Here is a 62865-nt window from a genome sequence, read left to right on the forward strand (position 1 = left end):
AGGAAAGACCAGACAGCAGATTTCTAGTGCATAAAGTCCATAAAGAAGTTTTTGGTTAAATGGAAAGAAGTGCAAGAATTTGTAAATGTTTACTTCTCAAACATGACTGAGGCTAAGAAGATCAGAAATTTGTAGAATGATAAGTTTGCTTACTATTTGCTGTAGATCTTAAAGAAGAGAGTAAAAGAAACAATTATCGACAGTTTGTTTAAAAATTCAGGAGCAAAAGCAGTAGCGCTCCGATGATATAGTCCAGTCAATATACGCATTCAGCGTTACAATAATTTATAATGGGCTGTAACTTGGTAAAATTACTTAAAATACAATTATAAACGAAAATCCTCATCATTCCGGTGTGAGCTAAAAATTGGCACAAGGTCAAAGGTAAAAAACCGAACATTTTGCGATTTTTAGTTAAATGCCAGTTTTATCGCAAAATCATCTGAGACAGAATTGTAGAGCATAAAATTATCTACAAAAAATGTATTAATACTTTTTTTCCACGTTTAAACTATAGATAAATAAGCATGGTTTAAACGCCACCTACAAGGTAGTGTGCTTACGCCACCTACGAGGTAGAGCGTTTTTTTACGTGGTTGCCCCATAGACCTTATACAATACAATATATAAGGTCTATGGGTTTCCCCCATAGATAAGTAAACCCCATAAATAAGTTTTTACGTGGATTTCCCAGTAGGCCCATTTCACGGGTCTTGTGAATTTTGTTTGTTTCTGAACTATTGCAAAATAATTGTGAATTTCGGTTGGCAAAAATAAAGACGGTAATTATAAAAATGCAGCTAAATTCATTCGTCAGAATCATAATTTTCAAATGTTTCTACTGCCTCTTCTTCTACTCGTTCTTCTTGGTGTACTTTTTCCTCTTCTTCACTTCGAGTTATGATTCCTAGTTGGTATCATAGCAATTCTCTCCAGGCGCCTACTCAACATTTTTGCAACCACATTTGGCATTACATCATTTTTTGCAGTTGCAAAATAATGTTTTAAGAAGTTTCTCTGGCGCTGCTTGGAAATAATGTTTGTACTGACTCGAATGCGTTGTTGACCCCAGTCATAGATAAAAGAAGAGTATATGACCCCAGTCTTATGAGTTCAGCTGATTATCAAGTCACACTTGTGCTTGGTAATATACCCGAAAAAGCAGCTACTGAAGTTGGAGGGAAACAAGTTAATTATACTTGCTTTTTATTGTAAGTATTTTTAACGAAACACATCGTATTGAAAGTAATTCAAGCAAGTTATTTTGTTAGGAGCTCCGTACAAAGCCAGCAGAAAGCAAATTCCGAAACTTCTTAACAATATTTTGCAACTGCAAAAGCGGATGTAATGCCAAATGTGGTTGCAAAAAAGTCGGTGTGTACTCATTGTCAATGCCGATCGTGTTCTAATGTTAAGTCGGGAGCTTTAGAGGACTGTTATATCATACAGCACAAGGCAGTCCGGGGACTATCCTGCTTGTCCGCTACGTCGTCGCAATATCGCGCATATTCCACAAACCAGAGTCCAGAGACCATCCTAGCATATCCGAACGCCGGGACAATGAATCTCTCTTTGATATTAGTGCGTTACTATCCCTTTCCAACAAAGCGTATGAATCATTTACGAACGCCATTCTGTTGTAGTGTTTTTTTGTGAAGTAGTTGATGATGTTTGATTTCTTATAATATTCAAATAATATATATATATATATATATATATATATATATATATATACACAGTAGAAACAACGCCTAAACAAATATTGTTTTCGCAACTTCACTCATCATGTAGTTGTGTTCGAAGAACTTCATGTAATTAAAATTAACATGCATTTATTGACTACTTTCCAGAAAATAATCTTTAGGGAGGAAAAATTTCAGATAGTATTTCAGATTTTCTCAAAAATGGGCTATGTTGTAAAAAAAGAGCTGAAAAAAGCATTCAAACATTTAATTCGAACAATGTTCATCATATTAAAGTCTATTAGACCGCCAGTCAAGCTCAAAATTCTTGCACAAGGTTAAAAGTCATATTCATTTAAAACCGTGAAAATTTAAATTAATAAAACAGCAATAAAAAAACATGGTTGTACAGGCGATCAAATGGTCAGACTACATAGATTAAGGATATTGATTATGCAAGAAAATAGTTATTGAAATCAAATTGAGAAAATTAAGTAATGTCATAAAAAGCTAATTCTTTAAAAAGTTTAACTAGGGAAGCATGAAATTTTTTGTTGCCTAAGTCTCGGATATTAAGTGGAAGTTTATTCATAAGCTGAATACGTAAACCGTCGATCGTATTGAAAGAGTTGGCTTTCTCTCAGGATAGTAGGACATTATTGAAAACTGAAAGATTATCGAAAAGTAGGATTGTATCACCTGGCGAGTATCTCCATTTTGGTTTGTCCAATGAAATTAAAGGCAGCTTGAATAAAAAATTTTTAGAAGATAATAATATAAATTTATCAATATCGGTTGATGGTTTGCCTTTATCAAGGTCTTCGAGGACTGTATTATGGCCAATATTAGACTCTATGATACCATCTAAATGTGTATGTTATTGAAATATATTGTGGTTTGGAAAAACCTAAAAATGCTGACAACTACTTAAATGATTTTGTTGAAGGGGCAGTGGTTTTGTGCAGGGAAATACTTACATATAAGGAAAAGCATTACAAGCTTTGTAAAATACTTTGTGTGGTATGCACCAGCAAAGACTTTTATTTTTCAAATAAAAGGTTATACTGCGTACAATAGCTGTACTAAATGCACAACTGATGGTGATTATATTCAAACAGAGTATGTTTTCCAAAACTTGATGCTCTTGAAAGAACTGATAAACTTTTTAGTGCTGGAAGGTATGAAGATTTTCAAATGAACACTTCAAGATTGATGAAAATTACTCATATAGGTTTTGTTACAAATATTCCTTTAGACTATATGCATCCTCCCTTGCACAGGTGTTATGGGCAAGTTGCTCAAGATGCGGATCAGTGGCAATTTGAAGTGCAGAAGTGAAGTGTTGAGTCGGCATCTTAGAGGGTGATACCAACGAGGAATCGCTATTGGTACAATTTACTTATACTGTGAAGAAGAAGAAGAATAATAATAAAAAAAGAAGACCAAGAAGAATGAGAAGAACGAGAAAAAGAAGAGGCAGCAGAAACATTTGAAAATTATGACTCTGACGAATAAATTTAGTTGTTTTTTTTAATATTACCAAATTTTTTGACCCAAATTCATAAATATTATTTATAATACAAAGAATAAAAAAAGAAGACCAAGAAGAATGAGAAGAACGAGAAAAAAAGAGGCGATATAGAAACATTTGAAAATTATGACTCCGACGAATAAATTTAGTTGTTTTTTTATTATTACCAAATTTTTTGACCCAAATTCATAAGTATTATTTTACAATAGTTTCAAAAGAAAAAATCACAAAAAACGTAAAATAGGACTACTCAGAAAACAACGTAAAAAACGCCCTAAGCACACTACATCGTAGGTAGCGTTTAAATGTACTTTTCAAGTGATATATACTCGTATATATATATATATATATATATATATATATATATATATATATACACCTAAGTCTGTTTTTACACGGTCTTTTTGTACACGGTTTTGATATAACACGGTTTGAAAATTGAATATTTTTAATTTTTGTACACGATTTTATTCCATTTAGCACGATTTAAAATTTTATGTACTTAATTTTTTTTTGTCAAATTTAATTTTTGCGAAGTATGTTCATATCACAAAAAAGTATTTATGAAAGAAAAAATTCTGAAACCATCGATAGTATCGATAGTTTGCGAACACTCGCTTAAAGATTTAAGTGAATTCCCCTTTAGCGCGTACAAACAATTTTTACTTTGATTTTTTTTATTATATTTGATTTAATAAAATAAACATGAATTCTTGTTCTTAAAAATTCTTGTTTTTCACTAATTTTAATAGGTTTTGGAGATTAGGAACAAATCACCCATTTTTGTATAAGATCAATGTCTTTCTTTACACGTTTTTTTTTTACACGGCTTCTTCTGGAACCAATCTCAGTGTAAAAACAGACTTAGGTGTATATATATATATACAGGGCCGGTCCTGGGGTCCTTAGCGCCCGCATGCAACTTTTTTCTAGCGCCCCCCCCTATTAAATTTAACTGTTTTAACAGTTTATCATTAAAATTATATAAATATGTGCATATTTTTTAAAAATTAATTTTTATGTATTCTGGATTTAGTACTCAAATCATTAGATATAATCTAAAATCGTATAAAATATATTCATTTTAAAATTATTTAGAAAATCGAGGCGAAAAATTAGCTTTCCATTTTCAATCATAACACTCGTATTTCATGTTGGATTTTTTAAATTTTAATTTAATTTAATTTTTCATCATTTACAATATCCAAAATTGCGTCGTAAACTTCACCTTATTGATATCGTAAGATATCAGTCATACTCAGAGTATCAGTTTGTTGTTTTAAAGTTAAATTTTTAATGTATTTTAGAACTATTGTCCAAAATCAATAAAAACTGCAGAGAAATTACACATTTCTTAAACTATATTGAAAAAAATCTCATTATATTTGATATGTATTATTATTTCTGCATAGTTAAAAATTTAGAGTATGGACACCACTAGGTATAAACTAGTTGGTTTGGTATTTAGCCTTGAGGCAAGTTACATGAACTTCCCGATATGTGTAAATAATCGACTTAATCAATGAAAAATAAATTAATTTATGAGTGATTATAAGTATTCCGAGTGGGTTTATTACACATCATTGCAAACGAACGAACGAACACGTCAACTCGGAGTATTTTCTAAAAGCAAATTTTCAAAAATCAATAATTTTAATTAATCAATAACTATAATTGAAACAGTTTCCGTAGGACTTTAATGGTTTACTATGTTCAAGACCAAGTACACTATCGTTATACCAACTAAATCATCTAATTTTATTTTTAACAAACGTCAAAGAAACTACTCATTTACTCAAACTTTGATGAATTTTTAAAATTAAACTACTTGTCGCAAGGCCGTAATAATTTAGTAAGTTCTATAAGACCATGATATATATCGCCAAAAAAAGTTCCACAAAAATATGCCTAATTTTTTTTTCAGATATATTACAAGAAAACGGCTCAGTAGATTTTCACCTAAAACTAATCAGTATCATTCCCAAATAGTATCTTTCGAATAGTTTTTGATTTTTTAAAATCGGTTCGGTAGTATGAGCTTAAATGTGGACGAAAGGTTTAACACTTTTTTCCAAATTACAAAGACGGCTCGGCCGATCGTCGCACAAAACTGAGAAACGATAATCCTTATCGAGATACATCAAATGCTTTTTAAATATCTGAAATCGGTTCAGGCGTTTTTGAGCAAACGTCGATGAAAGTTCTAATTTTGACAAATGTCAAAAAGATCATACTAATTTTTGCAAACTTTGACGAATTTTTAAAGCTAAACCAGTTGTCGTAGGGCCGTAATATTTTAGTATGATCTAGAAGACTATTGTATCTACCGTCAAAAAAATAATCATAAAAATCGTCGAATTTTTTTTTTAAAAAACTTTATTACAAGAAAACGGCCCGGCCGATCTCTACCAAAAACTAATCAGCACGATTCCCAACCAATATCTTTCGAACGGTTTTTGAATTTTCAAAATCGATTCAGAATTGCGGGCTAAAACGTAGACGAAAAATGTTTCACTTTTCTGCGATTTATAAAGAAACGGCTTGGCCGATCGTCGCACAAAAATGACAAACAATAGTCCACATCGAGATACATCGAGTGGCTTTTAAATTTTTGAAATCGGTCCAGCCGTTTTTGAGAAAACGTCGATTTACGACAAAAAATCTGTTCACATACACGCACACATACACACATACTTTTTCCAAATTTGGTCTCATTCGATTCAGAATGGCTTGAAACGTCGAGAAAACATAAAATTAGCAATTCGGATTTTTTGATGAAAACATAAACTTCTCCTTCGGGAAGTTAAAAAGCCTTAAGATTTTCGTTCCATAGTAAATTTTGCTTACATTTTTCATATTTGTTCCATTTCCATAAGCCTAACCACGCATATCTTCAACATTCAAAATTCATCAGATATATATATATATATATATATATATATATATATTGTTGTGCACCCTTGGGCTAACAACAAATTATGTTGCGGATCCGTTGCCAACAATTATGTAGCGTCACGCCAACGATGTCAACATTTAAAATTAGATTCTTCTGCTGCTATCATAAGCTTTTTCACTGTGGAAATATTTAATTAAACATTTGAAGACATTTATTAACTTTATTTACTTCATTATTCGGTTACACTTAATACACAATTGATATTTTGAAATAAGACTGATGTGAACTGTTTGGCGTGTACTCGAGAATGAACACTGGTTCCGTCGTCCTCAGGCTTTTTATAATCTCTGATGATGACGTAACCATCCTTCCAGAACATTCTCTAGGAATGATTCATTCTTGCTTATTTGTCGTCGAAGAAACCGTTACAGGCTTGCATACAATGTTGCTTATCTCTGATACAATCTATGAACTGTGAGTCAACAACGTATATTGCGTCTTTCATATTGACTGTTATATAGAATTTATAATATTATTTATAAATATTGCAAAAGGGTGGATAGCCCTAACAATATATATATACAGGGCCGGTTCTGCCTTGCATGCGATGCATGCAAAAAATGCCGGCGCAATTATAATAAACACTCTAACATAACTAGTGATACGGAAACACAAAAAGCATATTTATTTTGCAATGTGATATCAGTAGAAACAATTAACCGATTAATAACTCTGCAAATTAATAAATAACAGCTCTGTTTAATGCTTAAAATACTTATTCAATATTTTCTTTGTTTGTTTGAGGTTACCGTGGAATCGAAAATCTATCTAGTGTTCAATCCCGTAAGCGCAAATCCGCGAGAGTTTAATCATTATTGACGAAAAATTGCGAGCTGATTTAGTTGAAACAAAAATACGAGGGGCATGTAAAAATAAGGTTCCCAACGCTGTACACTCGCCGCGCTAGATACTAGGGGAAATCCGGCAACACCATTTTCATTATTGATTCTTGCCACTTCATTCGAACTATCTGGAATATCACTGCAAAGATTAGTGCCAGTCTAACTGCCATCCGCGAAGGAGCGCGCAATCGCCGCCACCGCCAGGTGTGAAATCCGTTCAATCATTCGATTTTTAAACGCGAAGAAGCTTACATCTATTGAAATTCATAGACAGTTGGAAGAAGTTTATGGCAAAACTTGCATCAGCGTCCAGCGCGTCCTCAAATGGTGCAGGGAGTTCACCGAAAGACGCGTAGACTTTCACGACGAGCAAAGAAGCGAGAGGCCATGGTGTTTTGGGACCGAAAAAGTGTCTTGTTTACCGAGTTTATGTCTAAAGGGTCCACTATAATTTCGGACAGGTACTGCGAGACGCTAACGAAACTTAAAAGGGTCATCCAAAATGGCCGTAGCAGAAGACTGAGCAAGGGCGTGGCGGCGGAGTTCTTCGCAGCGGGTTTTCAGAAGTGGAAAACTCCTTAGAAAAAATGCGTTGAAAGATCTGGCGACTATGTAGAAAAATAGTTTAAACTACAAACTTTCCGATGGTATACATATTTATTGCAATAAGAAATGCCTCGACCCTGAAAAAAATGTGAAAACCTTATTTTTTACATGTTCTCGTATAAACAAACTAGCTGTAAGTGGAATTCTGTCTTGAGGCAATTAAGGCATCGTGCCTTAAGGCAAATAGCTGGAACTTCCCGTACCAAAAATTATTATTTTTTTAAAAACGATTAACATTTTTGAAAAAATTTTACTTCGAAAAAATTAGATTTTTGAGAAACTATAAATTTGACAAAAAATTACTTTTTTTAAAAAAAAAATTTTTTTTTGAAAACAAATTTTTTTTGAAAAGAAAAATGTTTTTTTCATTTTGACATATTTTGAAAATTCTGAACTTTTTGTCAAAGCAATCGTACTGTTTGAACTGCATAGAGACGAAATGTCAAAGCGCGCAAGTGCCGCGCCGCCGTCTAACGCATAAGCATTGGTACGGAACCTATAGAAATGTAATAAAAAATTATACTTCTTGTTAAAATCTCTATAAAATATCTGATAATTTGATGTGCATATGTCTAATGATCATTTTAAACCGCCGAATGGCATTTTTTTTACTTTTTTTATTAGATCTCCGAAACCGCTAGACCTGCCTTCATGAAAATTTTATTCCATTTAGCACGATTTAAAATTTTATGTACTTAATTTTTTTTTGTCAAATTTAATTTTTGCGAAGTATGTTCATATCACAAAAAAGTATTTATGAAAGAAAAAATTCTGAAACCATCGATAGTATCGATAGTTTGCGAACACTCGCTTAAAGATTTAAGTGAATTCCCCTTTAGCGCGTACAAACAATTTTTACTTTGATTTTTTTTATTATATTTGATTTAATAAAATAAACATGAATTCTTGTTCTTAAAAATTCTTGTTTTTCACTAATTTTAATAGGTTTTGGAGATTAGGAACAAATCACCCATTTTTGTATAAGATCAATGTCTTTCTTTACACGTTTTTTTTTTACACGGCTTCTTCTGGAACCAATCTCAGTGTAAAAACAGACTTAGGTGTATATATATATATACAGGGCCGGTCCTGGGGTCCTTAGCGCCCGCATGCAACTTTTTTCTAGCGCCCCCCCCTATTAAATTTAACTGTTTTAACAGTTTATCATTAAAATTATATAAATATGTGCATATTTTTTAAAAATTAATTTTTATGTATTCTGGATTTAGTACTCAAATCATTAGATATAATCTAAAATCGTATAAAATATATTCATTTTAAAATTATTTAGAAAATCGAGGCGAAAAATTAGCTTTCCATTTTCAATCATAACACTCGTATTTCATGTTGGATTTTTTAAATTTTAATTTAATTTAATTTTTCATCATTTACAATATCCAAAATTGCGTCGTAAACTTCACCTTATTGATATCGTAAGATATCAGTCATACTCAGAGTATCAGTTTGTTGTTTTAAAGTTAAATTTTTAATGTATTTTAGAACTATTGTCCAAAATCAATAAAAACTGCAGAGAAATTACACATTTCTTAAACTATATTGAAAAAAATCTCATTATATTTGATATGTATTATTATTTCTGCATAGTTAAAAATTTAGAGTATGGACACCACTAGGTATAAACTAGTTGGTTTGGTATTTAGCCTTGAGGCAAGTTACATGAACTTCCCGATATGTGTAAATAATCGACTTAATCAATGAAAAATAAATTAATTTATGAGTGATTATAAGTATTCCGAGTGGGTTTATTACACATCATTGCAAACGAACGAACGAACACGTCAACTCGGAGTATTTTCTAAAAGCAAATTTTCAAAAATCAATAATTTTAATTAATCAATAACTATAATTGAAACAGTTTCCGTAGGACTTTAATGGTTTACTATGTTCAAGACCAAGTACACTATCGTTATACCAACTAAATCATCTAATTTTATTTTTAACAAACGTCAAAGAAACTACTCATTTACTCAAACTTTGATGAATTTTTAAAATTAAACTACTTGTCGCAAGGCCGTAATAATTTAGTAAGTTCTATAAGACCATGATATATATCGCCAAAAAAAGTTCCACAAAAATATGCCTAATTTTTTTTTCAGATATATTACAAGAAAACGGCTCAGTAGATTTTCACCTAAAACTAATCAGTATCATTCCCAAATAGTATCTTTCGAATAGTTTTTGATTTTTTAAAATCGGTTCGGTAGTATGAGCTTAAATGTGGACGAAAGGTTTAACACTTTTTTCCAAATTACAAAGACGGCTCGGCCGATCGTCGCACAAAACTGAGAAACGATAATCCTTATCGAGATACATCAAATGCTTTTTAAATATCTGAAATCGGTTCAGGCGTTTTTGAGCAAACGTCGATGAAAGTTCTAATTTTGACAAATGTCAAAAAGATCATACTAATTTTTGCAAACTTTGACGAATTTTTAAAGCTAAACCAGTTGTCGTAGGGCCGTAATATTTTAGTATGATCTAGAAGACTATTGTATCTACCGTCAAAAAAATAATCATAAAAATCGTCGAATTTTTTTTTTAAAAAACTTTATTACAAGAAAACGGCCCGGCCGATCTCTACCAAAAACTAATCAGCACGATTCCCAACCAATATCTTTCGAACGGTTTTTGAATTTTCAAAATCGATTCAGAATTGCGGGCTAAAACGTAGACGAAAAATGTTTCACTTTTCTGCGATTTATAAAGAAACGGCTTGGCCGATCGTCGCACAAAAATGACAAACAATAGTCCACATCGAGATACATCGAGTGGCTTTTAAATTTTTGAAATCGGTCCAGCCGTTTTTGAGAAAACGTCGATTTACGACAAAAAATCTGTTCACATACACGCACACATACACACATACTTTTTCCAAATTTGGTCTCATTCGATTCAGAATGGCTTGAAACGTCGAGAAAACATAAAATTAGCAATTCGGATTTTTTGATGAAAACATAAACTTCTCCTTCGGGAAGTTAAAAAGCCTTAAGATTTTCGTTCCATAGTAAATTTTGCTTACATTTTTCATATTTGTTCCATTTCCATAAGCCTAACCACGCATATCTTCAACATTCAAAATTCATCAGATATATATATATATATATATATATATATATATATATATATTGTTGTGCACCCTTGGGCTAACAACAAATTATGTTGCGGATCCGTTGCCAACAATTATGTAGCGTCACGCCAACGATGTCAACATTTAAAATTAGATTCTTCTGCTGCTATCATAAGCTTTTTCACTGTGGAAATATTTAATTAAACATTTGAAGACATTTATTAACTTTATTTACTTCATTATTCGGTTACACTTAATACACAATTGATATTTTGAAATAAGACTGATGTGAACTGTTTGGCGTGTACTCGAGAATGAACACTGGTTCCGTCGTCCTCAGGCTTTTTATAATCTCTGATGATGACGTAACCATCCTTCCAGAACATTCTCTAGGAATGATTCATTCTTGCTTATTTGTCGTCGAAGAAACCGTTACAGGCTTGCATACAATGTTGCTTATCTCTGATACAATCTATGAACTGTGAGTCAACAACGTATATTGCGTCTTTCATATTGACTGTTATATAGAATTTATAATATTATTTATAAATATTGCAAAAGGGTGGATAGCCCTAACAATATATATATACAGGGCCGGTTCTGCCTTGCATGCGATGCATGCAAAAAATGCCGGCGCAATTATAATAAACACTCTAACATAACTAGTGATACGGAAACACAAAAAGCATATTTATTTTGCAATGTGATATCAGTAGAAACAATTAACCGATTAATAACTCTGCAAATTAATAAATAACAGCTCTGTTTAATGCTTAAAATACTTATTCAATATTTTCTTTGTTTGTTTGAGGTTACCGTGGAATCGAAAATCTATCTAGTGTTCAATCCCGTAAGCGCAAATCCGCGAGAGTTTAATCATTATTGACGAAAAATTGCGAGCTGATTTAGTTGAAACAAAAATACGAGGGGCATGTAAAAATAAGGTTCCCAACGCTGTACACTCGCCGCGCTAGATACTAGGGGAAATCCGGCAACACCATTTTCATTATTGATTCTTGCCACTTCATTCGAACTATCTGGAATATCACTGCAAAGATTAGTGCCAGTCTAACTGCCATCCGCGAAGGAGCGCGCAATCGCCGCCACCGCCAGGTGTGAAATCCGTTCAATCATTCGATTTTTAAACGCGAAGAAGCTTACATCTATTGAAATTCATAGACAGTTGGAAGAAGTTTATGGCAAAACTTGCATCAGCGTCCAGCGCGTCCTCAAATGGTGCAGGGAGTTCACCGAAAGACGCGTAGACTTTCACGACGAGCAAAGAAGCGAGAGGCCATGGTGTTTTGGGACCGAAAAAGTGTCTTGTTTACCGAGTTTATGTCTAAAGGGTCCACTATAATTTCGGACAGGTACTGCGAGACGCTAACGAAACTTAAAAGGGTCATCCAAAATGGCCGTAGCAGAAGACTGAGCAAGGGCGTGGCGGCGGAGTTCTTCGCAGCGGGTTTTCAGAAGTGGAAAACTCCTTAGAAAAAATGCGTTGAAAGATCTGGCGACTATGTAGAAAAATAGTTTAAACTACAAACTTTCCGATGGTATACATATTTATTGCAATAAGAAATGCCTCGACCCTGAAAAAAATGTGAAAACCTTATTTTTTACATGTTCTCGTATAAACAAACTAGCTGTAAGTGGAATTCTGTCTTGAGGCAATTAAGGCATCGTGCCTTAAGGCAAATAGCTGGAACTTCCCGTACCAAAAATTATTATTTTTTTAAAAACGATTAACATTTTTGAAAAAATTTTACTTCGAAAAAATTAGATTTTTGAGAAACTATAAATTTGACAAAAAATTACTTTTTTTAAAAAAAAAATTTTTTTTTGAAAACAAATTTTTTTTGAAAAGAAAAATGTTTTTTTCATTTTGACATATTTTGAAAATTCTGAACTTTTTGTCAAAGCAATCGTACTGTTTGAACTGCATAGAGACGAAATGTCAAAGCGCGCAAGTGCCGCGCCGCCGTCTAACGCATAAGCATTGGTACGGAACCTATAGAAATGTAATAAAAAATTATACTTCTTGTTAAAATCTCTATAAAATATCTGATAATTTGATGTGCATATGTCTAATGATCATTTTAAACCGCCGAATGGCATTTTTTTTACTTTTTTTATTAGATCTCCGAAACCGCTAGACCTGCCTTCATGAAAATTTGATCAATTCTTCATCTTGTCAATACAAGTAAAATATTTTTTGAATTATTCAAATCGGACGCTCCGTTCTCTTAAAAACTGCGTTACCGTTTTCGGCACTTTTTGCCCCGTATCTTTGGAACGGCTAGACATGCCTTCGCCAAAAACTAAGCAGCACGTCTCCTTATCAATACAAATCGAATGTTTTTTGAATTATTCAAATCGGTTGATCCGTGTTCGCGAAATGGTCGACGAAAATTTATATCCGCACATACATACACACACGCACATACATACTTACACACACGCACATATACATTCATTTTTTCTAATTATAAGGTATGCCAAAATGTTCAGAAGGTTTTGAAACGTAAAGATATATAAAAACTTTCATTTTCGATTTTTTTGCGATTACTATAACTTGCCCTACGGGAAGTTAATTATAATCGGGAAAATGAAGAGAGACAGTGCTCAGAAAATGTCATGTTTATTCCGAGAAATTGAATTGTAACTTTTGTTTTTGTTCCAAATGTTTCACATCTGATGAACTTTGAATGTTGAAGACATGCGTGGTTAGGGTTATGGAAATGGAACAAATCTAAAAAATGAAAGCAAAATTTACATTGGAACGAAAAGCTTAAGGCTTTTTTTGTACTTAGTGGTGTTCATACTCTAAATTTAATAATTATTAACTATGCAGAAATAATACATACCAAATATAATTAGATTTTTTTCAATATAGTTAAAAGTATATTGAGTCATTTTTTACTGATTATTGGACAATACTTCTAAAATACGTTAAAAAATTATCACAATTACAATTGAAACAATCTGATACTCTGAATATGATGGGAAAACAAGGATAAATATAATTCGGGTCTTACGATATCAATAAAGAAAATTTTACGTCGCAATTTTTGATATTGTAAATAATGAAAAATTAAATTAAATTAAAATTTAAAAAATTCAACATGAATTATGAGTGTTATAATTGAAAATGAAAAGCTAGTTTCTTTTTTAGCTCTCCTGACATGATTTGCTCAATAGAATAAACCGCATAATAAATAAGTAAAATGTTTCAAAATCCAAATAATATTGCATACGTTAAAAAAATTGAAAATTTAAAAATATTTGTTGATAATCAACCGAATGAATTCGATTTTCTAAATAAATTTAAAATCAATGTATTTTATACGCTTTAAGATTATATCTAATTTTATATATATATATATATATATATATATATATATATATATATATATATTTGAAACGGTGGCTCTGAGGAAAAAAGTATTAATACATTTTTGTAGATAATTTTGTGCTCTACAATTCTGTCTCAGGTGATTTTGTGATAAAATTGGCTATTTAGCAGGAAATCGCAAAAAACTCTTTTTTTACCTTTGACATTGTGCCAATTTCTTGGCTCGCACCAGAACGATGAGGGCTTTTGAGATTTCTTTTATAATTATTTTTTAAGTTTTCACCAATTTAAAGCCCATTATGAATTATTGTAACCTTCACCCTGATTTTAGGTTTAAATTTACCGGGCTAATAGCTTATTTCGCATATTAGTAATATTTTTTGTCTTAATTATATGTAAAATATATCTTATTTTCTATGGCCATATTTCAAACTGCAGAACAAATTAATAGACGAAGAGCCCGTGGGTGACAGTATGTATTTTACGACACCTGAGATTTTGGGCATCGATTTCTCTATACCTATCCTACATGAGATGGACACTGACTAAGCCCAAAGTGGCGGACACAGCTACTGCGCAGCTGGTAAAGGTACCTTTTTTTCGGCCATTTTACGACGGCAGCCGTTTCAAAAATTTGAAAATATAATATTATTACTATCGGAAAATACCAATGGCAGAAGATTATCGCGTGGTTAACATGGTGGCAGACGATTTTGAAAATGCAGAAATTTTTTTTTTTTAATGTATTTGATGATGTCTGCCATTTACATATTTTATTCCTCATAGTATCAAAAGCTTATATTTATCACGGCAGACATAGATAAGTAAACATACGTGTGCCTGGCGTACCAACATCAGCAGAGTTAAAAAACTCTGTAGTATGCACAAATCTCCATGTTTTATATCGGTATAAGCATTTTTTTCATAATAATAATAGAAATTAATAATTTTTAGTCTATATATGACATTTAATAATTTTGATGAGCGGAAAAAAGGATTTTTTACGCTAAATTCATAAATATTAAAGTATACAAACAATAACAACAATTATTGTAATCTTTATTCATTTTTTTTATTTATTCTAGTCTAATTTTAAAATGTTGTATAAAAATAAAGTTATACAATATTATATATATGTATATATATATATATATTTATATATATATATATATATATATATATATATATGTATATGACGATAAGTGAGCCATTTAATATTGCTAAATTATATTTAGAAATGAAACCGTAAATCAATGTTGTAGACTCGATGATATTGTGAGTTTATTGATAACTAAATTTACAACGAAACTGATATGATATAAATTTTGATATCAATTTATCAGCCCGACAATTGATAAAACCGAGAGAACCCATTTTTACGATCGTGAAAAAAATAATCTAGCTAAAGCTTGCTAGATGCGACGTTCACATCAGCGTAGCCCAAAGTATGCTGTGTAGTTTTGTCATCACATTGGCGTCAATCAACTGACATCTGTCAAGAACATTTTCATTCCGCCACATCACTCCCCTTCAAAAGAAAATGAACCGAATCAAATGAAATGAATCAATCAATTAATCCGTAATAAATAAATAAATTCATAATTTGAAAGAGACTTTTTTGGTTTTAATCTTTCTTGGAGAATTCCATAATTATCTTCAAGTGATGTGGTTTAAATTCTTGTGATGTGCTTGGTTGTGAATTTCCTTGTATCGTGTCACAAGAAGTTATGCGAATACTTTGCGGACGGTAGGGCTTTACAAAATTATCTTGAGTGTGGCAAAAAACTGGATGGCTGTCAAATGACAATTTATGTAGGTTCAGAGAAGTATTGCCATTTAACAAAGTCTGTATTTCAACGTCCTTGCTCTGCTTTATCGAAATTTCCTCAGCAGTTAACTTTGAAAGAATTTGAATGGAATTGATCCTGGAAAAGGCATCAGCAACCATGTTCTGTTCACCCTTCACATATATATCAGTGGAAAACTGTGAAATGTATTCCATCTGCCGTCGCTGACGATCTGATGCTTTATCCAGTTTCTGTTGAAAGGCATGTGTGATTGGCTTGTGGTCTGTCTTGATTACAAAGTGCCTTCCTTCTAGCAGATATTTAAAATACTTTAAGGCCGGAAAGATGGCTAGTAGCTCGCGATCATAAGTTGAATATCGCTGTTCAGTAGATGTGAGCTTTCTGGAAAAGAAACCTATAGGGTGCCATGCACCATTTTCTTCCTGCTCCAGAGTTGCTCCAATGGCTGTTGTAGATGCGTCAGTTACTAAGCAGATGTTTGTTGAAACAGCTGGATAGTGGAGTAATGCAGCGTTTGCAAGTGCTTTCCTTATGTCATTAAAAGCCTTAAGAGATTCTCGGTTCCAAAAAATTGGAGTTTTGTCTTTCTTCACTGCTCTTCGTAAGTAATTGTTCAAAGGTGATTGTATACTTGCTGCCTTGGATATTGACTTACGATAATAATTTGCCATGCCCAAAAATCTTCGGAGTTCAATAACTGTAGAAGGTTTTGGATAATTAATGATTTTCTTTACACGGTCTGGTGAAGGAGAATATCCTGCTGCGCTCAGCTTGTAACCGAGGAAGTTTACCTCATCTTTACCAAAAACGATTCAAGTTGATTGTGAGTGAATACTCCTGTAGCCTCTCAAAAACCATTTGAAGATGACGACGGTGTTCATTCATGTCAGTGGACATTACCAGGATGTCGTCAATATACATAAAAACAAAATTAAAATCTTGGAAGATGTGATTGATAAACCTCTGGAATGTCTGGGCTGGGTTTTTGAGTCCGAATGGCATACGTAGATACTCGAAGAGTCCCCATGGTGTGATAATTGCAGTCTTTTTGATATCCTCTTCATGCATGGGTACTTGGTGGAAGGCTTTTTCTAAACACATCTTGTATTAAGGGTGTTTGCGTTCAGCCTCCTATAATCTCCACACAGTCTGAATGTGCCATTCTTTTTGGGAACCATGTGAATAGGGCTTGCCTGTGTATGTATTGTGCCAGTAAATCCTTGAAAGGCTCTGCCGGGTTGACAGTGAAGATGTTGACTTGCTGTGCCTTGAGTACCTTTCCATCAGAGGTAAGGCCTGTGGTCGAATCAATCAATCTTCTGCCCTTCAAGTCTATTAATAGATTGTAGTTGCTTCGGCTCCTATAATGGCTGTGGCTACATCGGCAACAACAAACTGCCAGTTAAAGCTTCTGCGTAGTGATAGATCCAGCTCCAGAGTTCTCTTGCCATATGTGGAAATTCTGCTAGAGTTTGCTGCAAATAAAACTAGCTCTTCCTTGGCATGACCATTGGCAAACTTATGGGCTGGTAATATGGATAAAACTGATCCTGAATCTATAAGAAATTGTATTGAAGTCTTTCTGTCTGATATATGTAGGCGGAGCTCAGAGCAAACAGAATTTATTTCACCGTCATAACAAGCTCCAATTAATGACGGTGAAGTCAGTTTTCCGACCGGTTTAAAGATTTGAGCAGGCAGGATTCTCCACACTTTGTGGCTTTCTCTCACCATATCTGTAGTGATAGTAGCAAACTGATCCACGAGAAGGTGTCCTATGTCGAGAACCACTTCTTGATCTTGACCGATTGTGTTTTAATTCCTGCTGATCATTTTTCTGCCTTTCAGTTTTCAACAATGCCCTTAGTTCCTTCATTTCCTGAACGCATGACATAAGCAGGGTTTCATGGCGGTCCAGTCTCTGTTCAACTGAAGGCTTGTGTGCTGTGGACATCACATATGTTGTGGGCGCACAGTGATCGTCCAAAATATCGGCTACTTCCGCCAGGGCTTCTGGGCCAAGATGACGCGAAACTATCAACTGGGGCCGAATGTGGTATGGCTGGCGCTCTGACCACAATTTCATTATGATGTTTTCACTGACCTCTCCCTTGGCCAAATTCATCATCTCTCGTAAGAGCTGTGATGGTTTCTTCTCGCCTAGAGATAAGTTTTTTAACAATTTATCAATTTCAAGTCAATTGTAAAATACAAATTATTTGAAAATCCAACTGAAGATGTTTGATAAAGACGAGATTATCCGACCATACTTTCATGCGCCCAACAATGTTGGTTGCTTGTTATAGACATTATGTCTAATTGTTCATTGACGTTGTAAGCTTTATAGTTATTAATGAATAGTTTGCATCTTTCAACAACCACGTTATTAGGCCTTTTTGCATTATATATTTGGCAAATATCTTAGGTGGTTTTCTGTTAAATTTTCTTCTTTGCTAAACCGAGTGTAACAAACCCTTGTTGAAGGTCGATTCTTTTTATTTAAATTTTGTTAATTTATTTGAATTTTTGAGACTGTTAATTGTACAAGGTTGATAATAAAAATGTTCAATCGCGTGTTGTTGAAGATTTTTGTTGTACTTCACATGAAGAACCTGACACAAACATTATCTATCACGTGCGTAACATCGCTGAGCATATCGTTCCAATATTGCTATTAGAGCCTTCGATACTGCAAAATATCAGTATAACAATGCTTGGTAATATGACACAACTATAGTCATTCAAATATTTAGATGCTAAATGGGATTGAAAATAACCAGAGATATATAAACATTACTACAATATGAACTGGTTAGTTGTTCGCCAGAAGTTCAATTTGTTGTCATGCTTTTACTGGTTGTGACTTCAATCCAGCCTTCTTTAACAAACAAAAAAAAGACATTACAATTCTCTAAAAAAAAAATCGATCTTCATTACAAGATCTTTTTAATACTATTTAGCTTTTATATTATTATTTTTTTTTTTATTTCTTTTTCAATTTTTTTATTATTTTTTACAATCTCGTCTTTATCAAACATCTTCAGTTGGATTTTCAAATAATTTTTATTTTACAATTGACTTATTATTTTATAGAATCTGATTCAGCGGATGATGAGGAATCATAAAAAGAGAGATATGGCTCCGAGATGATGACAAATAAAGAATACATATATATTATTATATGGTTGAGAAAAGAAACCATCACAGCTCCTACGAGAGATGATGGATTTGGCTAAGGGAGAGGTCAGTGAACATATCATAATTAAATTGTGGTCAGAACGCCTGCCACACCACATTCGGCCTCAATCCCTCAATTGATAGTTTCTTGTCATCCGATCCACAAGCATTTCTGGACTGTCATAGAAAAATAATGCTTGATATTAAGCCTACAGCCACAGCTCATCATAATAAAGCCAATATGTTTATACTCAAGGACATGAATACATGCACTCATGTATTTGTCAGGTCAGATAATATTCGAAAACCACTTGAGCCTCCATATAGTGGACCATATAAAATCTTAGAAAGAATTTCAGACAAAGTGTACAAAATTTTTATGGATGGTACTAATAAGAACATACAGGTTGACAGATTAAAACCAGCATATACAGTTAAAACAGATAACAGTCAACCAAGCACATCACAAGAATTCAAACCACATCACTTGGAGTTAACTATGGTTCCTCCAAGAAAAACCAATTCTAAAAAAGTCTCCTTCAAATTATAATACTTAAATTCATTTATTTCTAACGGATACTTCTTTTTCTTTTGAAGGGGAGTGATATAGCGGAATCAACACGCCCACATGACACATGTCAGTTGATTGACGCAAATCGAATATCATATCAAGCAAGCCATAGCGAGCGGATTTGTTTTTAATACTATCGGGAAAAATTGTTTCTCGCGTTTTGAAACGATCTAAAAATTATGTATCGCGTTTTTCATCGAGCATTTTTATCGGGATCAAAATTGATATTAAATTTTATGTAATATCAGTTCCTTTATTAATTGAGATATCAATAAACACACATTGTCGACTCTACATCAAGTAATTGCGATTTCATTTAAAGATAATATATATATATATATATATATATATATATATATATATATATATATATATATATATACATATAATATTGTATAACTTTATTTTTATACACCATCTTGAAATTAGACTAGAATAAATAAAAAAAATTGAATAAAGATTACAATAATTGTTGTTATTATTTGTATACTTTAATATTTATGAATTTAGCGTAAAAAATCCGTTTTTCCGCTCATCAACATTATTAAATGTCACATATAGACTAAAAATGATTAATTTCTATTATCATTATAAAAAAATTGCTTATACCGGTATAAAACATGGAGATTTGTGCATACTATCAGGCCGGATGGTAGCCGAGTTTTTTAACTCTGCTGATGTTGGTACGCCAGGTAGACGTCTGCCGTGATAAATATAAGCTTTTGATACTATGAGGAATAATATATGTAAATGTCAGACATCATCAAATACATTCAAAAAAATCGTCTGCCATTGGTATTTTCCGATAGTAATAATATTTTATTTTCAAATTTTTGAAACGGCTGCCGTCGTAAAATGGCCGAAAAAAAGGTACCTTTACCAGCTGCGCAGTAGCTGTGTCCGCCACTTTGGGCTTAGTCAGTGTCCATCTCATGTAGGATAGGTATAGAGAAATCGATGCCCAAAATCTCAGGTGTCGTAAAATACATACTGTCATCCGCCCACGGGCTCTTAGTCTATAATTTTATTTTCAATTATTTATATGAAAAAAACGCTTTTTCCATAGCGAACTTTTCGCATAACTTTCGCCCAGAACAAATTAAATGCGTTCTGCAGGATATGACTATATCTAAATCAAGGATGAGCAAACCGCGGCCCGCCGGATGGTTTTCTGCGGCCCGCCAAGCATTTGTCAACAACAGAGTATTTTTCTAGACATTTGATCAAATACGGCTGTAAAGGTTAATTTTGTCGTCAGTCAAATTCTGGTAGAAACTGTTGTTCGAAAAAATAGCATTTCCTGATAAAATAAATATTAATTTATTTAAATATTAGTTTAACAAGCTTCAATATTGCAAGAAAAATTGAGAACTGGTCCGAGAACATAGCAGCAACGCATTTCTAAATTTAAAATAATTAAATAAGTAAAACTTATAAAGTCGCGAGGGTTAAACCATCGTAAATTTAAAGACTTTCTGGCAATTTAGATCGTGAATATGTCGATTTTCAATACTAAAGTACCTTAGCTCAATAGCGATACCATTATGCTTATTTATCTAGGAGCGACACAATGCTTAAAGAAGTATACGACTTAAATGGCGAATTACAATTGTTTTTGGATATGAAATAATAATTATTGTCTTTTCGTCAATTTGGTAATAAAGAATAATATATTTTGCAAAATCTTGTGTTTCACTTTTCATATTCAAAAAATGTGAACAAACATTAATTGTGATTCCAAATGTTCAAAGCTAACAAAACAGCTGTTCTCATGTAAATGTTTTCTTCACCAAACATATTCGTAGTAAAACATATCAAAGCTGTATGCGCGTTGCTACTTTCCGCATTAAAAAAAAATAAAATAAAGAACAAATTTTAAAAAACGGCTGATATTGATCAGCTTATATAAAAAAGCAGTGCCAACTTTTTTTATTAAAGTTTCCAAGTAAAATTGTTTTTCTTTTAAATATTATTTGTTTTCATTTTGTATTAATATTTATAAACACTTATAATATACACTCGTAATTATATAAAATATATACTTTCTTAAATTTTATATTTTTGTTCTTTTCTTGTGGCAATTTTGTAATTTTGTGTTGCAATTACATTATTCCCGCGCTCAGTCAATAAATCTTTTGATTTAATTTTAGATCAGACTTTTATCAGAGTTTTTCATAAAATCAATCAAGCTTCATCAATTTTATTAACAAAAACAATTAACTTTTATCATGGCTTGTACGGCCGTAACAATTTTTTTAAATTTAGTTCTTTATTTTATTTTTTTATGCGAAATGGAAAACTACACACAACTCTAAATTTTTATTATTTTATAATAGTCATTTTAGTAATCCTTAGTATTTTTTATATAGCTCGGTAATCGATCAATTAACTATCATCGCCTTTTTGTGAACGATTTTAATTGAAATTCAATCAAGATTTTTCTGATCTTACAAATTTATCCGCTCTATCCGCTGCAACATTTTAACCTCCGATAAAACTAACTGATTTGCAGGCTTATCCTATTGTACAAATATTTCTCGATGTGCATAGGAAGTACATAGTTTTTGAATGTCTATTTACATCTATTAATAATCTACAAAAGGAGCTATTTCAGCAAAAAAATTAGTAATTTAATTTTAAAATCAGGAGATAAAACTGTTTTTGAGAGAAAACTGGATTTTTTTTCAGAGTATAACATAATTACAATATGGATGTTAGTATTTTAGCGTTGCAGTGGGTAAATTATCAATGTAATAATATTTATACATTCAGAATTAGTTAGTCATTTCTTATACTAATAATTTTCTGAAAATATTTTCTGTAGCTAAACGTTCGCCGGGTCAGCTCATATATATATATATATATATATATATATATATATATATATGAATTAGGTGCGGCCCGCCAAAAAAATTGAAAATTTAAATTGGCCCGTGGGTTAAAAAGGTTGCTCGCCCTTAATTTAAATGAAATTTAGTAAATTTAATTTACTAAATTTTAATTTAAATATTTCTAAGGTATGCCAAAATGTTCAAAAAGCAAATTGCTGAAACTTCTCGTACCAAAAACTAAAATTAAAAAGAAAACCTTGAAAATATAAAACCTTGAAAAAATTAGATTTTGGAGAATTTTGAAATTTTTCAAAAAATTTGACTTATTTGAAAGTTTTTTTTATATTTTTAACTTCCCGTAGGGTAAGTTATAGTAATCGCAAAAAATCGAAAAGGAAAATTTTTATATATCTTTACGTTTCAGAGGTTTCTGAATATTTTGGCATACCTTAATAGAAAAAATGGATTTATGTGTGTGTGTATGTATATGTGTGTGTATGTGTGTGTGTGCTTTTTTATAGAGGTGCGAAAAAAAATCTTCATAAGACACCGTCATCGTTGACACTCCGCTGTCCATCCTACAGCAGACAACGACGGACGGCAGTGTGGAGATTTTTACCCACTAAAAAAAACACTCCTCTCCCCTCTCCCCGCAGATGGTACGGAGAGGACTGGATTGGAACCGCGTTAGCATTACATCGATCCAGTCCGTGCTGCGCCTTGCGACGCCTGCTTCCGACTACTGGTCCTTTTCTATGGTTTTATCCTTCAAAAGATGCTGTGCATAAGCTGCTACAGCTGACCAGTTTCCTTCTTGTTTCATCATGTAGGTCACAAGACTTGAGGAGGTGAGCCTGGTGCCTATAATGTGCTCGGCGTTGTTACGATAGTCCTTCCACCGAGCACATTCAAAGAACGTGTGCTCAGCGTCGTCGATTTTATCTGGACAGTATTTGCACATTGGCGTGCTATGCAAGCCCATCTTAAAAAGATAGGCATTAAACTGTCCATGTTCTGTCAGTAGCTGGGTCAGAAAGAAATCAAGTTGGATACCGTCTTGCTAGCTTTTATGCATGCACTATCGAGATGTTCACGGAAGGATAGCTTCTCATCTATCATTACTCCCAGGTAGCGCAAGGCCCTTGTCGACGACAAAGTTGTCTCTCTCATGTCTACAGTGAATGGTTTACGTCGACGATTTCGGGAACACGGATGAAGCGATTTGAATAATTAAAAAAACATTCGATTTGTATTGATAAGGAGACGTGTTGATTAGTTTTTGGCGAAGGCAGGTCTAGTCGTTCCAAAGATGTGGGGCAAAAAGTGCCAAAAACGGTAACTCAGTTTTTAAGAGAACGGAGCGTCCGATTTGAATAATTCAAAAAACATTTTGCTTGTATTAACAAGATAAAGAACTGATCAAATTTTCATGAAGGCAGGTCTAGCGGTTTCGGAGATCTAGTAGAAAAAGGAAAAAAAATGCCATCTGGCAGACAAAAATGATCATTAGACATATGCACATCAAATTATCAGATATTTTACAGAGATTTTGAAAATAAGTATAAATTTTGTTTACATTCCTATGGGTGTCGTACCAATGGTTATCCGTCAGACGGCGGCGCGGCGCTTACGCGCTTCGATATTTCGTTTCTATGCAGTTAAAGCAGTACGATTGCTTTGAAAAAAGTTCAAAATTTCCAAAATATTTCAAAATACGCTTTTCTTCAAAAAGTCTTTCTTTCAAAAAAAAGTAAATTTTTGTCAAAAATTTATAGTTTCTCAAAAATCTAATTTTTCAGAGTAATTTTTTTTCAAAAATGTTAATCTTTTAAAAGGAAAATAATTTTTGGTACCGGAAGTTCCAGCAATTTGCCTTAAGGCACGATGCCATGCACCACTAGTTTGATTTTTTTTTGAAAATTTTTAACTTTTTTTAAAGCAATCACGCTACATAGTTGTTTTAGAGTTAAACCTTGATTCGGAACCCATAGAAATGTACACCAAAGTAGTTATTAACAAAATCTCTATACAATATCTGATAATATGATGTACATATGTTTAAAAATGACCATTTTTGAACGTCAATTGGCATTATTTTTACCTTCCCGTAGGGTTGAGTTATAGTAATGGATACAATTTTTCGTTCACGTTTTCGGGCGCACGGATCAATCGATTTGAATGGTTCAAAAAACATTCAATTCGTAATGATGGGGAGAAGTGGTGATTAGTTTTTGGCAAAGACAGATCCAGCAATTTCGGAGATACCAAGCCAAATGTGCAAAACATGCGCAATTTTTGAAAGAACTAAGTATCCGATTTAAACGATTCAAACAACTTTCAGCTTGTGTTGACAAAACGATTGCTTTTGGGAAAATATTTTTTGTTCCGTTTTTTTTAATTTCAAAAAAAAAATTTTTTTTGAGTATATAAAATAATTCGGATTTTTATTTTAATTCTAGCTAAAGATCTGAAGCTCATTTATATACTTCAAATAAATAATTTTGATTTTGCAATTCAGTTTTTATAATCCCTATAAATATTAGACAATCATTTTGAAGTCGATTGATTAAGATTGATAAGATTAAAAGTTAATTGATTAAGATTGATAAGATTAAAATTTTGTTTATTTACTTTTCATAAAAACATATATAAACATCGTCGTTCAATTTATAAGCTCTTATATTTTGTCTGTAAAATAAGTATAATAAAAGCTACCGCATTTATCTATTTGAAAGCATTTAATATTTCTCGAATATTTTATTACGGTACGGGAAATTCCAGCAATTTACCTTAAGGCACGGTGACATACACCACTAATTTACTTGTTTATTGGATCTCCGGAAACACTGGACCTGCTTTCCCAAAAATTTCACCAGTTGTTCATTTCGTCAATACAAGTTAAATGTTTTTTAAATCATTCAAATCGGACGCTCCATTATCTCAGAAACAGAAATACCTAGCCTAAACCCGCCTTTGCCAAAAACTCATTAGCACGTCTCCATATCAATACAAATCGAATGCTTTTTGAATCATTCAAATCGGTTTATTCGTGTTCTCGAAATCGTTAACGAATAACTGATGTATCCGAATACACACATACATTCATTCAGATATAAAAGAAGGGTGCATTCATTTTTTCTAAGGTATGCCAAAATGTTCAGAAACATTTCGAATGCAGTTTAAACATTTTAAGTTTTCATTTTCGATCTCTTTGCGATTACTATAACTTACCCCACTGGAAGTTTCAAAATTTCTAGGAATTTCAAATTAACAAAAAGGTCAAATTCTTTCAAAAATTTCAAAATTCTCAAAAATCTTTTTTTTTTCGAAGTTATCAAAAGTTCCAGCAATTGGCCTAATCACCATGCCATGCTCCACTAGTTTGAAATATTGTTTATTCACTTCAAATTTATAAATAAATAGCTTTATAACGGTTTTTGTTCATGTTTGAGCTAGGCCGCTCCATGGGCGCTTCGGCGCTTCGGCGCTTCAGTTGGCTTCAGTGGTATTTTGACATAACGCTTGACCAACTGAAGTGTATTGTCAATTGTCATTGTGTGTGTCATGACTGTCATATGTAATTGGTGTTTAGCGTATATGACATGACCGACATGACTATATGCATAGTTGAAGATGGAAGACTTTTGACGTTTAATATATATTTTTTTGTCTGTTTGTTGAATATATTTGACAGAATGTTCAAATTATAATGTAAAATCTGTTATCAATATCTATGTAAAAATTTTGTAAATGCAATGGATGGTTTGTTTTCAATAAAATAGCATAACAATGAAATATGTACGTCTTAACTTAATCTTTTTTCACAGATCCATTTCCAGTCGACTTACTAAATGGATATATCGAAAGTAAAGATGATGATAGAATTCTTCACGCTTTAAATAGGATTATAAAAAATCCGAAGACTGTATCATGTGATATTAGTTCTAGCATTCGTTTGCTATTAAAAAATGAACAAGTTCAAACGTTGACTGCTCAAGCCGTCGCCGAATTAGCAAAAATGAATGATCAAAGATCATTTTTATCTAATAAAGTCATTATTAATGATTTGCTAACATTGCTTAATAAGGCTATTGCAAGTAACGAAATTTTCTTTGCCATTCAACTCTGCAGAGCATTAGGCAATCTTTGTTTTGAAAACAATGACTCTTCTAACATATTGGCAGAGTTAAATGTGATAGAAACTTTTACAAAACTTTTAAATGAAGCAATTAAGTTGAATGATGATCAGTGCCAACAGTTCAGATCTGTTATTTGCGGATTTTTATTAAATTTTCTTATGCACCAAGAAGATGTATTAAAGAGTACATGGGAATCTGGATTGTTTCTGGATAAGTTAGAATTAATTCTGAATATGGATAATAATACAATTGACAACAAAAATGAGTGTTCTAGACACATAGTATATATTCTTGGTTTATATTCTGATACTATAGACGAATGCTTCTTCACCAAATCACTCAATTCAGTTATAGTGGATTTATTAAAAAGGTCAGAAAATTTGGATATATCTGAAATGTGTTTGCAATTATTACAACAACAATGTGAAAGTGGTATGTAAACAAGATTGAGAAATTTTAGAAAATTTATTATAATATAATTATCACATATACAGTGGCGCCTGAGGCAAATTTTTGATGGGTGGGCCCGTTTTTTTTTTTTTTAGACAGCCAGTGTGAGCTGGTTTTCATCAAAAAACATGGGTCGGCTCAAGCCCACCCAGCTCGCACGGTTTCGACGCCACTGCATATATATATGTATATATATATATATATATATATATATATATATATATATATATTAAATTTTTTTATTATAATTTTGATGTTGAAATATGTGATATTCAGTTTTCAGGGCAATACATCAATTAAAAAATTTGTATGACTTTAAAACATTTTTATTTTTTCCATACGTTTCGACACATTGTTTTGTGTCATCTTCAGTGGACTATGTAATTGAATTAATCCTAATTATTTCATATTATAAATGTTCACAATGCACAATCCTAATTATTTCATATTATAGATGTTCACAATGCAACAAAAAACCAATCCTTGTCATTTTAAATTGAACAATATATAAATTTTTGACTGAGATTTTTAATGAATTTGTAAAGTACATCACGCCGTACATTTCTGTGCTCCGATGCACGGGTGACGACTCAATTTATATATTGTTCAATTTAAAATGACAAGGATTGGTTTTTTGTTGCATTGTGAACATCTATAATATGAAATAATTAGGATTGTGCATTGTGAACATTTATAATATGAAATAATTAGGATTAATTCAATTACATAGTCCACTGAAGATGACACAAAACAATGTGTCGAAACGTATGGAAAAAATAAAAATGTTTTAAAGTCATACAAATTTTTTAATTGATGTATTGCCCTGAAAACTGAATATCATATATATATATATATATATATATATATATGTTTAATTTGAGTTTAATAATCGGGCGTAACATCAATAAAAATAGATATAAAAATAGAATCTATTTTTATTGATGTTACGCCCGATTATTAAACTCAAATTAAACATATATATCAACATCAAATTCAAGACTATTCAAAAATATATATATATATATATATATATATATTTTAATTTGAGTTTAATATTCGTATATATATATTTTTAATTTGAGTTTAATACTCAAATTAAACATATATATCAACCTCAAATTCAAGACTATTCAAAAAAAAAAAATATATATATATATATATGTATATGTGACAGTAAATCAGAAATAATACATTTCAGATTTACTGTCGCTTCGAAAGTTTTAAGCAACATGTTAGGGATTGTTCAAGTATTACGTAAGCAGATTTATTACAATTATTTTCCTTCCCCCTCCCCTTTGTCAGCGAAAGTAAGCAAAAGTTCTTACCCAAAATAAGCTATAGTGCTTACGTAATACTTGAACGGCCCGTTACTCTCTACATTAAGAAATTTCTAAAAATATATATAATTGCTAATTTAAACTGACAAGTATTGGTCTATTAGTGCTATTGTAAATTATTTTTATCTGAGATAATTAGGAGTATTCTAGATTACATTCCACCGAAGATGACATAAAATAATATTTCGAAACAAATGAAATAATAAAAATTGTATAAAGGGTATGGGCGTGTTTCCATACAGAATTGGCCCCACCCTGGTATTTAAATAATTTTGATGCCATTTTATAGGTATTTTCGAGAAAATTCGAAATACCAAATTTCAAATCCGTAGCTCATCATTTGGCCGAGATATCAGTGAAAACATGTGAAAGTGGCCCATTTTTTCAAACTCACTTTTTGTCGGAAATATGAGAGATATCGAAAAACTGTTAACGTCATTCTATTTGTACTGATCTTGTCTAAATATATTAGTCAAAACTTATATGGCGAATGAAAATAATCAATAATAATAATTATTGTTTTATTCGGCGCGTTGGATTTTTTATTATTACAAGTGTACTTTTTTGTTGTTTGTTGTCATTTTTATTAACACATTACTCATGAATAGTTTCCCTTACAAAATAATCAATACAATGATTAAAAATAGAATTAAATTTTTATTAGACAAACAAAAAATAACTATAAATTGCCCAGAAAACTTATCTGTATCAGAAAACAAATGTTTTTTGAATTTTCTGTATATAGAGAAAGATTTAGACCTTTTATCCAAAAGACTTTTTAATAAACACTATATTAACATATCCGTGTCACCCTTACTACAACTGCAAGATATATACACAAACATTAAAGACGGTATACCTACCATAAAAAGAAAAGATATTGTTTACAAAATAAACTGCTTGAAATGCGATTCATCTTATATTGGTCAAACATGTCAAAATTTAGAAAAAAGATTAAGACAACATGAATTACAAAGTAAACATAGTAAAAATGAAAACAAACAACAAAAAAGTACACTTGTAGACCACGTTATCTCTAACAACCATGGTTTCGATTTCAATAATCCGCACATATTATATTATGAAAAAGATTTATTTAAAAGAAGTGTTGCAGAATCGATGTTAATAGCTCATACATATAATACAGTAAATTTACGGACAGATACCAATATATTACATGATGCATATCTAAACTTTATTATGTAATACTTTGTAGTTTTTTATGTACGTATGCATGTATATGTATGTATGTGTGTATTTATATATATATGTGCGTATGTGTAATGTGGTGTATGTATGTGTGTATATGGTGTGTTTATATATATGTAGGTGTGTGTTTGTGTGATGTATGTATATATATATATATATATATATATATATGTGTGTGTGTGTATGTATAGATATGTGTGTATATGTATGTACGTGTATGTCGTGGGTATATATGTATTTGTATATGTGATGTTTGTGCTATGGATATGCATTTGTATATATATATATATTTTTGAATATTCTTGAATTTGATGTTGATATATATGTTTAATTTGAGTTTAATATTCGGGCGTAACATCAATAAAAATAGTATGAGTTTTTTTTTTTTTTAAATTTATTTATTTAAAATCCATACGTTTCGGCTAGCATCTTAGCCATCATTCAGTGGTAATCAAGTTAACTATAAAAATTGGAACTAAATAAATTATATGAAAGGAAATTTCATGGAAAAACAATAATAATAATAATAGTAATAAAACACTTACAATTTTGTATCCTAATATAGCATATGAAACCATTATTAATCCATGGTATGAGTATGTGCACATTGATAAGATATGTATTTTTTAACACAAACATCACAAATGGTAAAACACACTAATAATCATGATAACTTGACAAGTTGTCGAAACTATGTATTTACTCTTCGGAGTTTAGGATAGAAATGTCACAACTTTCTCAAAGTAGTTTTTAGCATGTGTTGATATTTTTTGGAAAATTTAAAAGGCGATGGGATTTTGTTATTTTTTAAGGAATTTTGACACGCTATTAAGAAACCACGTGTTCGTTTCGATAAGGGCCGTATTGTCATTGCGTTTATTTATGACTCTGTCGTTATGTAATTGTAAAAACAACCCCTCAGCGAATCTTCTTTTAATTGTATTCTCTTCAAAATGTAAAATTTTAGGGTTAAAAAAATCGATATTGTGATTTAAATTTTTAATATGCTCAGTTAACATTGTTTTAAATTGTTTGGGATTTTTTGAATTATTTTTGTGTTGATTAAGGCGTTTACTCAGGTTTTGGCTAGTTTCTCCAATATAAAAGAGTTCGCAATTAGAGCAATTAATTTGATATACTAAATTCCTGAGCCGGTCAAAATTGAACTTAGATTTCATTTGTGTAAAAATTGAACTAAGGGTTGCATCACAATTACACACCAACAGAATGCCACACTGTTGAAATAATTTTTTCCACGAGAAATATAAATCTTTTACGTACGGTAGGCAAATGACACCAGTATATGATTCTAAGTCTAAACGGTTTTTATGGTCTGTGAGGTCTTTTTGTTTGTTAAGAATGTAACTGCGTCTGTTATTTATGACAGAGTTGATTATGTTCGTAGGATATGAGTTGTTTTTCAGTGTGTTTATAACCAGGTCAATGTTCGTGTCCCAGAAGTTTTTGTCAGATAGTAATATGGCGTGGTCTGTTAAATTTATTATTGTCGCTATTTTCATTTTAAGAGGGTGGTATGAGTGGTAATTTATGTATCGTCCGGAGCTAGTTGGTTTCTGGTACCAGTTAGTAATTAGATTAATTAACTAATATAATAACTGGTATAATTAACTAATACTGGTACTAATTAACTAATTACTAACTGGTACCAGAAACCAACTAGCTCCGGACGATACATAAATTACCACTCATACCACCCTCTTAAAATGAAAATAGCGACAATAATAAATTTAACAGACCACGCCATATTACTATCTGACAAAAACTTCTGGGACACGAACATTGACCTGGTTATAAACACACTGAAAAACAACTCATATCCTACGAACATAATCAACTCTGTCATAAATAACAGACGCAGTTACATTCTTTTTTTTTTTTTTATTTTTTATTTTATTTTTATTCTGCAATCTATAAAAATAATTATATTTAGCAGAGAATGCTGACAAGTGTTTACAATTGGTTGTTTACAAATTAGCACATACGCCCAGTGGTGTATCTACTATAGTTAATATATAAAAAAGAAAAAACTAAAGACAAATATAGAGAAAAAAAATATATAAATATAAAAATAAACTATAATAAATCTCGAGGTATTTTCCTTTTGAGCCTGGTCGGCTGGCCTTCCTGGTATAAGTTGCATGCTAGTTGGTTTGGATGTGCGTCAATTCTATTCTTATAATTACAGGCAAACATTGATATATATTCTTGAATTGTAGGTATACCCGTGTCTTTGTGGAGAATCCATGTTACATTCTTAACAAACAAAAAGACCTCACAGACCATAAAAACCGTTTAGACTTAGAATCATATACTGGTGTCATTTGCCTACCGTACGTAAAAGATTTATATTTCTCGTGGAAAAAATTATTTCAACAGTGTGGCATTCTGTTGGTGTGTAATTGTGATGCAACCCTTAGTTCAATTTTTACACAAATGAAATCTAAGTTCAATTTTGACCGGCTCAGGAATTTAGTATATCAAATTAATTGCTCTAATTGCGAACTCTTTTATATTGGAGAAACTAGCCAAAACCTGAGTAAACGCCTTAATCAACACAAAAATAATTCAAAAAATCCCAAACAATTTAAAACAATGTTAACTGAGCATATTAAAAATTTAAATCACAATATCGATTTTTTTAACCCTAAAATTTTACATTTTGAAGAGAATACAATTAAAAGAAGATTCGCTGAGGGGTTGTTTTTACAATTACATAACGACAGAGTCATAAATAAACGCAATGACAATACGGCCCTTATCGAAACGAACACGTGGTTTCTTAATAGCGTGTCAAAATTCCTTAAAAAATAACAAAATCCCATCGCCTTTTAAATTTTCCAAAAAATATCAACACATGCTAAAAACTACTTTGAGAAAGTTGTGACATTTCTATCCTAAACTCCGAAGAGTAAATACATAGTTTCGACAACTTGTCAAGTTATCATGATTATTAGTGTGTTTTACCATTTGTGATGTTTGTGTTAAAAAATACATATCTTATCAATGTGCACATACTCATACCATGGATTAATAATGGTTTCATATGCTATATTAGGATACAAAATTGTAAGTGTTTTATTACTATTATTATTATTATTGTTTTTCCATGAAATTTCCTTTCATATAATTTATTTAGTTCCAATTTTTATAGTTAACTTGATTACCACTGAATGATGGCTAAGATGCTAGCCGAAACGTATGGATTTTAAATAAATAAATTTAAAAAAAAAAACTCATACTATTTTTATTGATGTTACGCCCGAATATTAAACTCAAATTAAACATATATATATATATATATATATACATATATATATATATATATATATATATATATATATATATATATATATATATATATATATATATATTTTTAATCATGATAATTTAAAACAATTTTTATAAACAAACCGTCTTCTTTCATCGAATATTTTTTCTCCTAGCGACATCTATTTTTCAAGTTCATTCCTTTCTCTTTCCTATTTAATATTGCGTGACTTACCACTTGACCTTGAATAGAGAATTCAGACTCCGACGATCGTTGGTGAGGCAGTAGGTAGTAGGCAGTATATTGAACAACTTGTAACGGATAACACATAATGCTAATTTAGGTTTCCATATTTTAGATTATAAATTATACCACACCGATAATGATACAAACCTAGTCTCGAAAAGTTTGTAAAATTATTATTTAATAAATTGGTGCAAAAAAAGAGTGTTGTTTGTTCATATTTCCAAATTATTATCTGTCTATCCACTCAGAATACATTTGTTATATATATATATATATATATATATATATATATATAATATAAATCTTTACAAAACAAATGATACTTCTGGTCGCTGCAATCCGGACTAATAATACTATGCTAGATTATGGAAAATTTAGTTTCAAGTGTTCACTCATTATGCTTTAAATTCATTTATGTTATGTGTTTGTTTGGTTGACAATATGAAAACTCTTTTTTATTATAGATAATCTGAAGTTTGCACTAGCCAAATGTGGATTATGTGAAACACTCTACAGTTGTTTAGAAAAACATATTTCACTTGCAACTGATCCACAAATTCAAGCTCTAGTTCAACAAGCATGTGAAATAATAGTAACAGTTCTAACAGGCGGTTAGTTCTCTATGTTTGTTATATTTCTTTGTCATTATATTACAAAGTACTGATATACTATAAATTACTTCCAGATGACGCCATGCATTACCTTTATGGCAACAAGGACTTTGTTCAATGTATGATAAATTGGCTTTCTAGTACAGAACCAGAGTTACTTGTGACTGGTGTATTAGCAATAGGAAACTTTTCTAGAACGGAACAACATTGCATAGACATGGTGGAAAATGGAATAATGAATAAGTTATTGTGTAATAACACAAAATAAAATAGTTGGAATTTTTTAATTACTAATGGTAAAGCTTACTATAATTAACAAACTCATTGTTAATCAATTGTATTTTACAGATATTCTCTCAAAACACAAATCAAAATCTAGTGATATCAGATTGCAACACGCCCTCTTAAGTGCTTTGCGTAACATAGCTATTCCACAACAAAATAAGTCCAAGTTAATTGAATGCAATTTAGTGCCACTTGCAATATCAATGCTTGATAATGATCATCCTTCCATCATATATAAAATTTTAGGAACATTGCGAATGTTAGTTATATGCCAAGGTATGATTTTGATATATATATATATATATATATATATATATATATATATATATATATATATATATATATATATATATATGCACGTATGTATGTATGACTTATTTATCATTTTAGAGAATGTAGCTATTGAGCTTCTAAAAAATGAGGAATTGATTAGTAAGTTGGCAGATTGGGCAGACAACAATGATCACCCAGGTGTATCTGGTGAAAGCCCTAGGCTCATAGCCTGGTTAATCAAGTATTGTGGTCAGGTCCAGGACCCAAACAAATCAGATATTATAAAAAACGTAATATTATCATTTGTGAAAATAAAAGGGAGTATAGCCTGTCTTATAAATATGCTTTCATCATCACATGAAGTTATGCAAAATGAAGGATTATTGGCTTTAATATTTTTATTAAGTATGTTAGTATTAGGAAATAATACTGATGAGGATAAAAAAAAAATAGGACAAATTTTATTAGATGCAGATATAATTTCTAAATTAAATTTATTTTTAAAAGCCACTAAAAATGAAAGCAAAGAATTGCTTGATAATGCAATTTTTTTGATAAAGCTTCTTATGAATTTACAAAATGTTAGAGATCTGTTAATTGAAAGCGACATGAAATTAAAATTAGAAAATTTACAATCTGAAAAAAATTTCAGTGATAAGCTAGAAATAATTCAAGATATCCTAAATAATTTTAATTTCCAGTAATTTCTTTAGTGTCTTTTTCAATAAAAGCTTTATGAAATACAACATTGCTACAAAAATTAGAATATTAGTCACTTAAACACATAATTGCATGATATTTTTTTTTTAATAATAAACAATATTAAAATGATTCACTAAGGCGAAACGCTTATGAATACATGTTCAACTTTAAAATTGTTGTTGGTAAAAGTTTCCTTAAAGACTTACCGCACATAATAAGAATAAATAAATACAACTAAATACTGAAGCACCGGCAGGACGTCATGGATATTTGCCAATTTGTATTCTACATTACCAGCTAACTAGTTAATAATAATGTATTTTCATTATATTTTTTGAATATTAAGGAAATTACCCATATCAATATTAGGCTCTAATAAAGATTAAAACACTTTGATCAATCTATTCATGAGGTCTCTGCCTCTAGTTATTTCATAATTTTAAATGTTTTACAATACCTTCACTGAAGTGATATATAGAGGGCCTCCTTTTAGTTTAATGATTGACTAGCTTGCCGGTAAAAAACAAACCTTTATGAAATCTATTGTCAAGGCAGGAGTCGACATGTTATATCCATTCGTATTATCATTATTTACTTTTTTTCTTGTTTAGTTTTTTCTTCAGAAATTTAGTAGAGCCTATGTAATATAAATATATTTTTAGAAAGATCAATAAACTGTACCTCTTGAAATCAAGGCAATACTTAAATTACCCCTACACTACAATATGATGGCTATGATTATGTCAATATTTTGCAATTTTTGTATAAAAATAAATACATGGTGCCATTATCCTTTCAATAACTACATGAACTAATTGAAAAAAAATATTTGAAAATTATTTTAATTACGAAATGTATATAGTTACTTTGTGATAAATTTGAAATGAGCATTCACAACTTGATGAGTATTTACATTAAATACAGTACAATTATTTATCTTATTTTATAAATTGATGATGTTTTAAATTGATATATATATATATATATATATATATATATATATATTATAGAATTTTATGATATGAGTGGAACGAATATTAATTGTTTAATATGAACAAAACAGCACTCAGATTTGTTTAACACAACTTTATTTTATGATTACAGACGTTTCGAGACCATGGTGTGTCTCATCTTCAGTGTAATTTCAAAAACAGTTACTTATATACTACACATTCTTTAATAATTTATTTAAATTTCATTTAATTTTTGATATACAAAAAACACCAACTATTCCTTGCAATGCTTGACACAGTACTGTTAATTAAATGAAATTTAAATAAATTATTAAAGAATGTGTAGTATATAAGTAACTGTTTTTAAAATTACACTGAAGATGAGACACACCATGGTCTCGAAACGTCTGTAATCATAAAATAAAGTTGTGTTAAACAAATCTGAGTGCTGTTTTGTTCATATTAAACAATTAATATATATATATATATATATATATATATATATATATATATATATATAGTGGCGTCGGAAGCAAATTTTTGATGGGTGAGCATCTCGTTTTTTTTTTTAGACAGTCAGGGCGTTATTTTTTTTTTTTTTAAATATTAGAGACAATATCATATATTTGAAATTGTTGGCTCAAGCCCACACGGTTCCGACGCCACTGTATATATATAAGCAAATATTGATATCTAATTGTAATTTTTATATTAATTAATATAAAATTCATATGAGCAATGATCAATCATGGTTAAAACTGAATAAAATTATGTGCTGGAGCAGCAGATTTATTTTCAATAAATTTGAGTTCTTTTTATTTTATCGTTATTGATGTTATACTGTTAGTTATAAATTAATGTAAGCGATTTTGAATCAAAGTTATACAATAACCGTATATTTCATAATTTTGATTAACATCTGATGATGACTAACAATAATTTATATCACATAAATGTCAAACACTTGTTTAACAAGATTTAAAAGCATTATTTCAATATTATTTATTAATATAATTGTTTTGGCATATGTACACAGGTATACACTTCCGTGAGGATTTTTTTAATTTCCAAAAATCAATTTTTAAGGTATTTTTAAGGCTTCCACTATTTTTGTAATGTATGTGTAATTTAAGATATTCCACATGTGATCGTTTTTGGGCATAACATACTAAATCTGCCTTGATAGTAGATATAGAGCAACTATATGTTTTATTAAACTTTTACATTCAATTAAACTAATTAGTAAAGTGATTTTTCATAGGCGATTCAATAATAATTTTCTTTACTGAAATTATTTTGGTGATTTTAGTATCTGAAATATAAAACTTTTTTGGGTGTAAATATATAAAACATTTGCATGCACATATGTACGTATAGCAATAATTGACAATTACTTAAAGCATCGGCGTGTCAAATATTCAAGTAAAGATTCATTGATTTCATAAAAACTTCTACTAAACTCTAATAAATTAACAACTCTAAAATTCATAAAATATTATGCAGTGATTAAATCATCAAACTGATGATGATTAAGTATTGCATGATAATATAAAAAGCTTTAATACATTAATATGCCATATTGTTTTTATTAACTATTAATACAGCTAATTTAGTTATGTGCCATTTTCTGGTAAATAATGCGAAAGGTCGTAATTAATTAGCGGTTTTTAACTTAAAATGTTTATGGTAGTGCTTGATTAATAATAAATAACGAAGGAGGCCTATAATAAGCATCGAACATATTTCAATTGTGACTACTGAACTGTTTTTACATTTGCGCTTACTGCTCACTTACCATGCATTGTTGTCTGCCGCAAAAATGTTACTGAAATGTCATCATTTCATTCGTCTATCGGCTACTCGTTTTGAATAATTCAATAGCTCACAATTCAAAGTTTCTCTTCAACTTTCAAATTAATGTAGGCTGGTTGCTAACAACCACTGACCTTAATTGAAGTTTTAATGTAATTTAATAATTGATCCACTATAGTGGATCAATTATGAAATCGCAAATAGTACTTAAGCATGTAGCACCTACGTTCAACTACACTAGACTAACCTAACTAAATGCTGGTCTTCAGGATAATCAAAACTGTTAATATCTAATTGTTGCTTCACAGCTAAAGATAACGGTAACAGATAAAGAAATTGATGAACACATAACAACATTTTACAATGCAGGCTTACAACCTGCATGTTGGATTTTACAAATGTTATGCTAACACTGCACAGACAAATTAATTTTAATGTGAAAATGTATATTTAGAGAGATCTTTATTTTCAACATTTTGTTCACAATTATAATTTTTATCTTGGGCATCATATCTTACATCCATCAACTAGCAAGATGCTGAGTAGATAATAGAAAAGTGTAATAATTTTAATAAATTAACTAGTAACAAAGCAAGATAAATATATAAAAATTACTATACATTTACATACACACATATTATATATCTATATAATGTATATGCTCATACAAATATTTACACACATACATACATACATACACACAATTATATACAAATACACATAGAATACATCTTAAAAAAATAAAGACTAATCAAATTCCTTATATATATATATATATATACAACTATCATTACTTAATATGTTTTAAGCATGAACACACTTAAGTATTCATTTATTTTTCTAATAAATCACTATCAACGAATTTATTCATTTAGTACAATAATTCAATCTTTTACTCTAAATAAGAATACTGCATATTTTGTCTATTAGACTAAAGAAGAGATAGCCAGAAATCATATGGCATTTTAAAAAAGGCCCTATCTCATCATTTATAAAACATAATAAGAATGCTAATGGCTTTTTGGATTTATCATTTTTCATACAAAAAAGTTGAAGTGCAAACGGGAATGGAGCATGAAAATAACAGTTTTGTTGACAACAGTTGGTTCTACATTGTGTATGGTGTGTCCATTAAAACAAACCAATAATATTTAAATTTTGTAAAATACTATATGTTATCTGAAGACTGCTTTTAAGTTTATATTTTCATCAACCCATTATAATATAAACTCCATTTTTGGTGTATGCGTCTTATTTTTGTGTTTATGCACAACATATACACAATTGCACACTAACATAAATATAGTTTTATAAATAAATTCAACACAATTGAAATTATTTGCTCATGAAATATCAATTTTATCTAGTTTTACCCAAACAGAAAGAAAAACAAACAAATGCATATAAATATTAAAATTCAACATTTCAATATTTCAACGTTCCCTGTACCATTTGCCTCTCGGCGCTCTAAGTTTTCTAGGAGACAATGTACATATAGGGGACACTTGACTCTTGCTTATTTTCTTCTTTTTGCCATCAGACTGCACATTCTTTGTGCTATTGTGAGGTTCATCCATTTTGTGAACACACACATAAGGTTGAAACCTCTTGTCATCAGACACGACAGAGGCATCATCTACAGTACAAATATTGTTGCTCACTATTTTATTGACATCACATTTACCAAGGGTAACCATTTTATTCGGATCACTGTGGCTAGAATTCTGTTGTTCATCTATGGAAGTATTCTCTAAAAGTCTTTCTGTCTTATTTGGTTCATTATCGCTATTAATACTGCTATTGGTTTTCATCATACACTCTACAAAAATGTCTGAATTCTCACAAAGAATATTCTCTTTGCCACTAGAACAGCTGTGATCGCCGCAGACTACTAAAGGTTCACTGGATAACTCCACTATATTAACACTGTTATCAGTGACAGGTATAGAAAGCACAATTTCATCATTTGTTATTTCGCATGTATTGGTTTGTGTGGCTGCATTCACAAAAGTATCTTTGGGAATCTTATTTGTAGTAGTACGTGGTAAAAATTTTTTTTTCTTAGGCCAGCCTGTTTTATTGTTTTTACGTTTCTTTCGCCTATCATGCTTTATAATTTGACTTTGAAATTTTAAATTTTCAAGTACTGTGGATTCTTCTAAAGTTTCTAGAAGATTATTGACTGTGGGCTCATAGCGCACATTAAATGATATTCCTTCTTCCAAAATGTCTTTTACATCAAAACAAGTCTTATCATTACACAAATCAGACAGCATAACATCTAAATGTTGCACACTATTTACACAGACATTTGAAGCATTACTTTCGGTTACATCAGTTGTAATCTCATCCTCAGCTTTTGAATCTTCTATGTTCATTTCTTGATTCTTACGAATCTTAACAAAGCTGGCTAAGATGGCATGTTCCCTTGGTGATTTCCTACATTTTCTATTCGTCAGTAAAAGCCTCTTTTTTCTTTTCATTTTTCTTTTGACCACTGACCCGTTTCCATTTGACGTGTTCAACTTGCAACAATTTGGCTTCAACGGAGGCAAAGGTCCTAATTCATAGGGCAACTTATACCTCCTGCCACCATTTTTTGGTTTAGAATTTAAGAATTTAAGTTCTTTATTCTCATCTTTACGTTTGTATGTATGATACCAAAGTTCATTAGGAGTGCATTCAAATGAAAAGGTAAGTTTATTGATATCTTCAGCATCTAGATCGTTTTCCCTTTTATCTCCACAGACATTTGAGACTGAAGATGGATTTTCGGAATCACATGTATCTAAAAGTACAGGAGTTGGTAATCCTTTTAAAACCGCTGATTCCCCTAAGGATTCTATAAGATTATCCATAGAAGGTTCATACCTTGCATTGAATGATAGGCCCCCTTCCAGAATGTCCTCTATATCGGCAAACAATTTTTGGTCATTAAATGCAGACAACAATGTATCTAGTTGCTGAAAGCTCTCTGAATTATCACTTGTTTCAGTTGAACAACTTTCTTCTTTAATCATGGCCAGTGCGTCCAATTCCTCCTTTTTGCGCAGCTGAACCATACTTGCCAAAGTAGAAGCGTGTTCTCGTGGTGATTTCCTAGATTTACCACTAAGTGCAGCTAAATGTTTTTTCCGTTTTCGAATTTTCTTCTCTGGAACAGAGGGAGCATCAGGCCAAATATTTAATTTACAACAGTTAGGTTTTAGAGGTGGCAGTGTACCCATTTCATAAGGCAGTTTGAATTTTTTACTGCCGATTCCTATCCTATAGCTTTCAAATTTTATTTCTTTGTTTAGATCTTTACGCCTGTATGTGTGACACCAGAGATCATTGTTCAAACATTCAAATGCAAATTTAAATTCATTCAAATCTTCAGCTGATAAATCATTTATTAACCCCACTCTATCCCCCACGCTGTTATCTGGTTGAGTGGGGTTCAAGGGAAATCTCTGCTTATTACGAATTTCACTCAACTTTATGTTATCCTCATTTGTGTCACTATCACTATTGTCACAAACCATATCCATACCACCATTGTCCATACGACCATTCTTATCATGACCATTTATTTTCTCATCATCCTCAGATTCGGAATCGCTTGTATCATCTCTTTTTGGAAACATGAAATTTTCCGCTTCGTCTGATAAAACAAGTAATTCTGACTGTCTAATACGTTTAAATTTAACAACCAATCCTGTGCTCTTTTTATCCGAGCGCGATTCTTGTTCTTTAACTTTTGATTTCGAACCAACAATTTTATATGAAGGAGAAGCAGAAATATTTTGCTTCATATTGCTTCTACGTGGACAATGGTCTTGAGAATTTGATCCTATTTTAAGATTTTTAGCTTCTTGGTTAGCTTTTAATCCAGATGGGTTGCTGGTATTTTCTATAGTAGCATCTAATGTGGAATTAATCCGTGATCGTAACCTGCTACTATTTGCTTCTGGAGTGGACCTATCACCATTCTTTCGGAATGATTTGTAATAACTTTCGCCCTGATTGAAGGTGGCTTCACTGGAATTTTTTACATTGTTTACATCTTGGCTCCTTAGACATCGCTTGTTAATACTTAATTTTTCAACTGTATCATCAGAAATTGCTTCCGAATAACTTGGACTCATATTTAGATCATTTGTGTCAAATGAGTCATTATAAGAAGGTTTGGCATGGGAATCGTGAGGTTTAAAGAAGCTTCGTAAGCAACGTTTATTGTGATCTATGCACTTAGTAGTCATTTCACAGTTTGATTCTGTGCTTTGAATTGGGGTAATTTCACTTTGGTTAGATGATTCATCATAAGAGTTTTTCAAACTGCCTAAGTCTCGACTCCTTAAACAACGTTTGCTGTTTTGCTTAAGAAAGGAATCCACATTAGCTTCAGAGTTTATTAATTTATCTAAAGAAATAAAGTTACTTTTCTGGCTAACATAGTTCTGATGAATAGCACTCTGTAAATGAGTTGGCAAGTCTGGATAATCAATGTGGCAAATTTCACAGTAACCACATTGAAGACTTTGAGATTCTTTGTGACGCGTCCTCTGCCTCGTCTTGCGAGCCATTCTAAAAATCAAATTAAATTACAGTTGGACTACAATCATTCAGTAACCCAAATTATGTGGGCCTAATTTTACAAATTAAATTTCATCAAAAACATGTGAAAACTTGAAAATACTATTTAAAGTATGTCACATAATACATAAAATGTTAATTTGTGAAAAATAAACAGTATACTAGTTATTCAACCATTAAAAGTAATTTTTAATTATTATGGAATATTCACTATTCAATTCAATTTACTCAAATGTCATTTTTGACAATAAAAAATTTAAATCTTACTTTTTTAATTCCATACAAAATGTACTTGAATTCTGATCTGTTTTATCTGCCTGCTGTTTAGAATCACTGGAACTATTATCATTTACTGAATCAACAATTGCTGTTCTTCCGTGCATAGAATTTTCAAATAAATTTTTAGATACTTTAAAGGGACAGGTGCCAAATTCTCCTAAAACGTCTAAAACTGGCCAACTACGAAAGTACTTATATGTAGGCCGAAAATCTCTAAAAAATTTAAAAATTACAATTATTATCAATTAAAAGAATATATAATAGCATATTTGGTATTCTTGAAAACCATGTCATACCCTTTCACTGATTCTACTTTCACATGTGGCCCAAGGAGTTTAGTGCATCCCGCACTAGTATCAATTTTGGTATCAAGTATTGAAGCGTTAGAAATCTTGTTAAGATGTTGCAAAATCTAATTTGGAGAAATAAATAATTTGAATCACAATTTGATATTATACAATTCTGTTGAAGGTGTTTATATTATGAAAAAAACTGACCTTTTATAGAAATTTTCACACAAAGTAAATTAAAGTTAAAAAATTAAGAAAAATAAAATAAACATTAACACAACATCATTTGCACATAAATTAACAATTCACATATATTAAGATAATTTTTTTTTCATTTGAATTCCAAAAATAAAAATATATTGTCTAATATAGTAGTTCACCTTTTCTACATTCCACACAGGAATATACCTAGAGCGTGCCACTTGCAGTGGAGAGCGAGATATATCAAGATTACACTGAGCACGCTCTAGCATGGCATCTGCACGGCTTCGGGGCCCACTTAGCCTTTTTATGCCACCAGTTGTAGTTTGCTGTAAGAGATAAATAATACATGGAATATCTTTAAAATTTGTGACCACATATTTCATAAAAATAATTCAAATAATGTTTTATTATTTAATTAAATTATTTAATTAAATAGTACATTTATTTATTAAAAAATAATTATATTAAGACTGCATAAAATATTATATATTATACTGAATGTTTCCTTTAAAACAAATTATAAAAAGTGATTAGTAAACAATAATCAAATATATTTTCCATAGAGTGATGTTCTTATACCTTTGATACAGATGGCGAAACAGATGATTCCAATGAATGAGTTGAACTGTGGAACGAACTAGACAGCGTGCTCTGTAAATTACTGCTCGAACAAGAATCAGCACTTATAATATCAGTTATCACATGTGTAACATCATCTCCAAGAAATAAGTTGACATTCTAAAATAATAGTAAATTACAAGCTAATAATTATCCCGATATTATATATTTATTTAATCTTATATGCCCTTAACTCACTTCTTAAATATTTGTAGAGAATTAATTTTGACAATATTGTGTCACCAATATGATGTTGTACGGAAGAAATACAAACATTGCAATTAAATGGTATAGGAAATGGGATAGGAAAAAATTCAATGCTAAAGGAGGAATTTCAGGATTAAAAAAGTAAAACATTACATTTATTCTGTGTGATACTAAAGTATAAAAAAATAAAAAAATATTTGTAATATATATGTGCGTGTGTGTGTATGTGTGCATGCATGAATGTGTGAACATATGCACTCAAATTGTGTATGTAGACATATAATTGTTCATATAAGATCAAATGTTATGATATATCAGCAAAGTATTATGTTACAAATATTACATTAAAATATAATGCAAATATATATATATATATATATATATATATATATATATATATATATACATAAGTATCTTTTTTCAATGCTTCCATTTTTGACAAGTTAGTGACTTTTTTTGACAGAACAAAGATGTAATTATTTTTTTCAAAGACAACATATTTGCAAGCAATTAACCAATAAGTATAAATATATGGAAAATTTGTCATCACATCATCTATATAATATCAAGAACATTATATGCACTTACACATTCTGGTAGTTGGAGCAATCTAATGGAATGTAAAATATTATTTCACTTTATAATTCAATATTTTGAAATTTCAAAAAAATAAAACAATTGATATGAAAGTTTGTGCAAAATAAATTAATAAATCGTTTTATTGTTTGACAGAGAGCACTACGAAATAAAATCGTAAATGACAAACTAGTAATGTGTACTTATGAAAAATATTAATACTTACACCACCGAGCTGTTTGATTTTCGATTCAATTTTCGTCGATAGCTGTGGATTTTTGATATCCAAATAAAATATGTGATTGCTAAGCGGTTTCACTCCTTTACACGGCCGCAATTCATCTACAAAGTAGGTGGAATGTTAGTGCAACGAACTCGGGACGAACTGTACCATATTCATAATTAAGTGTTTGTATAGAGCATTTACCTATTTCAGAACTTTTTAATAATTTTCCCTTCGATTTTGTTGGGTCATTCTCTGGAATAAGTACCATACCTAAACACTTGGTACAAACAAACACTGTTTTGCACTGGCAGACTCACTTGAAATTTATTATAACAAGAATATGATACGAGATCGTCAGTAAGCATATTGCGCTTTTTCATAAAGCACATTGAACACTAACAGTAAACAACTACACAACAAACAGGGCAAGTGAAATCACTGTCAATAGCCATTAGCTGCAACTATGCAATCATTTGTAAACGACAAACATTCCTAACGCTCACTATAATAAATATATCACTAGTTTCTTTATACTTGTATTTCATTATCGAGACAATTCACAAAACTATCGTAAGCGATCCACAATATACATTATGTATTTTCATATATGGCATACATGTATAATCTATGAACATAACACGACTTTCGTATAGAATTAAGTCTGAAATGGTATACACAGAATACAGACATGGAACAGAGAGGGATCACACAACAAAGTGAAGCTAGCCGCGTAACTGACTTTTCTATATTTTTGCTCAATGTCGGTATGTCAAACAAACTGCGATCACGTTCATTTCGATGTAGTAGAAACTGGCTGAAATCAACTGCAGTTGGACATTATTTTATTCAAAATTGAATAAGAGTTAATTTAGGAATTCGTTGATAAGTAACATATTCAACATATAATATTATTAATAAATTAAAATATTTTATTTGATTACCTAATTTTTGAACCGTTGTTATATTAGAATTTATTAATTTTATTTGCTCTAATGTTATTGCTATTTTGCAACTCTTTATTTATTAGAAATAAGTAATGAATTGTTAAAAAAAATAATGCATATTCGACAAAAGGATCACTCATAACGTGATTTTTGTAACAAATTAAAGACCATAATTATTTAAATGAATTATATAATCTAGTGTAAACTAAAAGAAACTTTTATATCATAAAAGATCGCTTGAACAAATTTCTATAATTTTAAAATCAAAACAGGCTTAAAGACTTAAAAAGTATATATTAGCATAGATAAATAAGTATATTAGAAACATCTCATCTCATATCTATTGAACCATTTATGCTTACTTATCTATGCATTGAACCCTAATCACATAGATAGATAAAATAAGCCATAGATAAGTAAACAAATAAGCCTAATCAATTCGAGGTTGAATTTTCATGTCATGTTGGCACCGCGGACTGTTTGAACTGAACTTGCTCACTCTGGGACACTGGCATACCCTCTCCGCTATGTTTACTTATCTATGCCCCCTCCGTCGTCAATAGCACTGTCCGTGTCAATAACAGGGTCAATAACGATCTTCGCATTTTGCTTTGTGACGCGGAGAAAAATATTCCATGCACGCCGCACGACTAGTCCAAATTTGATGTTGGATCAAAATACGTAGTACCGCAGTCTCATACGTTGGAGCTATCTATAAATACTGCATCAAAGTAAACTGTACATTTTATTATGTACGTACGTCCATAATGTGCCGCCCTATAAACTTTATAATGTTAAACTAATAACTTTAATTATGTTAGTTCAAGCGGCATTTAAATTTGCACGGCATAAATTTTATGTATCTACAACTAGAACTTAAAATACAACTTCGTTAATAAACTGCTTTTTTTATTTAAGCACATGAGCTTCAATGTTATTAAAAAGTAATTAAATGTTAATTAGATGTTAGTGTAATTATTACAAAAAAAAAAAAATAATAATAATATACAAAGATTTTCACTATGATATTTATTATACAAAAATACTTTAGTAGTAAATTTAAATTTATGACAAATGGTAAACAAAAATTTCATCATGCATATCATACTAGTTGATTTTTATCTAAAAAAAACAACAAAGGTAAAACAATCTAATAACTGTCCATTGGACATACATACATAAACAAATATGATAAAAAATGCAAATAATCTTCTTCAAGCATTAAAACATCTGTTAAAGGACAGTAAATAGGTGATTCACTTGGAGGTCTTAACAATTTAATATTGGTAATACATGAGTCACTTTGTGAAACAGGTGAAGGAGTTTCAGTTCCAGGGAAAAACTCAGGTGAACCTCTCAATGGTGTGCTAGGTGGAAATGGAGTGCTTTCTGCTGGCATTGTTTCATCCATAGATATAATACTTTCTAAGGGAGAATACTTTATAGGAGATAAATCAGACATTTCAACAACTGCATGCACCCCTTCCATGCCTTTAATCAGTTCCTCCGTAGATGTGGATCGCTGAAGCATTGTACTAGAAGCAATATTCTGATCAACAACAGATGTATGAGATACTCGTGACATTGGTCTCTTCTGAGGAGTCAATTTTGATTTTTGACGTGATGTTGCTTCCATATGTAGTCTTCGAATTACATCAATCCGCATAGATTTCTCAGACATTTTCTTAGTACTCTGAGGCGATTCTTGAATTTCCTTAACACCACTGATGTCTTCTTCTTGTTCATCTGTCGAGGAGATGCACTCTTCATCTGACGCTCCTGTGTCATTTCTGTTATGATTGGTGACATACAACTTACAAGACCCAAGCTTTTTTCGCACCATTATATCTTCTGATGACAAAATTTTCTTTCGTACAAATTCATGAAAGGATAATAGCTCTGTACTTAACTCGCGCCGAATAAGTTGTTGATCACGACTTGTAATTTCTGCATTCATTGTTGTATACAAAGTTTGAGCGGCTAAAAATGCCATAACATTTTCCAAAGCAAATAGTGTGCGTTTATAATTGAATTTTGTCAGCCATTCCGTAGTTGCAATCATTGAGTTTCCGCTTGTACTCAAATTGGCAATTTGCGATGTAGTTTGAATAGTCTGAACAGTTTTCTTTAAACTGAATAAATCACTTGCTGTGTTATCTTCAACTTCAAATGAAGAATAATCTTCAACCTTATAATGGTCAACATCACCTCTTAATCGATTTAAATACTTTTTATTCTTCTTATATGACTAGAATAATGTCAAAATAAAAATAATATTAAAAAAATATTTTGAAAAATTAAAAGAATTCTACTTACTTGGTTTAGTACTTTGGTGAATAAACAAACAGCTGACATAACTGTTCCAAATGTTAATGAATTATTAACCAGAGAACTTAATTTTGGGGCACCAAATTGCATGTCAACGAGAGGTTGATATTTGGTAAGATTGATTTCGTAGCCTGCAAGCATTTCTAAAAGATTTGGCCCAATGGAGTATAAACATCGAGTTGAAAGTGTCACTAAATCCAATAATCTGAGGATAGCAGTAATATGCATAAAATAATGTAGATATACTTGTTACTGACATGCTAATACTTCATTGATGAAGATGCTTCTTACAACACAATGTAATATATATATATATATATATATATATATATATATATATATATATATATATACAGTGGTGTTGTCGAGCCGGAACGCGCCGGAACGTTGCTCCGGCAAATCATTTTTGAACCGGAACGCGTTCCGGCAAAAATTTTTTTAAAAAAATTGCTACATACAGAAAGTGATTTAATAAGTGAATTTTATAAACCATAATTTAACTAATTTTTATTAAACGTTTCTATTATTGTAATAAACATACACATATGTGCACAAAATAGATTTTGTAATGATTTTTTCTTTCTTTCCTTTTCGAACGGAACCGGAACAAACATGGAAACCGGTTTTCCAATTTTAGCGATCCGGCAAAAAAAATATTAGCACTATATATATATCATGCACCAAGAAGAACCATTACAAAGCTATCAACTAATTTATTAGAATATTAATAACTTACTTGTTCATGATTATAACAATTTTTGTTGAAGGCTGAGGTGTAACACTGATACGATTTAGATTTAACAAATCTGCAGTTATACCTTCCACATAGCACTTTAACATTCGAGGACGATGCATTAAAGAAATAGCATAGTCAGCTGTGACCTGTGTAGCTTTCTGAAATATATATATATATATATATATATATATATATATATATATATATATATATATAAGTCCTGGATTTTTTCAATATATTTATTGTTTCTTTACCGAACAGTAAATCCAATAATAAAAAACAATTTGTTTTTTGAAGATGTTTAATAACGACGTTTCGGAACTAGATACGTTCCATCATCAGGTTTATTCTGTCAAAAACTATTGATTAACATTAATTAATGATGGTTATTATACAGATTATTTAGAAAAATTATAAAGGAATGGATTATGTACCAGTGTAAAGAGTAATAAAAATTAACTAAACAAGATTTTATATAAAATTGAGAAGCAAAAATTATTTACCTGTAATAATTTATATATCCATATTACTAATATTTTTTGTTAAAAACACTCATTTTTTTCCTGAGGATATTTGTAAATGTTTTGACTTTACAAGACTTTGTAACATACTGTTATGGAATTCTGTCGGCCAGATGTAAGGACTTAGGCAAAAATAATTTTTTATGGCTCTTGTATTGGTAATTTACGAAAAATGGGAATGTATGGCTTTAGCAAATGTTGAGAAATATTATTATGTATATATACATGCACATACATATGCACACCTATATACACAAACATGCATATACACATACATACATATGCATATATCCATATTATTAACATCTATTAATAATATTAAACATCTTCAAAAAATAAATTGTTCTTTATTATTGGATTTACTGTTCGAAAAAGAAACAATCAATATATATATATATATATATATATATATATATATATATATATATATATAGGGTGATCATTAATATGCATATTTTCAAATTTCTTTGCTCCCAGAGGCTCAAATGCTGCCAAATTGATAAAAAATATATTGTCTGAAAGTTTTAGCAGTAAGATTAACTATATGATAGTCCACACTCCAACCAAAGTTTTTTTTAAATAACACGGAGAAAATTCCATGTAATTTTTAGAATCTTATAACTCGACGAGAAATGAATCAAAAGAACAATTTGTATCCTATTTTATGGTAAATTCAAAGTTCTATGAAAAAGGTTTTTTCTATAATTTTTCATTAAATCTATTTGCTTAAGAGTTATTCGAGCTCAAAATAATAATAATTAATATTTATTCTATAACTATCAATATTATCAAGTATAATTATTAATACTTAATTTAAAAAATATATCAAAGTTTTATTGTAATATTTTTAATTATGATCAAAATAAGCAAATACAATATTATTCTCAAAATTTATATTTATATTTATTTATATATATATATATATATATATATATATATATATATATATATATGAACATGTACATCACACTTACCATTACATTGATGTAAGATGATTCATGTTCATCCTTCCACTCTTTTCCAAACTTGATCATTTCATTAACTAATTCCAGAGCTGCAACACTAAGTTGAACTGCATGAATGTCCATGGAATGTCTGGGCAACAAAATAGCATCAAGAATAAATTCTTCATGAACACTCACAAACACTATTGCTTGCATGAAAAAATCAGGATTCTGTTCTAATGCAACACGAACAAAATCTATGCCACTTCTGTACAATTGCCACCAATCTAACACCCTCCACAGACTTGTCTGGCGTGAAATAATAAAAAGAAAATTATATTAAAAAAAACTGCATGCTATTACTCATATTTACTGAAAATAAAATATAAAAACTTACATCATTAGTATCTGAATTTTCCTTAACCATGCATTTTGGTGGTAACAATTGCAACCAGAGATATTGTGACACATTAAAATCAAGCACCATCTTAGAGAAAATGCCCCGAGTTAAATGTATCAGTGTATGAAAAGCAGCAACTGCAATTTTCATTTTTTTTGGTATTTGCACAATACTTTCGAGACACATCAATATATTGTTAACAAAGCATGTTTCCATCATAACATTTCTCCAACTTTCCGATCCACCTTTGTGAAGTATCAAGAGCTGAGTTATGGCACTAAAGCTAAGGACAGCAGGAGTGACATCATGATCTATTTTTGGTATATCATTCTTTTTATTTGATATTTGACTTATTGATGTGTTATCAGTGAGATTTTGATGACACATTAAAGTTGATTCTTTTCTATCAGAAGCATTGTTGCATTCTTTTGTTAAAAATCTAATTTCCAAACATACAATTCGACACAGTGGTTCAAGGATAATCACTGACAATGTATTATCAGTTTTTATTAAATCTTCAAGACTGTTTATCAAGTAAATTGTAGTAGAAAGCAATGCTTCTTTAGCGCGCATATGAAATAAATCGTAAGATACAAATATGTTTTGAATTAATTTTATTGTATTCTCGGATAGAATTTTAGGGCTGATACCATAAATACTTTCATTTCTCCAGTATGACAAACTGACCATGCAAAGTTCCGAGAGTATTATAACAGTTCTCAAATCTTTCATCTCCACAATTTGAGAGTTCAATACTTCTAAACATTTGATAAAACACAAACCTTTTACTGTTGGATCTAGTTTGAATGGTAAAAATTTCATTGCTATAGTCAAAAAATCTTTCCATGATGTCAGTAGACTTAACCATTCTGGTGTTTCATCCAATATAGGTTCAACCACACATGTAGGTATAGCAAATACATGATCCAACAGTGATTTTAAATGAGGTTTGTTTTTATCAAATAGTATTTCAAGAGATGTTTTTAAATTTTTATCAAGAAGACCATGATTTTTAAACAATTCTAAACTAATAATGTTCAGAATTTGAGAGTATGCTTTAGTATCAGGACATATCTCACTAAAAAGTGGAGTTGTGAAATAATTCCAAAATTTTTCATCTTGGCGAAAATCTGAAACTAGCATCTCCATGTGATTTTTCCAAAGTGAATGGAAAAGATTCATAATTCTAGTTAAAAGTGGACTATTCAAACGTAAAGGATCCTGAAATTAAAAAAACAATGAATCGTTTAGACTTTTATAAACACGAATCCAATCACCTGGTAGTACATATTCATGAAATTCACTTCAATAATAACTCAAAATTAATTAGTTACATATAAATCTTAATACTAGTTCATTATTTAATATTAACATTAAAATTAAATATCAAAGATTAGAGCCATTATTATGTAATAAAATAAGTGTAATAGAATTTCAAAATTCACTCTTGAAAGAAAGAAAATACAATATATATATATATATATATATATATATATATATATATATATTAAAATATGTGAATTTGGTGTTGATATATATTTTGATGAGTTATTTAGAATCGGGCAGTAACACCAAGTGAAAAAAAAACTAAAGTACTTTTGAAATACTTTATACGTTTCAGTCTTCATCGAGACCGTCATTCAGTGGAAAAACTAAAAGATTTTATATAATGTAGGAGGAAAATAATATAAAGTTATAGAACTTATATATTTATATTTTATATTTACAGGAAATTAATTATACAAAAATACACTACACTATAACACTATGATAAACCAAGCTATTAATAACTGGAACATTTAAACGAATTATTTTTGACAATTTTGGTTACATTCTAGTGTGTACAGATTAACTAACGCCTAAATACTGAATGAATTGTGTAAAATATTTTTTACTTGATGTTACGCCCTCCAATTTCAGAACGCTATCATTTCTAAACCGCTCATCAGACAGATGACAGATTTATTGTAATGATTGTTCATTTAGTTTTTTACAAGCGTACAAAAGCATTTTGGTCTATTGCATTCAGAAAAAAAGTTATTCGTGATGGAAGTCAAGTGTGATAGTGCGATTGCTTCATATTTGGCTGGAAAACCTTAAGTGGGTATCTTTAGAGCCCTCCAGCATTTAAATGCGAACAAATATTTTGTTTCTCGTACCATATCTCGTAACCGTGATACACTCAGTGTTGCACCGCGTCCAAAAAGTGGACGAAAAAAAACACTAACAACACCAGAAATGATTCAAAAAGTATAGGCAAAAATCGAACAAAATTCGTGTCGCAGTGGTAAAAAAATGGTTCGTCAGCTGAACATATCGCAAAACCGGATGCAACACATATTGAAAATTGAGCTTGGACTAAAGCCATTGAAGTTCCAAAAAGTGCAAGAGCTCATCGATGCCCAAAAAAAAAGTTAGACGGGAAGGAGACAAGGGATTGCTTCGCTTGCACGAAAGTGGCTAGTTACCGAATTTGGTTTTCTCAAATGGAAAGTCATTCCATTTGAGAAAGAGGACAAACAGCGAGCAGTTTGTGAACAAACAAAATGATAGGGTTTACTTGCCAAAAAGGTCAGCTAAAAATTTACACCTTCGATTGGCCACCAGAACTCAAGCGCCGCCGACGGTAACGGTGTGAACCACCGTAACGATCGATGGTGATTTTCTTCATCGACCGTGAGCTCAAAATAATCGCCAAAATTATCGCGAAAATATCTTGAAGGCAGTATTGAAGTCCTGAGTAGACAAAAATTTAGGCCGCAGACCATCGACAATCCAACAGGTCTCAGCACCATCAAACTCAGTACGCGTCTACCGAAAACGGCTTAAAAAAGAGGTTTTTCGCTTCATTTCCATCGTACCACCAAAATCTCTGGATCTAAATTCGTTGGACTTTTGTGCATTGGACATTTTGAAGAGTAAGGTTCGCACTAAAAAATACCCAAGTGTCGATCATCCCAAGAAGGCGCCTAGCCGGGAATGGGCCAAAATACCCCAGAGCCACTTTCGTGCAGCGTGTTATGGTTTTTCTGCCGTTTGAAGGCCATAATTCGTGCCAGAGGTGGCCAATTAGAACAAATCTCAACTGATTCTAAAATTTGATGTCATATCCGCCATTTTTGCTTTTGAACAATGAAATTTAAAATAAAAATGACAAAGTTATATAGCGCTTTACTTTGTTGCATTACATATCAGCCACCCTGTATATATTAGGGCGGGTCGATTTGTATGGGAAAAAAAGTCACATAGGCACATATGATTTTCGTATACTAGGGATTAAAATAAGATACTTTGTCGAAGGAACCATATCTCTAAAATGAATTCTGATGTCCCATGCTTTGACCCAAAGATTGGGCCAAACTTTAAAAATCCTGTTTTGGCTCATTTAGAGCGCCTCAATAATGTCCAAATGTATGACCGACTCCCAGAAACTTTGGAAGGCCGATCTACCCATGCCCGTGGTTCACCCCATGGGACCTCCCTTTAGAGGTCTCCCATACAAAAGTTGCATCATTTTGAGTACTTCAATTTGACAAAAATCTGCGTTTTATTTTTATTATAAAATTTATTTAATCATATGTAAATAAAACTATGTAAAACTCAAACTATTGTTTGAAGTCTTTTTTAGTTTCAAGTCTGGAAAATTTTGCACGGCTCTGTAATATCGTCGCCGTAACAGCCTCTAGCTAGCATAGAAGCGCAGAGACAAAATGCATTGAAAAATTGAAACAAAGAAGAATTTTAATAAATTTTTTTTGTAAAAATGTTTTTTGTGTGTGCTTGAATTAATATCTAAAAAAATTGTTTAAAAAAAAATTTTTGCTGATTGTGAGTAAAATACCAAAAACGATTTTTTGCAATATTTGTATGGGACGTCCCAGGGGGTAAACCATAGGTAAGGGTAGAGCGGCCTTCCAAAGTTCGTAAGGATTTGTTATACATTTGGACGCGATTGGAGCACTCTGAATGGATTAAAACGGAATTTTTCAAAATTCAATCCGTATCATTGGGTCATTGCACGGGACATCAGAATTCATTTTAGAGATATGGTTTCTTCAGAAAGTATCTTCTTTTGATCCCTAGTATCCGAAAATTATATGTGCCTAAGGGACTTTTAAATTGACCCGCCCTAATATATATATATATATATATATATATATATATATATATATATATATATATATATATATATATATGAAGCTGAAATTCTCCCGAATAAACAAGTTAGGTCTCAAGTCTCAAGTTAGGTCTCAACAGGCTTCCCCATGAGTGGAAGGGTAAAAGCAGGAATGGTTTCAATGCCGCCATCAAAAAACATCTTATAGATCAACCTATGAATTCAATTAATGATTTTTTTAATCCGAGATAAATATTAATAGTCATTAGGTTAATACTAGAGTTGTTCATAAACATAACTGATGTTAGTCTAGTTATTTTATAGTATTGTGATAAAAATAATAATTGTATTGACTTAAATTGTAAATATTGAATGTAAATAAAGTATATATATATATATATATATATATATATATATATATATATATATAATCAATATGTAACTCAAACTAACCTTATGAACAACACTCAAATATTCTGCCATATAACTGAGAACTCCTTCGGCCACATCATGCTTTTCAGATTTGTAAAATGTTTTTAATTTTTCTTGGGGATGGTAGACTTTAAAAAAAGCCTCTGTTAGACCTGGTTGCCTTTCAACACAAGCAGCTACCAGCTCTAAAATGGCAGTTTTTAAATCTTCATTCTCTGTTTCATCACGCAAGCGTTCCAGAAACATTTGCCTAATCTGATCTGATTCCATATCCAGACATGCCATCAATGACATTTGGATCTCCTAAAACAAGTGAAAATAATGAATATTTAAGAAGTAAAGTGTTTGATTTATTTGTAGCTATATATAATCATTTATTACACTCACCAATGCAAATCTCTTAAGTAAGCGGCAAGCTAAACTGGGCAAATGTTTATTGAAAATATGATTCATGTATCCAGTGACAATTGGTACAATTCTTAGTGCATCTTTTTGTTTTGGTTGTGTATAGATTATATGTTCTAAAGGTGCAAGAGTATCTTTTTCCAAAACTAATCTTTTTAATCTCAATATCTGCATTAATATTGCTATAGCAGTCTGAACAAGCCTGATTTTTTGTATACCAGGCCCAGTTACCCAATTTGTTTGTTCTTCCATCAAAGCTTGCAAGTAAGGATTCCCAACTGCAACTAATTTTAATAGAGCTGTGCCATTCTCAATATTCAATAAGCTATAAACAAGAGTCTTATGTAGTATTTCATGACCAAAACTATCATCACTCTGGTCATACTGCAATATTTTAAGAAAAATTTGTGCACAGCTGAACAAAATATTGTGACGTTCATTCTCATCATTAAAATGCCAAGTCGATACATGAGGAAATAGATCGAGGAGTATGAATATCAATCCAGGCATTCGGACCTCCATTACACTAGACGAAGGGTGTTTCTATTGGATTAAATATATTGTCATTTTATTATTGTTATCTAAATTTTTATCCTAAATAATATACTTACATTAAAAAATGTAGAAAGCAAATTCATATATGCAACAATAAACTTAAACTGTCCTGTTGGTTTAGCAACATTTATTAAAAAATTTCCCATGCCATTTGAATGAAAACTTTCTCCGCGAGCGTATTCTTTGTAATGCAAATAAAAATTACTGATGCTTGGTAACAAATTAGTTCTACACAATTTTTTTTGAATTTCATCACCAAACAATGGCACCAAACTTGCAAAAACATTCAAACAGCTTGTTAAAAGATCGACTGGAGGATCTGATGATATCATATACTTAAGAGTAAGATCGAAAACCATTTCAGTTGGATAAACTAATTGCTCTGGAACATCAAAAGTTTTCTTAATATTCTTCATACAAACTGCTATTAGTTTTATGCCACTTTCAACTCTAATAAAGAGATCAATATCTGGATTTATTGAACCTCTTCTGGTACCCTCCAACAATTGAATTATTTCTGAATGCAAGACTTTCCAATAAGTAACCAGTGCTCCGAACTGTATTAATGTGCATTGCAACTGGGTATTAGGTTTCTTAATATCCCTAATAAGAACTCTTGAACCTGCTGGAATTTTGTAATCTATGCTCGCTAAAGGCTGATGGTCCTGCTCGAGAATGTACTGCTCAGAAGTAGGTGGCCCGGAAAAGGGAATTATGCGAATGCAAGCATTATTATGTAATTCAGTGAATATTGGTAGATTGGAAAGCTTCTGCATTACCTAAAATAGATCCATTTTGATAGAAAAAACTCAATGCATTTTGTTTGATACAATTTCAATTAACCATTGACAATATTTATAGATATTAAAAATGAAAATTACAAAAATACATACGAACTGATGACAAGGATCACCACATTTGGCCAATGAATCACATATTTGACTAAGAGCATTGAATTCATAAGGAAACATTTCAACCGCACTATTCCATATTGTTGTTATACCATTTCCTTTCTCTATATTTGCAAGAAAATCCATTGCAATAAATTTTACACTAAGCAACTCGGAACACAATTCATAGACAAAAGGATAATGCGATACAGAACCATCGCAATCAAAATTTTCACACATATCAATGAGCAAATTATATACTATTCTGTATGCTGTTTTTGACAATTTTGATTTATCCTAAAAATAATTTATAATATATATATATATATATATATATATATTTATTCAACACTATATTGCAAAACAATTGTATTGAAAGGAACATTCATAAAGATACTCACATATAACTGTCTTTCAACGTAAAATTTATGTTGTTAGACATGCAATAATTTCTATTCTACATAATTCAATTGCGTTGTTTACGCATGCATGCAATATCCATTAATTTAACACATACGTGTACAGCTTACCTTAAAAGAAACATTTCTGAGAACTTTTGTCAGAAATTCAAAAACATTTAATTGCAAAGCCTTAATACCAAACTGACTGTATCTATTATGAAAAGCATCTTTGCCCTTAAAATTATAGTTAAATAACATCCAAGATAAAAGAAATACACTGTGTTCTTCATTGTAATGTAATGTTATCATTAGCTGATCCAATGATTTATGCATTTTGCCTATCCATGTTTCCATTGAAATTCTAAAATTTAAACCAGTTTTTAAATATTTTGCTTCCTCAAATAAAAATTTCTTGGGCTATTATAATTGAATAAACAAATTTTAATTAATTGATTTAAAAAAACAATTGATTTTTCAAAAATAAAATGATGTGAAAATATATACAAACTTGGCAAAATTTTGAGTATCCATACACGTTAAAAACAGCACAGCCTCAAAATGAGATATTCTTTGTATTGCATCTGCATGTTTCTCCGATAAAATGCGCAGGTACCTAGGTTCTCTTCCAAAATTGTGTTCTTTGAAAAGTATTATAAGTTCTTCTAGCTGTGTTGAAGTCATATGTACTTCACCCACAACAACAATAAGCAAATTCAAAACTTGAATTAATTCTCTCATATTGCGTTCAGCCCATAATCTTTGCATTTGGAGAGTACATATATCACCATGTGACAAAACAGTTGGAAGTGGTTCCCTTATTAAACCTTCAAATTGTTTTAAAAGAGAATCTCTAATGTCTTCAAGACCAATAGCATTGAGAACAAGCTTATACTGATATCTGTAAGGATGTGATTCACTATTGTTGTATTCAATTAAAACTCCTAAAAGTTTTAACATAAACATGCGTTCTGATGAATAAAAGCCCCATATGTCTACAAGTAATTGTAATACTTTTGTTTCAGATATTGTAAATTTAACTAAAGCTGTAGGAGAACCACGAAATTCAGTTACTAGGTAGTAACATAAAATATCCCATAACTGCAATGCATCAAGCCCCTATTAAACAAAAAAAATTAAATGTCGAATTAAACAGTCTTCTTTAAAATTCGTCATTTATTATTTTGGAATATATTTCAACACCACAGATCAATAATATATTTCAAAGAAATTAAATTGTCTGTTGTGTTGAAACTGATATTAAAAAAATAAGTGTAAAAAATAAATCTTATTGAAAGCTCAATTAATATAAATAAATACATACCACGAATTTTTCAAGCCGTTCAAAAAATGTTTTCAATTTGAAATCATCTTTGATTGTGTCAGTTTTAAGTTTCTCTAAAGACTTTCTGGAACACGGTTTATAATAAAGTAGTCCGATTTTTAAATTATCTTTAATTCGTAAAAGAGTATTTTCCACGAAATTAGTGCTAGATTCATTGTTAAAACCGGCTGTTAACTGCCACAATTTTTTCCAGTTGCTAAAAGATACAATGAATGTTAAGAATGTTATGAATAATTATCGAATGGACAATACAGTCTCATACATTGTATCTCCTGTAGCTTCACACATTTCTATGGTTAAAAATAAATGAAAAATACTAAAATATCATTAAAACTAAAAACTTATTTGGTAATTAGGTTATGTTACATTACATTGACACACATGATAACAAGCGTTTCCATCTAACGGAAAAAAATAACAACGCAATAGCTCTCGGGCGATTTGACGTTACACCCATTTTAATTTACGAATTGATCACAACATGACAGCACATGTACAGTATGTAAATTAACCCCTGGTATTATTTCTACATTTGTACATATAATCAATACAGCCAAATAATTTGAAATTTTTTAATATTTGAAATAAGAACAAAACATACGAAATACAAAATATATTTTCAAATATATCACAGACATATTTTTGAAGAATTATAAACTAAACAGAGATAACTGTCTACTATTAATTAAAGTATATTACATACATATTTTTAAAGTACTTCAAATTAAAGAGAAATAATTTATTAATATTAACTACTTAATGACTAATAATAATATATTAAAAACTTAAAAACTAAGGAACCGATTCTGCCGCAATTTCATGATAAGGTCATGTTATGAAGAATTTTCCATAGTAATATAGACAAAAATTATGCGGTTGGTGTTCAGTCAGGCGAATTTCTCAGGTTTTCTGATGCAAAACATAACCTAAAAGCCGCACAAATGTCAAAAAAACGATGTTAGATAAGTGTGTGTTTCTGATACCACTAGATAACATACGAGTGACATTGCAGTTTATGTATAAAACGCCGGAATGAACAGCAAATACATGATATTTTGACAGCATTCAGTATGATTCATTCGCAAAATGTATGGAAGTCGGAGCGTAACATAGCTATGCCGTAACATTTCTCTGTTATGCGGCAGAATCGGTCCATAAGAAGTGAAAAGCGCAGGAGTATTGATGATGGAATGACAAATTTAGAAGAAATGACAAAGTAATGCAAAAATTTAATAGGATAAAAAGAACAGCACATGTTTAAAAAAGAACGAATACTTCCCAGACAAAAAATCCTAAAAACGAAAAATATTTATATTGATATCCAAATTGAGATAGGAATAAAATTCATTTATGAGACATTCTTCTTTATTATCTCTCCATTTAATAGTTAGTTTGCTATCTAATCAATCATTAATAAAGTTACATTTGACGAAATCTTTGAATAGTTTCTGTATAAGTGTTTTTTTAAACGTAAGTAACCAAAACCCTGAACTACTTTTAATTTATACCAATTGTAACTCAAACCTATCTATCGTTTTAAAGCAGTTTTTACTGCAAGAAGGTTTAGTTAAAACTATAACTAAACCCGTGCTTTTTATAAACTGCCTGATCTTTGAGTATGCTCTCTTAATTGAGACAATAATATCAAAATTCTTGCCCTTACATTTTACGTTTTCGAAATATTTGAAAACTTCTCAGAACATTGTATACTCTGTTGGAATTTATCCTTTAAATTATTGCATTGTTTGTTAATCCTTTTTAATCCCAAAACAAAATTTGATGTATCATATATCTTCTGGGTGTTAAGGCACTCCTACGCCTTATCACTGCATTCTGCAGCAATTTGCAGCTACCACCAAAGACTTCTGTTGAACATATTGTTATATCATATTTGATTAATTAATTATTTTTGCTGCAATTATTATGAAAAAATACCTTTTCGGAAAACTGGTGTCAGAATAGGTGACTTTTAACCAGCACTTGACAATCTTCAAAAATCTTTTTCAAAGTTTATAGGCTTTCATATCCTAACTAAGAACATAAGATTCATTTATTAATATTTTTTTGTAAATGGTATTGAAGTATTTAGAGTTATAATTACTTGGCCTTGTCCTTGGAGTTGCAGATTGTTCTTCTGGTTCTGTATCAGAGCATTTTCCAGTGACTTGAAAACTATTCTGGTATTGCCGTAAAGGAGACACTTCTAATTGGTTGCGATTTCAAATTATCTTCGATTTGTGCCACAAACCGAAGAGTTAGGTCATCCATCAAAGGATTATTCGCCCTCTGCATCCAAATTGAAAGCATCTTTTTACACACAAATTCATGGGGAGTTATAGATAAACAGTACAGTAGAACCATAGTAGAACTTATTTATCTATGAGTAGAACCTCGATTAACCGGACTAATTGTTGTCGAATGGCACCCAGATAATCGAAAATCCGGATAATCCAATATGTATGAAAAATAATGATGTGTATTTATCAAAAATAACAAATACATAAATAGATATCAACGAAAATCAATGTTTAATACGAAATTAACATTTCCCTAGGTATGTACATATATTTTTTCTTAGATTATATTATATACATATACTAAACTGCAGCATAAATCGTGCAAAAATTCGAATTGTAGGTATATACCAGTGGTGGGGAACCTTTTTGCCATTAGAGGCCACACTTAAATTGGCGGCAATAAAAGAGGCCGCATAAGCTGATTGACCTAAAAAGGTGACTTTTCTAAAATTATTATAGCTTTTTTTATAGTTTTAACAATTTATTGCATTATATAGAAAAAAGTAAATAAGATACTTCAAAATTTTAAAAAATGTCGAGATTTTTTAAAATGGAAAGAAATCGAAAATTTCTGGGTGTCGAAGGAAATCGAACGAAATTTCATTCATTTTCTTGAAGATTGGAAAAAAGTATGTAATGAGATAAAATCGACATCGTTTCGATAAAGTCGAATTTTAGTTCGTTTTAATTTCATTTAAACATTTATTTTTTATATAAAAATGACATTAAAGTCTTTTGGTTTGAATTTGATTTTCATATTCTTATTGTTACATAATTATTTGAAATAAAAAATTATATATTTCTCTTAGATCATTGAATTCACTGATAGATTTTCATTTTGCAAACTAAGATGTTAACGGTTAATTTATGGAATTTCGGGTTTTGGAAAATCAGATTAAATTCATTCGGTATGAATATTCCTGCTTGTTGTCATTCATGACAATAGTTATCATAACAGAAAAAGGATGAATGCATTAAACGCAACGTTACCTCTTTCCAAAAGAAATATACGTAGACACTATTGACAGACATTTAAAAAAATAAAATTAAAAAATTATTATTAATAAATGATGTACCTACTCCATTTAGAGAATAATAATGTTTACCCATGAAAATAAGCGTAATATTTGATAATGTATGAACTAACAATAATGAACGTGAAAAAAATATTTTAATTAAAATATGTATTTATTATGTTCAAAATGTATTGTTAATTTATATTTTGCATTTGAGTTGCTCTCATTTCAAATACCTTACTCTATATTTATATTTCAAGATTTAAATATAAATAAATTATATATATATATATATATATATATATATATATATATACTTATTATGTGCAAATAAATACGGACACATATTTTGCCATCAGCAATTTTTAAAAATATATTTTTGTATTTTATGAAAAAAGGTATAGTTTTGTGTCATTTTTTAACTATGGTCTCATAAAATTGCCAATATTGCGGATTTGCTCCGCCAAAGTTGCGGATTTGCTTTTGATTGCGAGAAGTATAAATTTTTATCATTTTACTACGGATACGCATAAAAATCTTCAACCCGGGTGCTAACGATTCTTTTGCACTGTTAATTTTTTTATAATACTTTTTGAACCATATATTAGGCGATGTCTTGCGAAATCGAAAATATTACTTATATTAAATAATATTAATAATATAATATATTACATCACTATTTTGTATCTGCCTAAGAGTCTGTGTTTCAGGCTAGTAATCTGATGTCATGTTACAATATGGCTGTTTTTGGTAGGATTTTTCGCGGTACTGTTATGATGTTGATGTACAATAGTTGTTTGAAAGTAACT

General features: G+C 30.6%; 3 protein-coding genes across 3 annotated transcripts; 1 reads left to right on the plus strand and 2 right to left on the minus strand.

Annotated features, from left to right (window-relative positions):
- The first annotated feature begins 26202 nt into the window (after window positions 1-26202).
- Window positions 26203-34990, plus strand: LOC113375591 (rap1 GTPase-GDP dissociation stimulator 1). Its single transcript, XM_026615524.1, has 6 exons — window positions 26203-26209; window positions 26275-27018; window positions 33582-33728; window positions 33803-33979; window positions 34077-34289; window positions 34404-34990. The coding sequence occupies exons 1-6, from the start codon at window positions 26203-26205 to the stop codon at window positions 34988-34990; spliced, it is 1875 nt and encodes a 624-aa protein (XP_026471309.1).
- Window positions 34991-38708: 3718 nt separating this feature from the next.
- Window positions 38709-45242, minus strand: LOC113377450. Its single transcript, XM_026617775.1, has 7 exons — window positions 44930-45242; window positions 44729-44844; window positions 43681-43839; window positions 43278-43427; window positions 42904-43019; window positions 42596-42820; window positions 38709-42319 (listed from the first exon to the last, which is right to left on the minus strand). Exons 1-7 carry the CDS (start codon window positions 44994-44996, stop codon window positions 39187-39189), a joined length of 3966 nt encoding a protein of 1321 aa, XP_026473560.1. The 5' UTR covers window positions 44997-45242; the 3' UTR covers window positions 38709-39186.
- A 1580-nt stretch (window positions 45243-46822) lies between these two features.
- LOC113375592 (nucleoporin NUP188 homolog) lies at window positions 46823-59064 on the minus strand. The gene is made up of 13 exons (XM_026615525.1): window positions 59006-59064; window positions 58723-58939; window positions 57910-58517; window positions 57531-57762; window positions 57004-57297; window positions 56167-56889; window positions 55538-56098; window positions 55172-55453; window positions 50599-51822; window positions 50232-50510; window positions 48737-48894; window positions 47989-48205; window positions 46823-47920 (listed from the first exon to the last, which is right to left on the minus strand). The coding sequence occupies exons 1-13, from the start codon at window positions 59029-59031 to the stop codon at window positions 46823-46825; spliced, it is 5919 nt and encodes a 1972-aa protein (XP_026471310.1). The 5' UTR covers window positions 59032-59064.
- Window positions 59065-62865: the final 3801 nt, after the last annotated feature.

The sequence above is a fragment of the Ctenocephalides felis genome, unplaced genomic scaffold, assembly GCF_003426905.1.
Source record: "Ctenocephalides felis isolate EL2017-DRISC unplaced genomic scaffold, ASM342690v1 CF-g0.4_SCAFFOLD_01886, whole genome shotgun sequence".
NCBI lineage: Eukaryota > Metazoa > Arthropoda > Insecta > Siphonaptera > Pulicidae > Ctenocephalides > Ctenocephalides felis.

Excerpts from the sequence above, each read along its gene's own strand:
- LOC113375591 (XM_026615524.1), top strand. Across the intron at positions 27,019-33,581 it reads ACAACAACAATGTGAAAGTG|ATAATCTGAAGTTTGCACTA; the intron begins GTATGTAAACAA and ends TTTTTATTATAG. Across the intron at positions 33,729-33,802 it reads AGTAACAGTTCTAACAGGCG|ATGACGCCATGCATTACCTT; the intron begins GTTAGTTCTCTA and ends AATTACTTCCAG.
- LOC113377450 (XM_026617775.1), bottom strand. The coding sequence starts at position 44,996 with ATGGTACTTATTCCAGAGAATGACCCAACAAAATCGAAGGGAAAATTA. Across the intron at positions 43,840-44,728 it reads AAATCAAACAGCTCGGTGGT|AATGTCAACTTATTTCTTGG; the intron begins GTAAGTATTAAT and ends CTATTATTTTAG. Across the intron at positions 43,428-43,680 it reads TTTCGCCATCTGTATCAAAG|CAAACTACAACTGGTGGCAT; the intron begins GTATAAGAACAT and ends TATCTCTTACAG.
- LOC113375592 (XM_026615525.1), bottom strand. The coding sequence starts at position 59,031 with ATGTGTGAAGCTACAGGAGATACAAT. Across the intron at positions 55,454-55,537 it reads TACTTAAGAGATTTGCATTG|GAGATCCAAATGTCATTGAT; the intron begins GTGAGTGTAATA and ends CACTTGTTTTAG. Across the intron at positions 48,206-48,736 it reads ATTGTTATAATCATGAACAA|ATTATTGGATTTAGTGACAC; the intron begins GTAAGTTATTAA and ends TGCTATCCTCAG.